Source organism: Gossypium arboreum, chromosome 9 (assembly GCF_025698485.1).
Source record: "Gossypium arboreum isolate Shixiya-1 chromosome 9, ASM2569848v2, whole genome shotgun sequence".
Classification (NCBI taxonomy): domain Eukaryota; kingdom Viridiplantae; phylum Streptophyta; class Magnoliopsida; order Malvales; family Malvaceae; genus Gossypium; species Gossypium arboreum.
Window position 1 is genome coordinate 76,847,729 of NC_069078.1, and position 72,089 is coordinate 76,919,817.

General features: G+C 33.3%; 4 protein-coding genes across 4 annotated transcripts; 1 reads left to right on the plus strand and 3 right to left on the minus strand.

Moving 5' to 3' along the window:
• Nucleotides 1–372: 372 nt before the first annotated feature.
• Nucleotides 373–23,221, minus strand: LOC108455525 (L-type lectin-domain containing receptor kinase IX.1-like). The gene is made up of 4 exons (XM_017754073.1): nt 22,995–23,221; nt 21,394–21,922; nt 17,407–17,411; nt 373–1,762 (listed from the first exon to the last, which is right to left on the minus strand). The coding sequence occupies exons 1-4, from the start codon at nt 23,219–23,221 to the stop codon at nt 373–375; spliced, it is 2,151 nt and encodes a 716-aa protein (XP_017609562.1).
• A 2,029-nt stretch (nt 23,222–25,250) lies between these two features.
• LOC108456511 (dof zinc finger protein DOF3.5-like) lies at nt 25,251–26,087 on the plus strand. Its single transcript, XM_017755070.2, has one exon. The coding sequence runs from the start codon at nt 25,251–25,253 to the stop codon at nt 26,085–26,087; it is 837 nt and encodes a 278-aa protein (XP_017610559.1).
• A 5,329-nt stretch (nt 26,088–31,416) lies between these two features.
• LOC108456112 (E3 ubiquitin-protein ligase PUB23-like) lies at nt 31,417–33,027 on the minus strand. The gene has a single exon (XM_017754709.2). The coding sequence runs from the start codon at nt 32,874–32,876 to the stop codon at nt 31,638–31,640; it is 1,239 nt and encodes a 412-aa protein (XP_017610198.1). The 5' UTR covers nt 32,877–33,027; the 3' UTR covers nt 31,417–31,637.
• A 34,891-nt stretch (nt 33,028–67,918) lies between these two features.
• Nucleotides 67,919–69,536, minus strand: LOC108456107 (E3 ubiquitin-protein ligase PUB24-like). Its single transcript, XM_017754706.2, has one exon. It carries the CDS (start codon nt 69,281–69,283, stop codon nt 68,051–68,053), a length of 1,233 nt encoding a protein of 410 aa, XP_017610195.1. The 5' UTR covers nt 69,284–69,536; the 3' UTR covers nt 67,919–68,050.
• Nucleotides 69,537–72,089: the final 2,553 nt, after the last annotated feature.

The window sequence follows — 72,089 nt, forward strand, 5'->3', positions numbered from 1 at the left end:
ATGGCTTTCTTTTCTTTCTTTTTTTTCTAATACTTATTTCCTATTATAAAACCATGTAGTCATTATAATATTAATACAAAATGCATATTTTTTGTATCCCATACCATCATGGCCGCCACTTCCTCTAGAGTGGGGAATTTGACATGCAAGTACAATTATTTTGCAACATGCACAAATAGGCCACTTACATTTGCCTAGCACATTTCTAAATTTTCTCACATAAGTCCTATTTAATAAAATTCACTCACAATTAACAAAATTCAAACATGAAATTTTCACACATGCATATGTACATATAATGAGCATCAAATATGACAGCTAATTATTTTTATGACTCGGTCTTGTGGTCCCGAAACCACTTTTCGACTAGGGTCAAATTAGGGGTGTCACAGAACCTACCGTGTCGATTTCCAAGGGAGGTAAAGGAGGCGGATACATATCTGGTGGAAGGTTCGGCAATGGAGATTCATTCTGAAGAACATTAAGAACTTGTTCTGCAGTAGGCATTTCACTGTGATTAGGATTTGTACACCATAACCCCACAGTTAACAAGCATCTCATTTCATTTACATCGAAATTCTCTAACCTTGCATCAGCGGCCTCCACCACAATACCACCAAGGTATAGCTGCCACACCACCCTTACCAATGCACCATTTCGAGGCCTTCTCCCACGGCAAATTTCCAAGGCTACAATCCCAAAGCAATACATGTCTGTTTCTTTGCGAGCTCTTTGTTCTTGCATATATTCCGGTGCTAAGTATACAGGTGTTCCCACAACCATTGTTGTTTGAGTCCTTTCTCCTCGGTCCACGAGTTTCGAAACTCCGAAATCACAGAGCTTAGTCGTGAAATCCAGGTCTAGCAACACATTATCTGATTTGATATCTCTATGGAGAACACACTGCTCTTCACCTTTATGAAGATACTGAAGAGCTGATGCCAAGCCTATAGCTATTTTATACCTTACATGCCAAGAGAGTGTTGGTTTTTCGCCATGAAGATGGCTCTCAAGGCTGCCGTTTGGCATGTATTGATACACAAGTAACAATTGGCTTTTTTCATGACACCAACCGATTAACCTTACCAAGTTTTCATGTTTTAAACGACTTATTACATTAAGTTCGTTGATAAAAAAACTCTCGGACTTGGCAAATATTCTTTTTATTGCAACTATGCTATGATCATCCAATTTTCCTTTATAAACATGCGCGGACCCTCCTTGGCCCAACCTTTTGTTTTCTGCAAATCCATTGGTAGCTTCATATAGTTGTTGGTACCCAAATCTTATCTGTATACCTCCTCCATCAAAATGTGTTCCATTTTTCAGCCGTAGGCAACCTTTAATGCCCCCTTTCTGCAGCAGGAACCAAACTGTTAATAGGCCAAGCAACAACACGACTGCACAAACTGGAACAAGAACAATCACATATGTTCTTGTGCTCTTTTTTTTACTAGGCTTTGGTTGCTTGGTTTCCAAATTCGAGGTGAATTTCCATGATTTAATGGTATTGTACTCTGCCAACTGGCCTGTTTCGGCTGAAAATCCAATTTTAACCCACTGCGGGAGAGTTTTCATCAGATCGATCACATAAGAAAGAGAAGAATTACCCATAAAAATAGGGTTTTCATCATATGTCCAGAACACACTCAGGTTTTTGGTAATGGCATTGTAAGTAATCCAAGCGTTCGCCAATTTCCCACTGTTTGAACCAGCATTCCATGGGACATAAACAGCTGACGCCATGGAGTTGTTATTGATCCTGTAGCGACGTAAAAATTTCTTATTTTGGTCACTAATTGAGGCGATTTATTGGAAATTTAAAAATCAACTTTCGATTTTATTAAAAAAGGGAGTCGCCACCGATCTTTTTTCCTAGGTGTGATCGGACACCTAATAAATCCTCTTTTTCGAAAGAAAATTTATTTTTTAAACAAAAAGAAGGCCGCGTTTAGGTCTACGTTTAAAGCCAGAGAAAAAAATAGGGTTCGGGAGTCGGTTACGTACGAGGAAGTTATTAGCACCCTCGCGACGTCCAAAATTGGTATCTTATTAAACTTGTGTTGTCTTGATTTTCAAAAGTACAAATTCAATCTGACATTTACTCGTGATCCAATTGAAAAATGAGAATTTTTAGTTTTCGATTTTTTAGAAAGGGTGTCCCGTTTTTAACACGAGCCGATGAATTTCACCCAACATAGCGATGAAATCGATGGCTTAATGTTAAATCGGTACATTGCCTTATTTTTGAAATTAATTAAAACATGAGAAAAAAATATTCCTAAAGTGAGAAATTAAAAATAGATAAACGATACAAAAAAAAGATATCATTAATGAAAAATATTAACATGGAATACTAGAATATTAGAATAACAATAATAACGATATTTACAAAAAAATAAAAACAAATCATGTACTAATAATAAAATAGGAAAAATGATATATTTGGTAATAATAATATAAAATAATAATATGTACATAAAAATACATATATATATATCGCATATAATAAATATATGTAATAATAATAATAATATCTACAATAAAAGAAAATATTAGGAAGCGTACATAAAAATATATACATAAAATTTTTTTACAACAATAATATAAAATAATGATATGTACAAAATATATATATATATATATGTACATAATATAGTTATAAAATATATATATTAAATTGAATAAAAGGGTAAGAATATACGAAGCCCCAATGTTATGGATTCTTGAAATTAATCTCTTTTCTTTTCGGGCTGTTGAAATGGGCCTTTGTTGGTGATCTTCACCGAATCAGATTGTCGCAAATAGAGTCAGGTTGACCCGACCATTTTAAAATTTAATATTTTTTATTATTGTAGTTTTTTTAGACCAATTTTTGTTTAGCCCAATTACAAATAAAATCTACATAAAAGATACAAAATTTAAATTACTTCAACCCAAAACAAACTAACCTCAGCCCACTAACTTAATAATCCAACACTACCAACCCAACCCACTAACTTAACATATCACCCAACCCACTAATTAACCCAAACTAAATTTAACCCATCAAACCTTACATAAATCAACCCATTAACTAAAATATTTCTTTTTTTTTTAATACTAAACCCCCCCAAAACAAACAAGTTCCAGCAGCAAACAAAGAAAATCCAAACTTCAAGCTGCCTATTCTCCCTCTCCTTCCACCTTGCGCGTCACTAGCAGCCACCGTATGCACCACAAAAAATCAGGCTATGGGTAGTTGAGGTTTGGGTTTTGGGGTGGCTGATAATCGATTGGCTCGGGTATTTAGAGTGGGTTTCGGTTTGGGAGCTTGGTTGTGGTGTTAATGGTGGTTAGTCCTTGGTTGCTTGGTTGCTTGCCAGATATTGGAGTTTTTTCTTGCTTAGATTACTGAATGTTCCTTTTTTGTTGTTTTTTTTTTGCTAGAAAATTTTTTTGCTGAATTTTTTTTTTTTGCTCTTTTTTCTCAAATGGGAGAATCCTCCTCTTTTTTGTGTGGTTTTTTTTTTATTTCTCCCATTTTGCTTGTTTTTATGCTATTTGTAGGTAGTGGGTGAAGAAGGAGCAGCCACCCATGTTTGTGGCCTGAAAATCTGGGAAGTGGGTACCCCAAATCACGTAATCTATCTGAAGGACCAAATCACAAATGCAGCAAAACTTCTGGGGCTAAATGTAATTTTTAGAAAATTTAGGGTTAAATGCAATTTAAGGAAAGTTTAGGGTCTAAGTGAAATTTAAAGAAAGTTTAAGGGTCAAAATGAAATTTAGGAAAAATTTAGGGGTCAAAATGCAATTTTTATTTTTTGAAATTTTTTTATTTTTATTTTTTTAAAATTTTGAAAATTAAACAACAAACTCTAGTCGGACAAAAATTTAGTGTTTATGATTGCCCTCTTTGCTCATCTCGTGAAGCGAGGGGCGGTGCAAAGACTTAAAAGCACTAAATTTTGTTCGATTGTCCAATCTTCATTCTTTATTGAAAACAAAAAAATTGAAAATAGCTCAGGATGCGACCAAGTTCAACTCACCTCTCGAATTATGAGTTGATCTTTTGAAAAAGCAAAAATTGAAAATACCTCGGTGTGACTGAGGCTTAACTCACCTCTCGCAATATGAGTTGATTTTTTGAAAGGCGAAATTGAAAATACCTCAATGTGTCTTGAGGCTCAACTCATTTCTCGCAATATGAGTTGACTTTTTTTTAAAAAAAAAAAGGAATTGAAATTACCTCAGCGTGTCCCGAGGCTCAACTCACCTCTCGTAATATGAATTGATTTTTGAAAAACATAAATTGAAAAACGGAAATCGAAAATACCTCAACGTGTCCTGAGGCTCAATTCACCTCTCGCAATATGAGTTGATTTTTGAAAAATATAGATTGGAAAAAACAGAAATTGAAAATACCTCAGCGTGTCCTAAGGCTCAACTCACCTCTCGCAATATGAGTTGATTTAAAAACAGTCATTAAGAATAGAAATTAAAAATACCTCAGCGTGTCCTGAGGCTCAACTCACCTCTCATAATATGAATTGATTTTTGCAAAATATAAATTGAAAAACATAAATTGAAATTACCTCAACGTGTCCTAAGGCTCAACTCACCTCTCGCAATATAAGTCGACTTTTTTTTTGACAAACAGTAATTGAAAATACCTCGGCGTGCCCCGAGGCTCAACTCACTTCTCGCAATATGAGTTGAATTTTGAAAACAGAAAAAACATCAAAATACTAAATCCTTTCATCTGGTGGGATTCAGGTGTCTTTTCCTTTGATTCAGTACAGCTATCATCACACCCTCTTGTTCTACTGGAGTACCTGTATATGTCATGCATGATGTCATCATGATATGCACATGTTTATCTTAAATGCCTTTATGCCTACATGATTATGCTATGCGCCTTAGGCATATTTGTCGTATGTCTTTTTTCCTCACGATTTTTTAGGGTCTGTATTCGTTGCTTCGATTCTCGACCTTCTCTTCAAACCTCGTACTCGTCTCCAAGCTTCACGAGTAATCAACATTTCTCAAATATCACCCTTTTGCCCCTAGTTGAACTTTGTCCTTGCTTTGAGGCTCTTGTACTTATCAAATTCTTATCCGGGTAATGCTTAACACTTCTTGTGTTTAGAGTATGTCATTTCACTATTTATCATGTAAATGAACCACATAATGAGATGCATGAAAATGGTTAGGTAGGGACAAAAGGATACCTCACATTTATTCATTTCAAATGTAGCAAACAAAGAAAGTTAATCAACGATAGTAAAAAAAAGTGTCATAAAGAGAAAGGGGATCACATTAAAACAAATACAAATGCTCTAGATATTCAACGTATGAACTCTTCCACGTTCCTCAATCAAGAATCTTTTAGAGCATGGCTTTCTTGCCTAAGAGATTTCGAGTTTTCAAAATTGCTTCAAATACTGTAGTCTCTCTATTTGACCCATCGTTCAAAACGCTTTGCTTTTTAAGCCAGTGCTTGCTTCATTAGAACGCCCTTTCGGGTTTTCATCCTAATCTTTTGTGTTAATCAAGACGCCCTTTTTGGGTTTTCACCTTGATCCCTTTCTCTTTTTCTTTTTTTCTTTTTTTTTTAGGCATAATACTTCTTCACAGCATCTGAATTCACTAGATTAGGTAACTCCTTCCCATCCATTTCAGTGAGAATCAAAGCTCCGCCCGAGAATGCCTTCTTTACGACGTATGGTCCTTCCCAATTTGGTGCCCATTTTCCTCGTAAGTCCTTCTGTATTGGGAGAATCTTTCTCAACACGAGTTCTCCTTCGTGGAATTCTCTTGGTCGTACCTTCTTGTCATGAGCATCGATCATTCTCTTTTGGTACATCTGCCCGTGACAAATTGCCTTTAAACGTTTTTCTTCGATGAGGTTTAACTGGTCATATCGAGCTCGAACCCATTCTGCTTCTTCTAATTTCGACTCCATTAAGATTCGTAACGAGGGGATCTCAACTTCGATGGGTAACACAGCTTCTATTCCATAGACCAGAGAGAAATGAGTTGCTCCCTTAGATGTCCGTACAGATATGCGATATGCATACAAAGCAAATGGTAATTTCTCGTGCCAGTCTTTATACGTCTCGGTCATTTTCCCAATAATCTTCTTAATATTCTTGTTGGCTGCTTCAACAGCTCCGTTCATCTTTGGGCGATAGGGCGAAGAGTTATGATGCTTTATTTGGAATCGCTCACACACTTCTTTCATCATCTTGTTGTTCAAATTCAAGGTGTTATCTGAAATGATTCTTTCAGGCAAACCATATCGACAAATGATTTTCTTTTTCAAAAACCTGCAAACTGCAGTCTTAGTCACATTGGCAAACGATGCGGCTTCTATCCATTTTGTGAAGTAATCAACAACCACAAAAATGAATCGGTGTCCATTAGAAGCTTTTGGGGAAATTGGCCCTATAACATCCATGCCCCACATAGAAAAAGGTCACGGAGAAGTCATGACGTGAAGGGGCAAATGGGCTACATGAATTTTATCACCATAAATTTGACATTTGTGGCATTTTCGTGTGAAATTAATGCAGTCACTTTCTATCGTCAGCCAGTAATAACTGAGTCTCATAATATTCCTGGCTATAGTGAAACCATTGGCATGTGTCCCGCAAATTCCCTCATGGACATCTTCAAGTATTTTTCTAGCTTCAACAGCATCTACGCATCTCAAGAGTACCTGATCTTTTCCTCTTTTGTACAGGATGTCCCCATCAAGAACGAATCCCGCTGCCATTCTTCTGATTGTTCTTTTGTCATTCTCATTTGCTTGCTCGGGATACCTTTGATTCTTGATGTATTTAAGATATCATGAAACCATGGCCGTCCATCTGGCTCTTTTTCAATGCTGAAACAATGTGCAGGGACTTCATATATGCTCATTTGAAGAGGCATTATTTCTGTTTCTCTGTTTGCTTTAAACATTGAAGCCAAAGTGGCCAAGGCATTAGCTAACTGGTTTTCTTCTTGTGGGAAGTAATTAAAAGTTATTTCTTTGAATTCTTTAATCAACCCTGCCACGAGATCATTGTATTTAACTAATTTTGAATCCCTCACTTCCCAATCTCCATGAATTTGATAAATCACCAAGCTGAGTCTCCGTATACCTCTAAAGTTTGGATGTTTCGTTCAATTGCTGCACGAAGTCCCATGATACAGGCCTCATATTCCGCTATGTTATTGGTACAGAAGAAATTCAACCTGGCAGTGAACGGATAATGGTTTCCTTCTGGTGATACTAAGACTGCTCCAATCCCATGCCCAAATGCATTCGATGCACCATCAAAGCTCATCTTCCACGACTTTTCTTTTGATGACTCACATTCTTTTTCTGTAAGGCACATCAAGTATTCATCTGGGAAATCAAATCTCAATGGCTCGTATTGCTCCGTTGTTCGAGTTGCTAAGAAGTCAGCTATTGCGCTCCCTTTTATCGACTTTTGGTTCACATAGACGATATCATATTTGTAATGACCCGAATTTTACCGTTACCAAAAAAGTGTATTTTCGGGTCTCCGTTTCTGAAAAATGGATTCGTAAATATTTATTAAAAATATTTACGAAGTAAAATGAGTGGTCAATTAGAGTTTAATTAAGTGAATTTAATTTAATTAAGAGTAATTAAGTAAAAGGACCAAATTGAATAAAGTGTGAAAGTTAAATTATAGATTAAAAGAAAATAAAAAGGACTAAAAGGGCAATTATACAAAAAGTATAAATTGAGGCGGTTTATCGTGAAAAAATCTAAGATTTTTCTTTATGTTTAGTACATTATTATATTATATTATATTATATTATATTATATTATATTATATTATATATATAAACTAAAGAAGCAAATGAAAGGAAATAGAAAGCAGAATGAAACGAAGCAGAGAGCGGGGAGAAAAAGAAAGAAAGAAGGGAGAAAGGGAAAATTGAAGGTTTGAAGCTTTAAGCTTTAATAGGTAAGTCAATCAAGCCCTTTTACTTAATTTTGATGTTTTAGAAGTTTTAGAACAAAGTTTTGATGAAATTAAGTTGATATTTTGATAGTTATTAGATTTCTAGATATTGTCCATGTTAAATAAAATGATGAATTAAGGGCTAAATTGATAGAAATTCAAGTTAAAAATGATACAAGGATTGAATTGTAAAGTGATTCATAAGTTTTATGCTTTAAGGACTAAATTGAAAGAATTTCGAAATTATGGTTTTATGATGAAAAATAGATAATTATGTCTAATTTTGGTTAAAATTGAGTAGAAATAAAGTATGAATTAAGATAGAAAAGTAAGTGAATTTAGTTAGAATTAAATTGAAATTAAAGTAAATCAACATTTTGTACTAAGACTATTTTGGACAGCAGCAGTAGTCTAAGTTTGAAAAATCATCAAAAATTATAGAAATTGAATTAGAGGATGAATAAAATATGGAATTAAATATTATTGAGTCTAGTTTCTTATAATGAATTTTGTGAGACAAGGTCAGAATGAATTCGGGTTCCCCTATTTTGACTTTGGAAAATCGCCAAAAATTGAAGAAAAATAATTAGAGGCTTAAAGTTAAATGTTTAGAATCCCTAATGAGTCTATTTTCATAAGAAATAAACGGGAATATTATCCGAGTTCTTTCCTATGAGATAATTAATTTTTAGTGAAGAAGGGACTAAACTGTCGAACAATGCAGAATAGGGGTGAATTTGAAGAATAAAGCTGTACTTAATGGCTAAACCAAAATTCTGAAAATTTTATTGTAAGAAGATTTGTGAGTCTAGTTTTAGGAAAAATTAGTGGATCTTAATTTAGAATTCTGTAACTCAAGATATGAATTAGTAATGTATTAATGATTATGAATTGTATTAATTTAAGTAGTCAATGTGGTATGGAAATCTCGGCTAAGAAAGGACAAGACAAAGTCAACGAGAGTTAGCTCGAAAATTACGGTTTGTATTTCTATAATCTGAACTTAGTTATTATTTGTTATATTTATATACATATGGCAATTGTTAGCGTTAGAATTATGATGTTTTACAATTGGAGCGGATTGATTTTGGTATGCGATGAATTTATTGAATTTATATTGATTGAAATTATTTTGATTGAAATTATTTTGATTGAATTTATATTGATTGAATTATATAATATATATGATTTATGTAGAAATTTGAATATTGAATGAATATTATATTGAAAAATATATTGATTGGAAATATGAGGAATTTGATATGAATATATGAGATTGTGATATTTGAATATTTGATATTGAAAAGTGAATTGAATTGTATTGAATTATGAATTAATGTGAATAATTGAAATATATTGTTGAATTGAATGAAATTGTATGGATTGTGAAAATGGGTGAATATATGTGATTATCGAATGGTATATTGATGAAGGAATTATTAAATTGAGAAAGTGAATGAAATACCCTATTAACTAGTCGAAATTTGAGTCGGATATAATTGACATGCCATAGGATCCGGAAGTGTACGGATTTGCCGGCTTTATCGATCAGGCACTTTATGTGTCGTATTTCGAGCACCTCGTGTGTCGTATCGGGCACCTCGTGTGTCGTTTAGGCACTTTATGTGTCGATATCTTGATCTGGTACTATGTACTGTTTTAGGCACAATGTGCCGTACTGGTGTGTTTGGGTTGGAATCCGTGTATCCGTCAAAGTTTGGGTTTGTTAATAGGGGTAAATAAGTGAAAGATAAATCGAATAAATTTGATTGATCAAGCTATTGAAATGAAACGAGAAATTGAATTGAGAATTGAAAATTTAGATATGAAATTGAAAATATGAACCAAAGGTTCATGAAATGATTAGAGTTCGAATTGATGATATATGATGCCACTTGATGAATTGAAATGTGATTTGAGATATATGAATCGTATGTATATACTGAAAGCTATCGAGGATAGTAAGTTGATATGATATAAATGAAATTGATATTATTGAAATGAATTAAAATAGAATATGATTGATAAGTGTATAGCTGAATATAGTTTAATGATATTGAATTGTGAGTAAATTAAGGAAAGCTATATCGAGTAGTAAGTGAAAGAATGGAGTAAATAATAATGGATTTAGTTAAGAATTGAACAATTATGTTATTGTGTTTATTATATGATTTGTATAAAATTTATATGGTAAGTAGTTGAAATTTATCTATGAATAAATAATTGAATAATTGTAATTGTTATTATGATCTTAAGTATTTGTTATATTATTAATTGTTCGGATTATATAAATACCATTGAGTATACCATACTCAGCGACAGTTTGTTTCGTCTTGCGAGTTAAGTAAAGATAGTACGTTGAATCGGCATCCCAAGACGATCCCGAATTCATTAAGGTAAAGTATGTTAAGTATTGATAATGGCATGTACCGGGATGTTTAATGAGAGTCATTTAGGTTGTAAAAGTATTGATGAAATGAGTAAATTATGGTTGGTAGCGGTATGTAGTATGAATTTTGAAATTTACTAAAATTAGTAGTGATTCTAAATTAGTCCCGAATTGAATTTATTGTTCATATTGGACCGCGAGGGCCCATTAAAGGGACAACATCTTAAAACTAGGATGTGTGTGAATATTTATTTTAATTAATGACTGAAATTGGACTGTACTGACTGGTAATGTCTCGTAACCCTGTTTCGGTGACGGTATAGGGTTTGGGGACGTTACAATATTCTAATAGTAAGATCTGCCATCGTGCCATTCTTCCTGAGAGTTCAGGTGATTCCATCATGTACTTTATTGGGTCTAACTTTGAAATTAGCCATGTCGTATGATACAGCATATATTGCCTGAGTCTCCGAGCTACCAAAACCAGAGCGCAACAGTATTTTTCTATGGACGAATACTTTGCCTCATATTCAGTGAACTTTTTGCTGAGGTAGTAGATCGCATTTTCTTTCTTTCCGGACTCGTCATGTTGCCCCAGTATGCAACCCATTGAATTCTCGAACACAGTCAAATATAATATCAATGGTCTTCCCGGCATTGGTGGTACTAGCATTGGAGGACTAGACAAATACTGTTTTATCTTGTTAAAAGCCACTTGGCACTCCTCGTTCCATTCTCCGGGATTATGTTTTCGAAGGATTCGAAAGATTGGGTCGCATTGGTTGGTAAGTTGAGCGATAAATCGGGCGATGTAGTTTAATCTCCCTAAAAATCCTCTAACTTCCTTTTGCGTGCGCGGAGGTGGTAACTCTTGAATGGCTTTTATTTTATCTAGATCAACTTCAATACCTCTCTCGCTGACAATGAAGCCAAGCAATTTTCCTGAGGTAGCCCCAAACGTACATTTGGCCGGATTGAGCTTTAGCTGGAACTTTCTCAGTCTGTCGAACAACTTCTTCAGGCTCACTACATGTTCTTCTTCCCCTCGGGATTTAGCAATCATATCGTCGACATAGACCTCTATTTCTTTATGCATCATGTCATGGAATAACGTCACCATAGCCCTCTGATATGTTGCCCCAACATTCTTTAACCCAAATTGCATCACCTTATAGCAGAATGTTCCCCACATTCTTACAAAGGTAGTTTTCTCTATATCCTCAGGGGCTATCTTGATCTGATTATACCCCGAAAATCCATCCATGAAAGAAAACAATGAATGTTTTGCTGTGTTATCCACCAACGTATCAATGTGTGGTAAGGAAAAATTATCTTTGGGACTTACTCGATTCAGGTCACGATAATCCATGCACGTTCGTACTTTGCCGTTTTTCTTTGGTACCGGAACTATGTTGGCCACCCACTCTGGATATTTGGAGGCTTGTAGGAAGCCAGCATCAAATTGCTTCTTGACTTCCTCTTTTATTTTCAACAACATCTCAGGTATCATCCGTCTTAGCTTTTGTTGAATGGGTTTGCATTCTGGCCTTAATGGGAGTTTATGGACCACTAAATCTTCATCTAGCCCTGGCATGTCCTGATATGACCATGCGAATACATCTTTGTACTCACGGAGCAAAGCAATCAAATTAGACCTGGTGCCCCCTGAAATAGGGGTCCCAATCTTCACTTCTTGCTTCCTTTCTTCAGTTTCCAAGTTTATTGTTTCAACAGATTCTTGATGAGGCAAAATCTGTTTATCCTCTTGTTCCACAATTCTTAGCAAGTCAGGAGACGAGACATAGTCTTGACATTTTCTTGACGAATTCTCCTAAACAAACAGCCTTCTCAAAATCGATTTCAGGACTCGTAACGGGTTTGTTCATGCAATTGATATCTGAGCACCTGAAAGTTGAATGGAAAAGGAAACTATAGAGGGACATCTAAGTATTGAAACCAGCAAACTGAATGTTATGGTATGGCATGAGGAAAATGTAAAGATAGGCTATGAAATCATTGTGGAATTAGTGATAATGCGAAAAATTGTGACAAAATGCATCTTCATTGATATTCATTTAAATGATAAAGAGCGAATGCAAGCTCTTACAAAAGAATTCTATTATATCTAAGGACATAACAGAATGTTAATGTTTGAGCATTACTCTGAAGACTTATAAACTACAAAAAGATCCTCGGCAGTCTAATTGTTCAACATGAAACCCGGGGGACAAGGGCGTATCTTTGAGACGTCTTTACTCGCGTCAGCTCTTTTGTCAATGACATTTATACTGATATTCTGAAAACCCTTTTCGATCATTAACATTGTTCTTTGTGCACTATATTGGCCTGAGTATATCATTCCCGCAGACGTAAATGTTCTTGACAAATGAGGGAATTCCATGGGCTCCCATTCTGGTTCTCGGCCTAATGTTCTTGCGATCCTTCTTTCCTGATCTTTCTTCCACTACTTTCTTCTTTGACGCATGTTTGGCTGGAACCCTAAACCGTATCGAGCCTTGTGGTGTACTGGCTTTAGAGCCCTGACTATTCCTTGCAGATATCTTCCTAAACCTCTTCTCGCTCGAGCTCCCCTTCCTATAGTCAACTTAACACCCATTCTAGTATTTCTCGACAGTTTTGGCACCAGAATTCTGTTTCCCTCGGCAAAAAAAGTGGCATTGATGAATTCAAGGGATCGGAAGGAGCATTCCACTGCGTCCTTGCTTACTTCAATGTATGGCGCATCAGCAGAGATAGATGCGACAATGTCTTCTTCTTCCTCGACAGTGACCAAACAGCTATCCATGATAAATTTCACCTTTTGATGGAGGGATGATGGGACCGCTCCAGCGGAATGGATCCAGGGTTTTCCTAAAAGGTAGTTATATGAGGGTGTAATGTCCATGACTTGGAACTCGACATCATATATGTAGGGACCCACTTCCAGAAGGATCTCAATCTTCCCCATGACTTCACGTCTTGTCCCATCGAATGCCCTTACCGTGGAATTACAAGGCCTTAAATAAGACAAATCCATCGGAATTCTGGAAAGTGTGGTCAAAGGCATGACGTTGAGTGCCGACCTATTATCGATGAGCACGTTCGGTATTATGTAGCCCTTGCAGCGAGTCATAATATGCAGTGCTTTCACTAAGCCTCTACCATTGGGTGGTATTTCATCATCACTAAAAGAGATGAAATTATCCGCATTCAAGTTGTTCACCCATCTTTCAAGCTTCTCCACGGATATATTGTTTGCCACATAAGTTTGATTTAACACTTTCAGCAAAGCGTTCTGGTGTGGCTCCGAATTTAACAGCAGGGATAAAACTGAGATTCGTGCTGGTTGCTTATTCAATTGTTCCACCACATTGTATTCACTGTGCTTGATAAATTTCAAGAACTCCTGTGCTTCCTCTTCATCCACAGGCTTTTTAGTCTCTTGCACGGGTGGAATTTCTTGCTCGACTTCGGCCTCATGCATCACTCCTTTCCCTTTTTGCTTTCAGTCACTGTTCTTCTTCACTGGTTCGACCTCTTTCGAATAACATCTTCCACTTCGGGTAAAATGACCTACCTCTCCTACATCTCCAATTATGGCTTTGAGTTTTTCATCTTCAGGTATGACGATATTGACGTCGTACTTCCATGGTACGACTTTGTCGTCCTTGTACGGAAAATGAGACGGTACTTCGATTATTATTTTTGGTTTCACCGGCTCTTTCATCGGGTCGTAATAAATTACTAATGGTCGATTAGCGCTATAAGGAGGACCTGATGACTGGCTGTCAGAGGCGCATATTTCTCTTTCGTTGGCCTCTTTCCTCTTGTTAAGGACCTTGATTTCCTTATTATCCATCCGGTCTTGAAGCAACCTTTTAAAATCCTTACATGACTGAATGTCATGTCCTACAATTCCATGGAAATTGAAAAAACTTTGACCTTCTTCTCCAAGAATTCTATCGGGGTGATAAAGCAATCTTTTCTTAACTAGTACCTCCCAGATTTTCTGCAGAGGCGTCCTTATTTTCAAAACACATCTTCTGACTTTCCATTCGTTCTCTTTCCCCACTGTGCTCACATTTCCTTCGGTATGGTTAGGGAACAGGTTCCCAGTTGCGTTACTGGCACTATCGAATCGTAGGATACCCGCGTCAATAAGTCCTTGAACTCTCCTTTTAAAGGCTAGGCAATTCTCCGTGGAATGCCCCTGGTTCCCCGTGTGGTATGCACAGCTAGCGTTTGGATCGTACCACTTTGGGTATGGAGGTTTAAGGGGTGCCATGTAATGGGGAGAAATTAGCTGTTTCTCCAAACGTTTTGGGTATAATTCCCCATACGAGACAGGGATGAGAGTAAATTATGGTCTTTCGGAATTAGGCCTTGCTGGTCTTAGTTCATTTCTGGGCTGGCTTTGAGTGGGTACCGTGTTTTGTGGGAATGTGGTGACGGGTTTTTGGTTGTTCGTGATGTATATGGGATAGGAAAGAGGTGGTGCTTGGTAGTAAGGGGTTTGAGGGGGATAATAGAAATTTGGAGGAGGATAATTTCGAGGTCGGGGTTGGTTTGGATATGGATTAGGGGTATAACAACTTCACATTCCCACCATATGGGCTTCTGGTTCTTTCTTCTTCATGGGCGCTACCCTTCTTGAACTTTCTTGACCTTCCATTCTACCGCTCTTGACGGCATTCTCTATAAGCTCACCGGATATTAATATATCCGCAAAGTCCTTCGTGGCACTTCCCACTAATTTGTCATAAAACGGTGCTTTCAAAATATTGATGAAGAGAACGGTTATCTCCGTTTTTGTTAGTGGGGGTTCCACTTGGGCTGAGACGTCCCTCCATCTCTGCGCATACTGTCTAAAAGTTTCCGACGGCTTTTTCTCCATCATTTGCAAAGTCATCCGGTCTGGCACCATATCCGATACATGCTTGTATTGCTCACAGAATGCTGATGCCAAGTCCTTCCAAGATTGGATCTTTTCCCTACTAAGCTGGTTATACCACCGAAGAGCCGATCCTACTAGACTATCTTGAAAGCAATGTATAAGTAGTTTATCTTCGTTCACGTAACCCGTCATTTTTTGGCAAAACATTACAAGATGCGCTTTTGGACATCTTGTCTCATCGTACTTTTCAAAATCAGGCACCTTGAACTTCGGAGGCAGAACCAGATCGGGCACTAAGCTGAGTTCTTTGGCGCTCAATGCAGAGAAGGCTTCAGTACCTTCTATCGCCTTGAGCCTTTCTTTTAAGCTCCTATATTTGTCCTGAACATCATGATCATTCATTTTCAACCTAGCTATCTCTGCTGGATCGTCCAAATCTGGAACGAGTAGATCAGCAGGACTAGCTCATGGGTTTGATACGAATACTCCTTGCCCTATGTGAGTAGGTGGCACCGCTTGTTGCTCCAGGTCTGTGGGTTCCCCTTGGGTGTACCCTCTTTTTGTTGCGTGGGCATGCAACGGAGTCAATCCTGAGGGATAGAGCGGATCTTGACTGTGATTAACTCTTGACCGAGGTTCCTCAATGTCAGGGCTCTGCATGGGTCCCTTTCCTTTAACTAAAGCTGACATCATTTCCATCATTTTGGCCATTTGGTCCCTTTGTTCGAGTAATTCTTCTCGAGATCTCACCATTAAATCTCTTGTCTCTTGCTGCGACTTGGCCAACTGCTCTTGTAATTCCCTCTGAAGTCTTTCCATCCTTTCAATTCTTTCATTAAATTCAGCCTCCATTGCCCTAACTTGTCGACGCGTTCTATACGAATGACGTGGTTCCAGTCTCGTGGTATTACAACTGCGAATTGTATGTTTTAACCTCAGTGAAGGATTATAGGATATGCAATGAATGAATGAATGAATGCATAAATGTCAAATAAATATTAATCATGAAAGAAATACAAGAAGTTGGTGTTGATTTTAAGATAGCCCCTATTTTAGGCATTCTATTCATCAAAAGAGTTCATTACAAAATATTTTGCCGTTTTCGATTTAGCTATTACACAAACTTCCTAGCTATATCGCCGTATTTCTTTACTCGCGCTAAGAACTCTGATATATTTGATTTTTGACTTGGAAGGAATTGGCAAATAAGAATTTCAGCTTCTTCCGATAATTGCACCACGTGCATGGCTACCCCACGAACTTCATTGATCAAATAGCTAAGTTGCATTTCTTTTTCTTGGAGGCCCTCTTCGCAAGCACGAACGTCTCTATCATACTGACTATCTTTTTCTTCCAAAGCCTTCAAGAAAGTATCTAGCTGTTGTTGACGATCTTGCAGCATACCTTCTAACTCTCTTATCCTTTCTTTTAGTTCTTGACGTTTAGATCGACTAGTCATTACCTCGACAGACACAGCTTCATATTCGGCGTTCTTCTTTCTCAATTCTATCATAGCTCGCGCAGCCTTTTCTTCCTCTTTCTTCGCTTTTCTTTTCCAAAATTCCATCCCGCCTTTAATGTTGCTTATCTCTTCTTTCCATTCTATCGACGACTTGCCCAAATTTCACTATTTTTATTGTGCCTCTTAACTTTTTATTTTCCAGATGGAGGTCCCTTAAGTCATTTCTCGCGACTTCAACTTCTTTTTGCACTTTCTCGGTTCTGGATCTTTCAAACTGAATGTCGATCTTCAATTGGTAGTTTTCCTCTTGAAGAGCACTAAGGTCTCGAGACATCTTGGCCTTTTTTCATTCAAATTCTTGTCTTGCCATTTCTAGCTCAGACGGCATTTCCTCCGAGAAAGGATTCTGGACGGTGTAGTTTATTGATGAGATTTGCTGATTGTTTACCCGTTGCTTTCTCCATATGTCGTAATCTTGGGTGAGAGTGTTAGCGTATAAAGCTAATTCCATGAGATGAATTATTTTCCAAGACTTTGCGATAGCTCGAACCCTCTTCCTATATCCCTCGCCAGCAAAAGCAAACTCAGACTGTGCTAATCCTCCAGTGGCAGGTATGAATTGTCGCGAAGAAAATTGCCTTTGGACCATTAACGGAGCATATCCAACTCCTCCCTATAACCCGAGTAGTGGCACCCAATCTTGATCTCCGACCTTGTATAGTAGAATTGACGGGCGTATCCACGGGGCTCTCCAAGTTACGTCATCGGCACAAAGATTCTGAAAGACTGAGACCCAGTGTTGTTCAGTGACCTCCTTCGGCCATTCTTTCTTAAGATAAGCTTCTAACGGGGAGAATGTTTTAGAAAACATATGGAACAGTGTACGCTCTACTTTCCAGAAGTGGCTCAGAATCCAAACATTGAGTAACTGCGCGCATCCGATAAAACGACCTTCCCCTTTCTTCCTACAGCTACTTATTGATCTGAAGGTTTCGGTCAGGATAGTTGGGACGGGGTTGATTTCTTGTTTTAACCTTTCGAAGAAATCTACCACCGCAACTTCTATGTGTCCAAGGACCTTCGGGAAATGATCAAACCGTAAATGGCCAGAGCGAATAAATTTACCCTTTTCAACATATCGGGATGGTTCAGAACCAAGTCTCGTAGGGAAGACCATGGAATGCAAATAGTTTCATTCTTCTTCTTTATCTGTTTTTCGGCCCACGCATCAGTCATGTCTGTCAATCTCACTAACTTTTTCTTGAAGGTCATTGGCTTAGGTTCTTTCACATATATCTTATAAGGTTGTACGTTTTCGACACGAAGCAAAGCAACATACTCTTCTATAGTCGGGGTCATGTCTTCCTATTGAAAGTAAAACATTGGTAGGCCGGATCCCAAAATCTGACCATGGCTTGGATCAATCGTTCGTCTACGTTGACAGTAATCAAGTTGGCTATGTCCCCATATCTTTCAGTGAAGATACCCCTAGTGTCCAAGTCCCACCGATTCCAAACCCGAACCAAATCTTCAAGGTTATTACGCGAACATTCACGATTCGTGCTCGGGCAAATTGGCAATACATCCCTCTACTAGACTATCCCCTCTTTCTTTCTGAGTCTTTAGAGACCAGTCTCGAACCGCGACATTCCTCTCGGTTGTTTGTATAATTGACTCTTCCATTAGAAACCCGTTTTTTGGCAACCGATCTCTAGTCAACACCTTACTAATATAATGCCTATAATGCATTATGGAAAAAAAATAAGGCAAAGACAAACAACCTTGATTAGTAATTAAGTATAGGTAGAAAAACATGGAAAATTTAACAAATCGAACTACCCAAATCTAATTTATTAAACAGACCCAGTCCCCTTGTATAGAAAGTGAAGATACAAAAGATAAGAGGCGTTCCTCCCGTGCACTTATTTTGGTGACTACTAAACGGACGGAGGTTTGGCATGGCTCTAGTTAAATGGCTCGTACGGTTCACTATATGCGGTTTTGGTTCTAGATAGGTACTCGAATTGTCCGTACTGTCATCTGCTAAGATTAGTACGACGCTTCGGTCATAGCCCATCACAGGCTCATGAGTTTAATTCGAAGGGTTACATTTACTTATGCCTATGCGGAGGGGCAAGTTAACTCACGAAAGCATAAGTCATATGTAACCCGAAAGTATTCACTAGCTCTGACAGAGGGACGAGTTAACTCACGAAGGCGTAGCGTTTACTTTCACTTAAGCAGACGAGGCCGGGTAGAGAGCTCATGTTATGCAAAATGCAAGTGCACGGTGTGTGGGAGAAACTCACAAACCTTTACGTTTTATTTAAAAACTAGACCAAAACTAAAACCATAAAATTTAAAATTGAATAACAATCGGATAAAACAAGTTGGGAGAATATATACAACACTTCAAAAACCAATTTTGGGATCACGACTAAATATTAATTGAACAAGGAATTTTGAAAATTTTGATAACAGCGTTTAAGTGACTCGACTCTCAAAACCGACATCCCAAGAGAGTCGCCAATTGTAGCGACGTAAAAATTTCTTCTTTTGGTCACTAATTGAGGCGATTTATTGGAAAATTAAAAACCGACTTTTGATTTTATTAAAAAAGGGAGTCGCCACCGATCTTTTTTCCTAGGTGTGATCGGACACCTAATAAATCCTCTTTTTCGAAAGAAAATTTATTTTTTAAACAAAAAGAAGGTCGAGTTTAGGTCTACGTTTAAAGCCGGAGAAAAAATAGGGTTCGGAGTCGGATTCGCATACGAGGAAGGTATTAGCACCCTCGCGACGTCCAAAATTGGTATCTTATTAAACTTGTGTTGTCTTGATTTTCAAAAGTACAAATTCAATCTGACATTTACTCGTGATCCAATTGAAAAATGAGAATTTTTAGTTTTCGATTTTTTTAGAAAGGGTGTCCCGGTTTTAACACGAGCCGATAAATTTCACCCAACATAACGATGAAATCGATGGCTTAATGTTAAATCGGTACATTGCCTTATTTTTGAAATTAATTAAAACATGAGAAAAAATATTCCTAAAGTGAGAAATTAAAATAGATAAACGATACAAAAAAAGATATCATTAATGAAAAATATTAACATGGAATACTAGAATATTAGAATAACAATAATAACGATATTTACAAAAAAATAAAACAAATCATGTACTAATAATAAAATAGGAAAAATGATATATTTGGTAATAATAATATAAAATAATAATATGTACATAAAAATACATATATATATATATATATATATCGCATATAATAAATATATGTAATAATAATAATAATATCTACAATAAAAGAAAATATTAGGAAGCGTACATAAAAATATATACATAAAATTTTTTTACAACAATAATATAAAATAATGATATGTACAAAATATATATATGTACATAATATAGTTATAAAATATATATATTAAATTGAATAGGTAAATAATAATAAAAGGGTAAGAATATACCGAAGCCCCAATGTTATGGATTACGAAATTGATCTCTTTTCTTCTCGGGCTGTTGAAATGGGCCTTTGTTGGTGATCTTCAACGGATCAGATTGCCGCAAATAGAGTCAGGTTGACCCGACCATTTTAAAATTTAATATTTTTTATTATTGTAGTTTTTTTAGACCAATTTTTGTTTAGCCCAATTACAAATAAAATCTACATAAAAGATACAAAATTTAAATTACTTCAACCCAACACAAACCAACCTCAGCCCACTAACTTAATAATCCAACACAACCAACCCAACCCACTAACTTAACATATCACCCAACCCACTAATTAACCCAAACTAAATTTAACCCATCAAACCTTATATAAACCAACCCATTAACTAAAATATTTCTTTTTTTTTTAATACTAACCCCCCCCCAAAACAAACAAGTTCCAGTAGCAAACAAAGAAAATCCAAACTTCAAGCTGCCTATTCTCCCTCTCCTTCCACCGTGTGCGTCACCAGCAGCCATCGTATGCACCACATGAAATCAGGCTACGGGTAGTTGAGGTTTGGGTTTTGGGGTGGCTGATAATCGATTGGCTCGAGTATTTAGAGTGAGTTTCGGTTTGGGAGCTTGGTTGTGGTGTTAATGGTGGTTAGTCCTTGGTTGCTTGGTTGCTTGCCGGATATTGGAGTTTTTTCTTGCTTAGATTGCTGAATGTTCCTTTTTTGTTGTTTTTTTTTGCTGAAAATTTTTTTTGCTGAATTTGTTCTTTTGCTCTTTTTTCTCAAATGGGAGAATCCTCCTCTTTTTTGTGTGGTTTTTTTTTTTTATTTCTCCCATTTTACTTGTTTTTATGGTATTTGCAGGTAGTGGGTGAAGAAGGAGCAACCACCCATGTTTGTGGCTTGAAAATCTGGGAAGTGGGTGCCCCAAATCACATAATCTGTCTGAAGGACCAAATCACAAATACAGCAAAACTTCTGGGGCTAAATGTAATTTTTAGAAAATTTAGGGTTAAAATGCAATTTAAGGAAAGTTTAGGGGTCTAAGTGAAATTTAAAGAAAGTTTAAGGGTCAAAATGAAATTTAAGAAAAGTTTAGGGGTCAAAATGCAATTTTTATTTTTTGAAATTTTTTTATTTTTATTTTTTTAAAATTTTGAAAATTAAACAACAAACTCTAGTCGGACAAAAATTTAGTGTTTACAGATCCCAACATGTTCCGTTGGTGGATCCCAATCTCCATTAGAATAGCTGTCAAACTCAACCGTGATAATCTGAGTTCGGGAGGTGCCAGTCGCAGTGGAGCTATTCAATAACCTAAGATACCCACCGGCTGAATTGGGTGGTATTTGATAGTCCACAGGAGCAAGAAAAAATGCAAATCCATTGCCGTAGTTACTCGCATTTCTAGTGTTGATGGTAAAGGAGAAGTGGGTAGTGAAGTCTGTAAGCGAGAAGGTAGAGGAATCCCATATGCGAATAGGCTCCGTGTACATTGCCCAACCAACACGGCATAAATATTCTACGATGTTGAGTTCTAGATTTCCAAGTGAAGGGTGGGCGTCACCTTCGTACGCTATGTTATTTGTTGTAGTATCGAACCTAGTTATATCAAAAGATACTGGACGAGCAAATGGAAGAAAAAGTTGGACGAAGATGAGAAGAAAAAAGCAATGAGCATTAAGATGGTGAAGACGACAACTTGCAGACATGGTTTGGATGTAGTGTTGTTCTTCTTCGTACCTGCAGACTGGGTTCAGATATAAATAGAGATTAATAGAATCTGTTTGGAATAGTGTTACAAGGAAACTAGCGGCCAGCGTTGTCCTTTACGATGTCAGAGATGAATGAACTGTTGAAACAATGCAGCGATAGAGGCGATATCTTCTTGGAAATTCAAACACAGGAGAAACAGTTTCCTCGTAGAACAATGATAATGTTTCTTTCTCCTTAATGGTAAATGACATAAAATTATATATGTATCCAACCAAAATTCATTGTATGCCTAAATATTTTACCTTTTTTTAACTTTACTAACATTTCATCCACGTTAACATTTAATTAATTATCATTTAAAAAAATTAAAAAGATTACAAGAAGTCACTTTTAAGAAATTAAAAATCATTAAAAGTATTAAAAGAAATTTTTTATTTTTAAATTTTAAAAACAATTAAATATTGGTGTCAACAAAATAACAAACGCTAATCTTTTAATTCATTTTAGAACGATTTGAGAAAATAATGTAAGTTTAAAGGTTAAAGAGATAGAAAAATTAAATGGAGGATTAAAATGATATTTTTGTAAAATTAGAGGACCAAAAATTATTAAAATGTGTATATTTATTCATATTTTGAGTCATAATTTTTAAGTTGTTAAATATTTAAGTGATGATATATTAACAACTTGTATATAGAAATTTTATATATATCATACGTTGATGTTATATTTTAAATATATTCTTATTATTGGGGTTATGTTTATAATTATTGTTGTTGTGTTGTATATACTATCTCGAATTACATAACTAATTGGTAAAAGATTTTTTAGTTTCTTTTGATATTGATATTGAGTAAATTGATTATTCTAAAAGAAATTAAATTATTTAATCCTTACGAACTTTTAAAGTGATCAACTAAGGACAATTAATCATTATTAATATCTTGAATTAACAAATTTAGTTGTTTAAATGTGACAGACAAAATTTGTTGAATTTTTTAAAAAGAAAATTTGTTACTAGGCTTTGGTTGCTTGGTTTTGAAATTCGAAGTGAATTTCCATGATTTAATGGTGTTGCACTCCGTGAATTGGCCTGTACCTGCTGAAAAATTCAATTTTAACACACTGCGGGAGAGTTTTCATCAGATCGAACACATAAGAAAGAGAAGAGTTGCCCATAAAAACAGGGTTTTCATCATATGTCCAGAACACACTCAGGTTATTGTAAGTAATCCAAGCGTTAGCCAATTTCCTACTGTTTGAGCTAGCATCCCATGGGACATAAATAGCTGACGCTATCGAGTTGTCATTGATTACATTTTCCATTGGTGGATCCTAATCTCCATTAGGGGTGAGCAAAATCCGATTCGATTTAAAGAACTCGATAAAATTTTCAAATTTTGAATGAAATAGTTTGAGTTATTTGAGTTAATCAAGTTATTTGGATCCACTCGAATAAAAAAATAAGTTTTTCAGTTTAACTCGAATGTGAATTATACAATTCGAGTTATCCGAAAATCCGAATAAAAAAAGACAAAACTACGTCATTTTAATAAATGTTTACCTTTTCTAAAATTAAAAGTCAAAACCATTAAGTTAAAATGTAAAACTAGGTTATTTTGATAAATGTTACTAATTAAGTTAAAAGGCAAAATCATTAAATTGTTTATGTTGTTAAATAATTTTATACTTCGTTTACTAGTTAAATAATCAGTTCATGTAAGCGCAACATTGAGTACAAATAATAGGATTCGTTAACTCGACTCTACTTGAAATTTTTTGACTCGATTCGATTCGATCCGAAAAAAATTTAAATTGAGTTCGGTTGCTAAAATAGGATTCGTCAACTCGACTAACTCGAAATTTTTTGACTCGATCCGACTCGACTCAATCAAATACTCACCTCTAATCTCCGTTGGAATATCTGTCAAACTCAACTGTCATAATCTGAGTTCGGGACGTGCCAGCCCAAGTGGAGCTATTCCATAGCCCAAGATGCCCACCGGCTGAATTGGGCGGTATTTGATAGTCCACGGGAGCAAGGAAAAATGCAAAATCCATTGCCATAGATGCATTTATTGTTTTTTTTTTTTTAAGATTTTCATCTTAATTTTTTTGAAATATTATACTCGTCCTGGATTTGTATGCTCTTAAAAAAATGAGGCAAATTTATATACTTGATCACATGAAGCAGATGGTGCAATACAGCAGCAACAATATTGTAGGATATCCTTTACGTGGGAGTTTCCAGTCTCCAGTCTTCCTTAAAGCAGTCTTTTTTGAGAGATGGACAGAAAATTTTCCAACGCCGGAACACCATCCGGATTTTATGCTGGTGCTGATCAGGTCTAGTTTTCTATAGTCCCTTCTACACTTTCGTTTGTGACAATGGGCAACTCAAGGGGATTTTCTTTAGGTATAATCTAAATTCAAAAAGATGCAGAAATTCCAAGCTATGCTCTATCTCATCCGCCTTAAATAAATGCATAAACATTGATGCGTACATAAATTACCATGTAATGCTTGAATTTAGCTACGTAGCTGCCTGCTATAATACTCTACACATGGTTACTTCTCATGTTATAACTGGAAAAGTTAAGGCCGCTGCATCTACATGATATGAGATTGTAAAGATTTTTACTTGTATCCGTTGCAGGTATGGCATACTACATGCAGACATCATCAATTTAAAATGTCTTCAAAGTTGAATTTTATCAAAATATTTAGAATATTTTAGTTTTCTAGATAAGATAATCAATCACTCCGCTAACTATATAAACGTGTGGATAAAACAACCAGACAGCAGTAAAGTAGTGACTGAAAAGATCACCTTGAGATATGTACGTACTCTTTTCATGCATCATGGCCGATCAAGGATCATGCTGGTAAGCGTTCTAGTGTATGCATAGAATGAGCAAGTGGTTAGAGATAGTGATTTTCTGAAATGTGTCTTGATTTCGTTGGTTCAACATTCTCATCACATGCACATTCATGAAATCTGCAAAAAGGGTACATGATCCAAGAAGCGCATGATCCCAGAGAGATATTCCTTGTTCAAGAAACACACCACCCACGTGCATTGCCCGTGTGCTTCTGTCTTTTTGCCTTTCTAAATTATATTATATTTTCGAACTCCGAATGCGCTGGTCAGCAGGGAAGGTTGTGTGCTCCTCTCGAGGCATTTGCTCCCTATAACTCCTCCATTTCAAAGGCCCCATAAGCATTCCTGTGTGCCCTCTACTTAATTTAACCAATATTACTTCTCAATTGAACCCCACTCAATCCCTACTCCCCCCACTGTGTGTTTGGCCGCTGGCTTTCTTGATGAAGGCTACGGAGTTAGAAGTTGTTGGTTATGGAGAGAGAATGGAAGCCTAGCGGGGAGATATCACCAAATTGTCCAAGGTGTGGTTCTTCCAATACCAAATTCTGTTATTACAACAATTACAGCTTAACACAACCAAGGTACTTTTGCAAAGGCTGTCGAAGATATTGGACCAAAGGAGGTTCCCTTCGCAACGTGCCGATCGGAGGCGGCTGCCGCAAAAACAGAAGAGGTAAGTCCTTATTAAGGCTGCCGACTGATGGTGCGCTCTGCAACAAGAGTTTGTCAAGTGACAGTTGTGATAATAAAGTGAACGCCTTATCCGACTCCAATACCTCCTCCTCAATGTCTGACGGTTCTCATATCGATTTGGCACTCCTTTTTGCCAACTTTCTGAACAATCAACAACCAGAAAACAAGTCCAGTTTCGAAGTTCCAGAGTTGCTGACGGAGTTCGATCCATCTCGGGAGTTTCCAAGCTTATCGAACACGAACATGGAATCAAGTCTTCAGCTACCGAAAGAAAACGGTGTCACTGGATGCCTCACTCACTCCGACTTCTCCACAGACTATCACTTGAGCAACAATGACCAAATATACCATTCTGGATTAGATTATCTAGATAGAGTTCAACAATGTACAGGCGATGAAACAAGTAACTATGCATTGCCACCATTGCCAGATGATGATTTATCTTCCCAAGAGATACTGTGGCCGAATTCTCATTCCTCCATCACTCATGCCTTGCACTTGCAGGCAACTCAAGAGCCACTTCTAGGACCTGAAACTCAAGATCCGAATCTACTGTTTGGTAATTGGAGTCCATTTGATTTGTCTAGTGATGATACTTTCAGTACCAGGACTTGATGCTTTCAATACCCTCGTCTGTTATATCAGTTAATTTTTTTTCTCCCCTCTTTTTGCTTGTTTTTCTTCTAATATTTATGTATAGATCAAAACAATTAGACGAAATAATATGTAAACAAATTATGATTGTTTATGTTCCTTTTTTTTTTGTGTGTGTTGTTTATGTTCCCTTTTTTTTTGTGTGTGATAAAGCAATGAACTCACCAGCAACGCTGGTGAAGTGTACATTCTTGAGCTATTGTACAGATTTATTTTGCGTACTCTACTGGCATAATAGCAGTCCATAAGTACTCAACATGATTGAAGATTCAATCATAACTGGCAATATCTCATTTTCTTTGTTTCTAACCTAGTAAAGTGCAGTGGCTACATCAGATTTCATAAGGTCATATTCGAAAAAGGGATGGATACCAAAACCCTCTTGGGATGTATATATATCGTAGCCTTAAATTTCCAATTTTCTAGCCGGCACTTGATATAATTAACTCAATTTAATAATATATATTTGAATATATCTGATTCAGTCTTCGAGTATATCAAAATTTGAAAATTTCAATTCCAGGAAACAAAACTATCTTAGATTTACATAACTCGAGTATATATTATATAGTCCATTGGGATTGACAAACAAAATCCTGGCGTGCTAGCTTCACATGATCAGTCCGGTGAGTCCACATATTTGAATGAATCCTAAATCTTTAAATATTATATATATATATATATATATATATAGCATTTGAATTTATTTTAGAAATATATAAAACGACTAAAAAAATATTGTGTTGTTCAAAGATTTTGATGCAAGTAATGACACAGTTCTGGGTCATAAATAGTAAATTCTGTGGTAATTAATAGAACTTTGGAATATTTATGCTTCAACTAAGTGTCTGGACTTGGATGGTTATAGTAGCACGTGAAGTAAGGATTAAGGAATGATTATCTTGTAATTGGTATAATTTATAGAGGGAAAGGGACTTACATAAGCTGTGGCATGACAATTAAACCACAAATTTTATATGGCAAGTGGTGACAATAATGGGTTGAAATAATGTTAAAAGTTAAGCTGCATTAGATGTTGGAAGCTAGGTGTCAGTTGGATAGAATTTGGTAGCAAATACCATGTTAAGTATGAATAGTAAATGAAGCCACAAATCCAACCAAATTGCATGGAAGAGGAGGAAAGAGAAAACATTGAGCAAATTTTGGTGTTTGAGTTGACAAGAGAGTAAGGAGAGAATGAAGCCATAGGAAAACCGAAATTTAGAGATCCCATTTGAGCATTCGACAAGCTTGTAAAGAGATGAATTTTTGAAACAAAATGGTGGGACTTACCTTATACAATAGTGAGACTTTACTACTCCAACTACACCTACCGTAATTTACATATACTTGAATGGAAGCAAAAATGAAACATAAGAGATTTTCAAGGTAGAAACGTCAAGTGAAAGAGGCGAGGAAACTATGAATTGAGTTTATAATTATACTTGGATTATGTAATTGGTGATATAATATTATAAGCTATCTATCGTGAAACAACCATTGATTGGTGTTTATATGTGCTTATGTGTGGAGGAAATATTGGACAAAATGTGGAGTTTACAATAGCTATGGAGCAGGGCCTTGTTTGAATTAAAGAAAAAGTTTGGGTATATTTTTGAAAGCTTGAAGAAATATGTGAGTGCTCCTTCAATTTCTTTTACCTTGGTTAAATTGTAATGAGCATTGAGATATTTGTATTTTAATTACAATTAAAATGCTCCATATATATATATATATATATATATATATATATATATTGATTTGTTTTAAAAGGAACTCGATGTTTAAAGATGTTGAGGTTATTTAATCTATATTTGATAATTTTTATATTTATTAAGAACTTTGAGCTTAAAAAAAATACGGACATATTCAAAATAACCCTTAAAAATATTTTAAATAGTAACATTCAAGATACTTATTTGTTAATTAATAATGAATTTCACGATATTCAAATACAAAAACAATTATTTATGACAAATAAATCTATATCTATACTATGTATTAGCTACTTAATTAAGTTGGTGTTACGAGTTAATTGGACACCAAATTAATTGAGTAATGACAAACATACACTTATTTCATAGAGTAAATTATATTATTTTGTAAGTATTTTTATCATTTTATATGGATTTGAATTCAATCCTATATAATTTTCAACACATTTGTTATTTATATTAAAATTTTATAAATATATTTTTATATAACTTTATTTTTTATCCACATTGTGAGTGTGCCATAATATAGTTATATATTAAGTTGCTAATTAAATTAGTATCACCTGTTAACCAATCGATTAAGAAATTACTAAACATTCAATTATTTTATAAAATGATAAATATTACTTTAAAATTATTTTTATATAAAATCTAAAAATATATAAAATGATATTTTTATTTACTATTTTAAGCAAAGCATATTTTTTATAAAATATTTATTACCTATAATCTTTTACTTGTATAATTAATTAAGTTACGCTTGTTAATTGAATTAGTGTCGGTGGTCGACGGCGTACGGTTGAATTAATCTAATAATGTTGAGCGTCGACATTTATTTATTTATTTAGACATGGAGGATTGCTGATTACATGAAATGGATGAGAAAAGTCGTTGGACCGCGTCGGTGAGTCTCTGCCTATGGTAGCCTTACACCCTCACCACGTGCAATTTCTGGCTTCTATCTTGCACCATTACTTGGGGTTAGCGTTAGCCGTTGAGATTGACCGTACGTACACACATGTCGTGAAAGTTTGTTCCCCTCTCCTATTATTCTTATTTTTTGATTGAAAAAGTATACAATAAATGCAGGTAATTCAAACGATTCGTCTTTATTACGCTGCTAGTTTTTTTTTTTTTTTTAATTTGTGGTAATTAAGGTGGGTATTCGATTGAGTCGGATAAAAAATTATCGAATTATTCGAGTTGATGAATTTTATTTTAGCAATTAAATTCAATTTGATTTTTTTAATCGAATTAAATAAAAAATTCAAGTCAAGTTGAGTTCACGAATCTTATTATTTATACTTAATGTTTTGTTTACATGCACCAATTATTTAACTAGTAGACGAAGTATAAGATTATTTAACTATATAAACAATATAATAGTTTTCCCTTTCAACTTGACAGGTAAACATTTATAAAAAAGAAGTAGTTTTGTTTTTTTTTTTAAATTTTGAAAAAGGTAAACATTTATCAAAATGACATAGTTTTACTTTTTCTTATTCGGATTTTTAGATAACTCGAATTGTGTAATTCATATTTTGAGTTAAACAAAAAAATTTGATTTTTTATTTGAGATTATCAGAATAAATTGATTAACTCGAATAACTAAAACTATTTAATTCAAATTTTGAATTTTTTATCTAATTTTTCGAATCAAATCGGATTATGCACACCCCTAGTAGCAATGAAGTTAAAATTGTCTAAAATTGATGGAGAATTTAATGTAATCTCTCTTAATTTTTTATGTGACATCTACATGACAATTTATGTATTTGTCACGTTAGTAAAGTCAACATTTATTAATTTTATTTATTTATTTTAGAGTAGTTTGACAAAATAAATATAAATTTAACGGTTAAAAAGATAAAAAATTAAATAAAAGACTAAAATAATTTTTCTGTAAAATTGAAACACCAAATAAATTATTATTTCAGGAAAAATGTTTCCTTATAAATTTTAAAATGTTTACTACACACATAGCTCAATTAAGAATAATGAAAAAAAAGAAATATTACAAAAGAAAATCAAATTAGAATAATAAAAATAGTAGGAGTATTTAAAACTCTTAAATTTTAACTAATAACTACCACTAAAAAACTATTCAATTAAAACTGATTTATTTTTAAGTTTCAAATTAATTATATAATTATTTTATAAAAAATAATTTTCCACTCAAGTATGATACATTCCATTAAAGATAATTACCATATATATTGATAAGGATAAATTTTTAGTTGGTTACTTGACTTTTAAAATATTTTCATTTTGATCATTAAAATTTTTTTTGTAATTTCATCACTGTTATTAAAGAATGCAAGGTTAAATCCTTAAAATTATTGATAATGAGACTAAAAGCTTGTTGTGTTAAAAAAATTTATACACGTAATAGATTTTAACTCATAAGAATAGCAAATATTGAACCCTTTGTTTTCAAAATAGTGTGGTAAAATGGAATCATGGTAAAACTTAAAAGAAAAAAAAAGGTGACGAGACTGTTCAAAGGCTGAAATGGGATGCGCACTGAATGTGAAAGGTTGCTTTCCTTTCTTCGTACCTGCCAAAGCTTAAAGAAGAAAATAACTGGTACATCAACCATGGTTGACCTCCCTAAATTAATTTAAAACAGTGAGCGCTGACCCCCGCCGAAGCCGCCACCGGCCCACCTCTATGAATGCTTCCTTTATACGCTTGCACCTGATGAGTCGTTAGGGCTTTGCTTTTATGTCTCTGGTAAATGCTTCTTTACGTTTTTTCCCCATGACATTTGATGGGACCAATTCCAAAACCTTCAAACTTATTCATCTAGATAATTCTGGTAATTACTCATTCATTTCTTTAAAATGTTTTTTAATTAGTTACCTACCTCTTAAATTTATCATGGTTACATATATTTAATGTGTTGACCTCCAAGATCAAAATAATAACAGGCATTATTATTTCATAAAGATAGAACCAGTGAAAAGGAAAGTTAACGCAAATACCTAATATTTATGAAACTTGTCTAAATCTAACCCTTCAATATTGTTAACGTCCCGATAATTTTACTTAGATTTCGTTCTGCATAGCTTCTCAGGTGAGTTTTTATAATAAAAAACATTTTTTTAAGAAAAATTTTAATTTAAAATAGGTGCTTTTTGACAGATGATAAGCCTTAACTTTTTTTTTTTTAATAAGGGATAGTATATATCAAAAATAAAAAATCATATTTCCAATGAAGCCTTTGAACTTTGACATTTTAATACTTGAGTTTGATGGTTTGTTAGATTGAATCAATTGGTATGAAGGAAATGATTAAATTAAACTAGCTTTCTATTAATTATTGTAAAAAAAGGGTAAGAAAAGGCAAAAGTATCATCAACACTTGATTCTTCTAATATTTTGCCTTCATTTTTTTTTCTGTTCTCCTCTTAACTAACCACATACAGGAAATAATTAAATTCTTCTCAACTTTTCTTGTGTTATCATCAAAATGATACTCTTTAACAACTTGTCAATGACGATGAAGTATATATATAATTTAATTTGTAAGGCCACTATGCTTTTTTAAGCAACAATTAAGATCAGGACACTAATTTGAGTTAATCAACAATTTGTCTAATCAACAATTTGTCAATATTGGTGAAGCATGTATGTTATTGAATTTGTAAGGGCAGTAGCTTTTTGCCCATGAATGTAATTGCTGTTGCTACATATGTAATTTGATCAATGAAGAATTATGTACACAATAATTATGGGTATAAATACTGGGGGAAAAAGACTAAACCCTTGAATCTATCTAATTTTTTCCTTGTGATCAAGCTGGATAAGAAGAGACGAGATTGGTTGGTATGCAAGGAGAGTTCTTCCAGACTGTAGCATGCAATTTGAGCACCTCTCTCGCCTTCTCTTTAGTCTTTGATCCACAGTCCAGTTGAAGCACCAAGCACAATTTAGCCACCACCCCAAGTTGCTGCATTTCTTGAAGAACCTTACTTGTGGCACAGAACTTGGCAATGGACAGCAAAATCCTCACTGCCCTTTCACTTGCTACCTGTGAAACCCTAAGTATCTTCTTTGAAACAATGGCAAGCCCTGCCCCATGCTTTAGCAGCTCGGACCGGCCTTCCGCGCATCCGCATACTGCGTCCAGCACCGTTAGTATCATCTCGCAAGCCCTTCTCTCCGATGATGAATCGAGAAGCAAGTCTATCAAGACGGGTACGACGCCGGCTTCGGCTGCCTTGATCTTGTTTCTTCCCCATGGACAAATGCTTACCAGCAATTGTAGTGTAGCTTTTGAGGCTTGCTTTGAGATCTGATCATGCAAAACCTGAACTAATTCGATGAATAGTTGGGGTCTGAAGTTGATGAGTTGCATCGGATCAGCTATTTCCGCCATTGATTTCAACAACAATACTGCATAAGCCCGAGATTCGTAGCTTCCACGTTGCATTAATCTGGTTAAGGACAGAATAAAAACACCATTTTTGCCCATAAGATTCTTGAGAGAAGCTTCTGAGAGTTGGAGACTGTAGAGAATGCTTAAAGCTTCATCAATCAGTCTTATTGAGTCGAACTCGTAATCTAATGATTCTTCGGCGGCTGTAGGGTTGTAATTACAGACAATAGAAACCAAGAACTCAACTGCGCCGGATGATTCCATGCACCTTTTGTTAGTAGCATTCTCGGCAGCGATTGATTTAAGAGTGTCGAGACACTTGATCTGTTGCTGCGGTGACTTGGCATCGATGAGAAGCTTGACAATCTGGGCCTTGCTGATGGGTGGCTTTGGGGTCGGAATCCTTTCGATTCCATGGGAAGCGTTTAACATGCACCAAGATTGAAGCAATCTCCTGAGGGTGTGGTTTGGGGTAAGCTCACAATCTGCAATAACTTGCTTTGTAACCGGACATGTAGTATTCTTCCCTGAAAACAACCACTTCTCGATGCTCTCCCTGTCGTATGTAATCCCAGTGGAAAGCGTGACGGGATCCTTCATGATCTCAAGAGAGATGGGGCAGATGAAAAATGGTGGAACATCAATTTCGTCCATTCTAGAAACCAAACAAGATTAAGCTCAAGAACAAGACAACCCAGAGAAGAAAAAGAAGTTAAAGAAATTGCTAAAAAGGAGTTGAGAATTGGATCTGAAGCAGTTGAGGATGTAGTTGTGAAATGGTTTGAAGATTTGGATTCAAAGGGGGGGGGTTGAGAGAGGCTTATATATGGGGAGTGGATAGATATTCAAAACCCGAGAAAGTCAAAACACGGAAAAGGCCGACTTTTCCAAACTATTCAAAGGCTCATTCGCAGCAGCACCACCAGCACTTAATTACAGCTCCTGCATTTCGGCACATGATTTATATCGGTGTTAGAAATGGTATTATCCTACACCCTCACTTTTGACTCTCTCTTCTAATATTTCTGCATCTACTTAATATATTATTGGGTTTGCTTTTATTTTAAGAATTTCCATTTCTTAATATTAGAATAAAACATGTGTTATTCATTGCAATCTAATTTTAAATATTAAAATGCTACATATTTAAATTTAACAAATTTGATTTTAAATAAAAAGAATCCAAATATATTATTATGAATTAATTGTAGGATAAGGATGTGATCCATTGCCGACAAATTGAAATGGAGGGAGGCCAATATGGCAAATTCCCTATGCCACAACAATACTCGTTGGTTTCTACTTGGCCTTGGGTGGACGTCCACCTCTTTTGACCCATCATGTTCTGTGAGACGATATTTATTTCTTATTATTTTTTATCTTTTAGTTTAATTGGTTACATCTTATCTGGGTGTGATTGATGATGAAGAATGAAGATGATTATGCTTTCCCTGAATGGAAGATCCGAAAGTCAAAATAAACATATATAGATATATATGTAAGACTAAAGAATATTTCAAAATTGCATTATTTTATTGTAGTAAATTTAAGGTTAGAATGATGTGATAGTTTTTCTTTTCTATTCTAAACATGGAGTTCTGAATATATTATATTTTCCTAGAAAACAAATTGAGTCACCTTGATTTAACAACTATACAACAATTACAAAGTCAACTTTTAATAAGTATTTTCATATAAATCATATTGGCACAAAAATGAAAATTAATAATTTTACCTTTTGACAATTTCATTAATTAAAATATTTTAGATATTATATATAATAATATTATTAAATAGTCTGCTTTCGGTATTTTTATTATATATATATGTTTTTGAGTGTATATTATCTTTGTAAATAATTAATTGTAGTTTTCTATACATTCTAGTTGATGTTATAATTAAATTATTTGGTATTAAGTTAATTAATAGGATTAGGGAGATTTTAAGGGTAGGGAGGTTCTTGGCCTCACAAATGGAAATCAACCAATGAAGTTTTAAGTTAATATGTGATAATATTATATTTTCACTTTCTTAAAAATGATTTTTTTGTTTAATCTATTCGAAAATAATGAAATAAAAAACTAATAAAAGATAAAATATATTTTAACCTCTTAAAAATTTATAATTTATAATTTATTTTGGCCCCACTATAAAAGTTTCTAAATTCGCTTCTGAAAAGAACGTTTGAGTCTTTATTTCGATTGGCATAAATATTGTTGCCAAAACAAGAGAACGTGAGTTTGACTTCACTAAAGTGCATTTATCCTCCTATTTAAGGGCGAGAAGGGGTTATTATTAATATGTATTTCGTTTTATAAAATATATTTTTAATACATTTTTTACACTAGCTTTGTCTTTGAAATAATTTAAAGACAATATTTTATAACCTCCCTAACCCGACCTAGATGTTATGGCCAGATTGAGAAGTAAACCAACTAATCTCTTAAAATCCTAATTCGACTAATTTCAGGAAAAATAGTTGTTGTTGCTGTTTTGAGTTAGATGAAAAACATTTGTTTGTTAAGTCGTTTGTACATAGGATTCATTTTATTGTTGATATTGATATTTTAGAAAATCATTAATATGGTCCTCATTTTATTATTATTTACAAAATTTAGAAAAAAAAAACTAAATGACTTAATGTTTTGTTTTACAAAAATTGGATCTTTGTAATTCAACGGAAATTGTTGAACAATGTTAGTTTTACTTAAACTAGATAACATGCAATTACTGATTATTAAGTTTCAATGAGCCATGCATGCACAAAACCCCCAAATAAAAAATAATCAAGCCACTTATCAAAGACATTAAAAATTACATAATCAAACCAATAGAAAACTTATTTAAAGTACTTTATTTGAAAATGTCTGATGTTTGAGGTGGTGCATTATATTCCCTACCCAGTCCTAGTCTTGAGGGTTATCTGGAAAGTTTAACACTGTAGGGGAGTGAACTTATGAAAGCTCAATTTGAGTCAACATAATGTACAATCATACAAACCATCATAACGAATAACGGTCAACAATATCAAAAAGGTTCCTACCCAACCATCCGCTACACACCACAAGTTTCCCAGAATCCATCTATTGAACTCCAAGCAGTGCAAGCCGAAGCTCAACGTGGATAAACCACTGTAACAGTAATGTAAATAAATTGCAAATAGTGTGGACAAGCTGCCAGTAATGTAAATAATCTCTTTGGTACGTACTCCGGTGCAATGCACTGACAATAATATTGTGGACTTTAAATGCTATTGGTACTCCACGGAACTCCTTCGTCAACCACAAATACCCACCCCGTGCAAATCCCACAAATACTCCTTCAACCCCTAATGTCTACCTCATGTCCAATGTGGCAAGTTAACTGGCCACGTCACCTGTTTCATTAAGCTTGTAAACGAAAACATTAGTGGGTGACTGATTTGTCACTTTTCGATAACGTTAGTAATTGGTTTGTTATTTTTTTAAAGTTTAGCGACTGAGTTGAAAGTTGAGTGGCTGTTTTGTTATTTGAACCAAAGTTGAGCGATTGTCGGTGTACTTTGCCCATAATATATATAAAAACACGAATTTAGAAAATTTTTTGAACGGACTAAAATACCTTTTATTTTTCATTATATTACTAAAGTCACATTTAAAAACAATTTAGAATTATTGGTTAAGAAAGTTGAAATAAAATAAAAGTGATAATTATAAATTTAAAATTAGTTATAGGTTAATAGAATTTATGATAGTTACACACTTAAAAACAATTAGATTTTAAATTATAATTATTAGTTAAAAAGTTGTGCTATTTTTAAAATAGAGTTATTACTCAAATAGAAATTTAAGTATAAATTATAGGAAAAATTTGTGATAATTGTAATTATAGTACAATTATTAGTTAAAATTCTTTTACCTAAATAAAAGTTGTGAAAATTTTATTGATGTGAAATAGAGTCATTTCTTAAATAGAATTCTAAGCATCCTATTTATCACTTAAATTAATATTAGAGTTAATTATGTTAATTAATTATTATTCGAATAATATTACATAAAAGTAAGATTATGTTTTATGTTTTTTAGGAAAAGTTGTGTTTTGTGTTGAATATCTTAAAAATGTTTTAATCATTATTTAAAAATTTTTATTATAATTTTTAAATTGAGAAGTTAATGTACTTGATTTTTTTTTGGATATAATTCAAATAAGAATTATTTTTTATGTTAACTATTTTCATTAAAAATATGATATTTAAAAATTAATTAAATATTAAACACATAAAATTATATGTAAAGTATGTGACATTAAAAGCTAATTTATTTAGAAATATCAGTAAAATATATAATTTATTTAGAAATATCACTTTGAAGAGAAGAAGTTTGAATTTTAACTATATGTATCGCTTTGGTGAATATTTTCAACCAATTATTACCTTTTTAAAAATTTTAAATTTTTTCGTCTTATTTTATATTGATGATAATACAAAGTTTCATTTAACGTATCAAATTTTCAAGTCATTTCAAGTAAATGACTGAAGATATACAAACATTGACAAGATTTGTTACTTTTTCTTAATTAGAAACTTCTTATTAGTTAAATATATTATATTTAAATAAATGCATGGGTAAAAGACCTATATATATTTAAGCCAATTCTTACAATTTCCTTAATCAATCAAGGATTGTTTATAGTTAAGTTAAAATATGTTATATATTTAAAGTGTAGTCTTTCTACTTTTCAGATTTAAAAATACTAGTCCAATTGTTAACATCATTAAAATTTTTCTATTAAATTTAGATTTATTATAATGTCATTTATTATTATTATTATTATTATTATTATTATTATTATATGACTACTAAGTTAACCTTTTTATTTTAAAATATTACACTAATGAATCTAAAAAATTTAATAATATTAATAATTAGATGTAAATTATGAAATGTAAAAGATAGAACAGCAACTTTAAAAAAATAGATAACCTTATAATTGATTATGTAAGTTAAATATAGTATACATGTATACACTTAATGAACCAAAACTTTGAATTTCCACGCCTTATTCTAAAACATGAAAATAAAATTTAATCAACCCAACCAACCCTTTCTTGAATTTCACATGTATTTGTTTTAAGAAAAGTCTATATAGAAATATTTGTTTAACCAAAAGGCAAATAATATGTTTTAGAAAGTCATACGTGGAATTCACACCACTCATTATTCATTAACATAATAATTGGGTTTTTCTTGGATAAATTAGGGAAAACATAGAAATTGTTTATTATTTCTCCACCTACAAATGATCAATGAATGAAACTGCAAAGATCCTAATAATAAGAAATATAAATAAATTAAAATTGGAAATTATAAATAAATAAATATAAGCACAGCCCAGCACACCGCTTGATAAAACCATGGAATGTCGGCCACAAAAATCATCTTATAGTTACCACTCTCATCGTTATCCAAATACTCGCTTGTTGTTTTCCTCTTTCCATTTCCCCTTTTATAAATCACGTGATGAATGTACATAAGTGATGACACGTGAGGAGCTGCCAACTTGAAGTTTATTAGCAAGTATACAGTTCTGTCGCAGTTGGCAGACGTGTTAAAGCAGTGCTTCACTTGCGTCTTTGCTTTTAATGAGTCAAACACCCGTTTCATTACAGAGAATACAAATCCTGGCCAGTCATGCATTTCTTCCTTTTTTTGGGTTGTTAGAAGTTAGAAAATTGTTCATATATCAACCTCCAAAATTAAGAGAAAAATATGTTGGGAAGTTGTTAGAACTTGGAACAAGTTCATTTATTCTTCAATTTATCAAGTCGACAAAATAGGATTCCTTTCGTTATTAGGGAGAAAAAGAGAGAGCATAAAATAACATTTAAAAAATTAGTGTAAATTGCTTAATAATGCCACATGCATGCATGGATTCTCAAAATCAATATTTTAGGCCGTGTAAAAAATGTGTGCTCATTTGTCAAACTAAATGATACATTTTCTTAATAACTAAGGCTGTCCCATAACTGTACTTGATGCAAACATGGTTTTCACTATCAAATTACAAGTTGGATATAGGATAGCATGTTTTGAATATCCATCGAGGTATGTTTGATGAATAGTTCATGAATAGTTTGGTTTTTATTTGTTTATGTTTGTTTATTAAATTAAATAAACTATTAAAAAATATGAAATTGACTTTTAAGTGTCAGGGATGTAACACCCTTAACTCAAATCCGTCGCCGAAACAAGATTATGGAGTATTTCTAAAATTTACAAATCGAATAACGGACATTTCATATCATATAGCATTCATATCAGAAACTAGTCAAGATCAAGCATAATGTCCCTTATAGGAGCTCTCGAGACCCAAAATACACATTAGAAACAAATCGAGACTAAACCAGGTACTCAGAAAATTTTTAGGAAAATATTAAAAATTTTCAAAGCCGCAGGGGACATATGCCCATGTGGCCAGGCCATGTGGCTCACACGGTCAAGAGACATGCCCGTGTCTCAAGCCGTGTGAGCATTCGAAATAAGGGCACACGGTCATGTCCTAGCCCATGTTCAAACTTAGGAGTTCTCTGACTTACGTCACACGACCAAGCCACACTCCCGCGTGCTCCGCCGTATGAGCATTCAGTTTTGTGTAAATTTAAATAAAGGGGACACACGACCGTGTCACCTGGCCGTATGTCACACATGGTTGAGACATACGCTCGTGTCTCTGCCCCTGTGGACGAAAATAGGCCATTTTACAAACCATATTTCTCACCCAATTTGTTACTAACCTAGCCACAATAATTCATACATCTACAAACTATATCATAGCATTCAACAGAAGTTAAAATAAGTGGCTAATCTCAACAATTTACATATAGACCAACATTAAACAAAATAACTATACATGTCATTATGACCAAAATCAAAACATTCGAAAGTAGCGATAGAACCGATGGATAGTGTGATATATCTCTGACAAGCTTCCAACCTAATCAAGCTTCGGATAATCTGAAAAGTAAAGGAAAAAACTTTAATCATATCAATTCATTTTAAATAAAAAAGTTATACATACCTAGAATAATCCAATATTGGTACCACAGTATTCATGAAGTATATTCAACAACTTTAACTCTTCCAAATTTCTAAATTTTCATTTGCATTTCTTTACTATCCACACTCATTCCATATGCATAACACGCCAATCATAAGCATACCATACCACCATAACCACAAGCTAGTGCATTTGAACATAGCCCGTTTCATATTAATTACATGATAAGCCAATTCATAAGAAATTGCATAACTTAAAACTTATCACTCTTTCATGAGCACAAGTATATTTTCATTTGTGCACTTACCCTTCCAACGCATCATATAAATAAACATATTACCATTTAACCAATAGCTTGGCACTTGTCTAAGCGTCAACAGAAACACTTGTTAGCATACTTGAACATATTTCATATAAATTCAACATTGATAAACTTATTTTATCAACATGTCACAGTTGAGTTTATTACTCATCACAACTTACATAATTTTCATGTATCAACATATCAAGATATTGATATATATATTCATATCATGATACATGTCATACTCTTACTCTTTCTTCATATACATATATCATCCAAAAACAACTACTGTTATCTTACCATTCGAAGAACGACTTACGGATATAAGTACATCATTAACAGAAGCTTGTAAGCTGAACAGAAACTCTTAAGAGTTGAACAAAAGCTCATAAGAGCTGAACAAAAACTCATAAGAGCTGAAAAAAAGCTCGTAAGAGCTAAACAGAAACTCGTATGAGTTAAACAGAAGCTCATAAGAGCTAAACAGAAACTCTTAAAAGTTGAATAGAAGGTCAATAGAGTTGAACGGAAACTCATAAGAGTTAAATAGAAACTGGTAAGAGCTAAACAGAAAGTAAAACATAAGACTTCGCAAGAAATGCTAAACCTCGATTTACTTGGGTAATTCGCCGTCATTTTCTTCCAATGTCGTCATGCGCCATAGAACGAATGTACTCAAATCCCACGTTCAATCCAAACTGAGTATTAATTTCGATAATATTTTTCTAACAATAGAACATATCTATATTACCAATCACCAATTAACATTAACTTTAATCAAAATTATACAAAATATAGTTTATACGAACTTACCTGAATTGAATTGTAATAATTGCAGGAGTTTAAGGACTATTCTGTTATTTTTCCTTTTTCACGAGTATCTACGGGATCTTGATCTAAAATATAAAATTACTCATTCATTAGCATATATTTCAGTTCCAATTCATTTCACAATTTATACCCTTCAATTTTTTAAATTTACACAATTACCCCAACTTATACAACTTTTGCAATTTAGTCCCTTAACTAGTTAAGCTATCAAATCAACTATGTTTCTCAATTAATAATTTATCAAAATATTCTAGGCTATCATACAACCCTTAATAAAACAAAAAATTTAATACCAAACCCTAATAATACCTTTTCACAATTTGATCCTAAAATTAATATTTAACAAAATCACTTTATATAGTCATCATACAACAAAATTAAAGCTCTAAACTCACTTGATATAAATTAATAATTTCTTTCAATATATTAATTTAGACAATAAAATAATTCATTTCATGCAAAATGGTCATTTTTAACATTTTTACAAAATTGCCCCTAAAATTTTACCTTTATTCAATTTAGTCCCTGAGCCTAAAATATGCAAATTAGCCATTCCTAATGCAAACCCATGCTATCTGAATATTCATGGCATTCAATACAACCCATTTTTATGCTTTTCTATCATTACTAAACTTAAAAATAACATAAAACCTTAACATCTATACCTCATTCTCTTGAAACCAAACTTTAACTTAACTTTCTCTCTCCTCAAGCTTCTATTTCTTGAATCTAACTTGATATTATAACTCCTCATAGTCTCCTTATTATCTTTCTCTCTTGGTAGCTATGGAAATTCTTTTGATTTCTAAGTGAAAATAGTGAATTTTTGGTGAAAGGACCAAATTGTAAAGAAAAAAATTATCTTTCTTTCTTCTTCTCACATTGAGAACATGGTAACATGAAGAGAATTCTTCATCTTTCTTTCCTTATATACTAAAAAAAGTAATAAAATATAAATAAATTTGATTTAAATAAACTAATATTTATTTAATTAATCTAAAATATCACCAACATCATTATTACTTTTCAAAATTATTGTTATAGGCCAATTTTGGGCCCATTTACATTAAACCCCATAAGCCCATTTATATTACAATACCCGGAGCCCAATAAGATAAACCTAATTACCCATTTACCCCTTTTAACTACCCAAACCCGAATGGCCCATTTACACCCAAATCCCTTGACCCATTTACAACTATTACCCCTAACCCTAAGCTAGCCCAACCGAAACCCTAGTCCCTAAATTCAGCTGACTCAGCCACTTGCCTCTCCCCAATCTCCCATGTTGTCTGTCACCAGCACCATCACACACTCCCACCGCTTTTGCAAAAGAAGAAGAAGGAAGCAAGCACGCAACAATAGTAAAAATAATAGAAAAAGAACTTGTAAAGGCTATAAAAGCGAAATGAGATCAATGTACAGAGGGGGCTGTTTTGAGAAATAAAAATATCAGATATTTGAAATAAAAGTCAAACAATGTGTTAGTACACAAAAATAAACAAAGCAGTCCAAAGAAAAAGAGTCAAAAAAGCCAAAACAGTAGCCGAAACCTTAAGGTGATCTTCCTTTTTTTAAATCGGTTTCTTTTACTCCTTTCTCATTTACTCAATCACATATACATATATATATACATATATTATTAAGCAAAAAAATTATTTTTTTCGCCACCGTGGACGGTGGCCGCATGACGGTCCCATGATCGGACTGTGTGGGTCCATGGCCTAAGTCCTCCTCCTCTCCTCTCTCTTCCTTCTCTCCTTTTTTTTTCTTTCTCTCTCACTAAATGATTTTTTTTTGTTAATTTTGGCCTTTATATAGCCTCCCAAAGCGACGTCGTTTTGGGGTCATATTAACCCCAAACGACGTCGTTTTGATGCGACCCGTCGACCGGACAGGCCGCCTCGGGATCCGCGTGTTTTTGGAAAAGGGGAATTCTTGCGTCACGGTCCTTCGCGTTTTCAAGCTTTTGCAATCAAGTTTTTTATTTTAAAATTTGCCCCATGAAGTTGTCGCTTTTCAATTTAGTCCCCATCGATATATTGTGTTTTGATGGGAAGGAATATTTGCTATTTTAGTCTTCCCAGTTATCTTGCGTGTAGCATTTTGATTCTTTTCTTTATTTCTCTTTAAAATTACCCCAAAACTTTGTTCTTGTTCAAAATTTAGTCCTTTTTAGATTTTAGTTTATTTTCGTATTATCTTTGTTATTTTATTTCATTTTAAATATTATTCAATTATCGTTATTATTATATTAGTGTATATTTTATTTACATACGTATATGTATTTATATCTACATAGTATTTTTAAATTATTTTATTTTAATATTATTATATTATGTTTATTTTTTTGAATTTCTATATTATTATTATTATTATTATTGTTACTTATTATTACTTGTTATGTACATATTATTTATACTATACTTAATATTATTATTATTATTATCATTATTATTATTATTATTATTATTATTATTATTATTATTATTATTATTATTATTATTATATTTACTATTATTATTTATAAATATTAGTGTATATTTTATTTTAATATCATTATATTATGTTTACTTTTTGAATTTCTATATTATTATTATTATTATTGTTACTTATTATTATTATTGTTATGTACATATTATTTAAACTATACTTAATATTATTATTATTATTATTATTACATTTACTATTATTATTTATAAATATTAGTGTATATTTTATTATATATGTTTATATATACTCTTTATGTATGGTATTTTTAACATTATTATATTTACTATTATATTTATATATCTAATATATTATATTTTATTTTCCTTACCTCATATTACGTCATACTTTCTTTTGTATTTTTACTATTATTGCTATTATTGTTATTATTATTATTATTATTATTATTATTATCATTATTATTATTATTTATTATATTTATATAATATTATTAATAGGTACTTTTAACATTATTGTTTCTAATATGTAAATGCTATGTAAATACTTTTAATACCATATTATGTATGTATGTATTATTATATCTATTTTTATCCTATTATATTGTTAATACTAGTATATACATTTTATTATACGAGTATATATATACTTTTATACATAGTATTATTTTCATATATCATTATATTTATTACTATACCTATTATTTTCAATTGTCATCATTTATTATTTTATTTTAATATTATTATGTATATATTTTTCATATCGTTATGTACATACATTTTCAATATTTATTTTATATATATATATGTATATATTATATATATTTTAACATTACTAGTTATATATTTTACTATCTTATGTATATACTTCAAACACTATATATAGTATATTTCTAACACTATTACTATTTATATATATATATATATATATATATATTTTACGTGCATACTCTCAATATCTTTATTATGTATATATTCATTGTTTTTATTTCACGTTGGAGGCTATTATTACGTTTAATATACCGCATGCATTGTTATTGTTTTAATATTTTTGCATATTTATTATTTGTTTCAATGTATTTCCAACTCGTTTATTTTTTGTCTCCCGCCCATTTTATATCATTCTGTTGTTCATTACTTTAAAGATTTTTATTCATGTTTTTACTAATTTCAATAAATAAGGCAATGTTTCGTATTCTGGAACGTCGAAGAATTGTGCCCTAACTTACGGGGTTTCGGTTCTCTCGTTGGTTCTAAATAGCTAAATATCCTTTTGAGTTTTAAAATACACAGATTTCCAATATAAATTAAAAGACGACCTTGTGCTCGGGAATTCATGGTATTGTGTCCTAACTTACGGGATGTGATACTCTGATATCTCGAGATAAGGAAATCTTTAAACAAATCGATTTAAGCCAATTCAAGAATTTTAAAATCAGTATTAATAGAAAAGATCGTATTTCAAGTCCCTTCCCGATTTTTAATTTTCGACATTAAGACACTAACTAATCAATTCGGTACCAATTTTTGGGCGTGTCGAGCGTGCTAATCCTTCCTCGCACGTAATCGACTCGAACTCATTCTCTCAAGTTTCAGAGACCAAAGGCCTGTTTTAGTAAACTAAAATTGATTTATTAAAACAAAGGTGATCCGATCACACCTAATAAAAGATCGGTGGCGACTCCCATTTTAATTTTCACTTTCAAACAAAGTCGATCCCCATTTTCAAAAGATTGGTTTCGACAGCTTGGCGACTCCGCTGGGGACCTCGAGAGTCGAGCCTTAAATTGATTATTTTGAAAATCGGTTTTAAATTTACTGCATTTCATGTTGTCTGTTATTTTCGCGACTCTCTTCATAATATGCTTGCTTTAAGTGGTTTAATTCTTTAAGGGATCTTTGCATATCGCATCGCATTATTGGTCAATTTTACCCTCTTAAGTGGAAGTGAAAAACTACTCCTTCGTGAGGTCTTCACCTCCGTATAGGATAGTGGATCGCTTTCGGGATACATCCGTACCTGCGTCTTCGTGAGGTTTTCACCTTCGTATAGCCATAGGGAAATGTATTCCCCTGAATCGAATCGGTCTGTATGAAACTATAATGGATGAGGATCGAGGAATCTGCTAATTCAGGTACCTTTACTTTAGAACCAAACTACATGTAATGAGCCATAAGAGCCTACCCTAGGTAGAACCACACCGAACCCTAGTGGTTACCTGATTAGGTGCTTATTTACTCCTTATTTGCTTTGAATTCTATTCTTTATATATAATACTGACTTGTTGTATTTTGATTATTTTCGCATGACATTTCATCATAAAAGGGTGTTGATTTACGTTCGGTCACTAATTAGAAGAGTTTAGCATGGAAAAAGGATTTATTGATAGAGTGGAGGATAATGCAGCCGTCCGAGTGTGGTCTGAGAGAACGCAACAGGAGAAAGGAGATAGTTTGATCGAGGGATATGAATCAGAGTTATGGGATTTCACTCGCATCAGTGTGACTCAGAACGACCTGCAAGAGTTAAAGGATATATGGAATAGTTGGAATGGTGAAGTCAAACAACTCTTTTACTGTAACTACGGTGACTTACCCTATTTGCTCGATGTAAAAGTGGACAAGTACTTGTTTCGGGCCCTCGCGCAATTTTGGAATCCCGCTTACAGTTGCTTCACTTTCGAAGGAGTTGATTTAGTACCTATGGTGGAGGAATACATGGCGTTACTTAATTGCTCGAAGATTCAGGCTGATAGGGCTTATTCAAGACCTGTCAGCGTCTTTCCCTTTTTGAAGAAATTGATGAATATCATAGGGATGAGCGAGCAATGGGTTACGGCCCGCATCAAGCAAAAAGGGGATAGTAAATGTATTCCTTGGAGGAATTTGAGGGACTTGATCCTTGCACACCCAGATTTAAAGAAAAAGGTTAATGTTTTTGCCTTAAGCATCTATGGTTTGATCGTCTTTCCTAAAGCACTTGGACACATAGATGAAGCCATCTCAGATTTATTCGATCGACTTGATAAAGGTACCACACCCGTCCCGGCAATCCTAGCAGAAACTTTTCGATCCTTGAATGCATGCCGGAGAGCGGGCGAAAGAAGATTTATTGGTTGCTCATAGCTTCTTTTAGCTTGGTTCCATAGTCATTTTTGGAAGGTGGAGAAGGTCTCATATCGGGTATTCTCTAAGGATTATTCCCCATTAAGAGAATTAGTAGCCACATCGAGGCGGGACAACATCTCCGAAGAGAGGTGGATAACTATTCTCCAAAATTTACGGGCCGAAGACGTTGAATGGAGGGCTCTATGGTTGATTCCTGACTAGATCTTATATAGGTGCGGTGATTTTGACTAGGTCCCTCTGGCTGGAATATGGGGAGCCGTTGGATACGCTCCACTGATAGTGTTAAGGCAGTATCGATCAAGGCAGTTTATACCGGTGGCACAAGGGTTGGCACAATATGAGTTCCCCTATAAAGACAACAATTATAAGAAGAGGGTTCGCGAGATATCAGATGTATGGAACCAAACTCGAAGAATGAAAGGATTCACCGCAGGCCCGATGACGACCCCCGAGCATGAATGGTGGTGGGGTAGGAGAGTCAACGACAACATTCCTAGGCAGAATCAATGGAACACTCAACCAATAGAGGAGCATTTACGGGTCATCCCATCCGAGTTAAAGATCATTAAGCAAGATTTTGAGAAAAGAAACTCGGAGTTGGGGAAGAAGATAGAGCAGCTAGAAGAAGATAAAATAAAGTTGGGGTTAGACGTCGATATCCACAAGTTAGAGGTCGAGAAGTTAAGAAAAGGAAAGAATAAGGTCGAGAAAGATATAGATAGTCTGAAAACCGATTACAAGAAGCTTCGTATAACGATAAAAACTGCCGGATTAGGTAAAACGTCAGAACAATGGCGTCAAGAGATTAAAGAGGAAAAGACTAGAGCCGACTATTGGGAGAAAAGGTTTCAAGATGCTCGAGTACGAGAGGACACTCTGAAGAAGATTTTGTTAGAAACCCAAAACAAAAAGGAGAAGTTACGAGCTCGGGTGGCTGAATTGGAATTATTACTTCAGCAACATCATAGCCATAATTCGATAATTAAACTGAAGGCTAGTCTGAGCAGGATCGAAGAGTTGAAAGGGAAAATAGAAGAACTAGAGACCACACTGCGAGATAGCAAAAGTCGAATGGAACTTCTTGAGACAAACAACAACCATTACAGAGAACAGCTTCACCACTCTCAAAATCTGATTAGAGATAGAGACTATGTCATGGGCGAAGCTATAGCTCAGGTTCGGGAGGTAGCTGATCACTTGCAAGCCTTGGCACTTCAGGCTGATATATTGAGTTTGAAGTATGAGTCAGAATTAAACCGAGGCTGAAGCTTAGCTTGGCTTCTTAGGAAAGTTAAGACTTTGGGCATTAGGGCGAAGTCGTATATGTAATCATCCGTTCTATGTAAAGAAATTTTTCTTCTAGTAAAGTTCTTCTAATGAAATTGAATTGGAATCAACGTCTCTTTTTACATTCATTCATTGCATGTACATATCCCATAATTATTCGCTAAGGTTAAAACATACAATTTGCAGTTGAATACCACAAGACTGGAACCACGTCATTCGTATAGAACGTGCCGACAAGCTAGAGTAATGGAGGCCGAATTCAACGAAAGGATTGAGAAGATGGAAAGAATTCAAATGGAATTACAAGAGCAACTGGCTAAGTCACAGCAAGAAACGAGGGATTTTATAGTAAGATCTCGAGAGGAATCACTTGAACAAAAGGATCAAATGGCTAGAATGATGGAGATGATGTCAGTTTTGGTCAAAGGAAAAGGACCCATGCAGAACCTCGATAGTATGAACCTCAATCAAGAATTAATCATGACCAGGATCCACTCTATCCCCCAGGATTCACTCCACCACATGCCCACGTAGCACAAAAAGGGTATACTCAAGGGGAATCCACAGGCTTGGAAAAACGACCTAGGCCATTTGCTCATCTAAGGCAAGGAATATTTATGTCAAATCCCGGCGCAACCCCTGCCAATCCTGTTGTTCCAGATTTAGATGATTCAGTCGAAATAGCCAAGTTGAAAATAGATGATCACGAGGCTCAAGAGAGGTATAAGAGCTTGGAGGAAAGACTTAAAGCAATAGAAGGCACTGAAATCTTCTCTGCACTAGGTGTTAAAGAACTCAGTTTGGTACCTAATCCTGCCTCTGAAGTTCAAGGTGCCTGATTTCGAAAAGTACGATGGGACAAGATGTCCAAAGCACATCTTGTCATATTTTGCCGAAAAATGATCGGTTACGTGAACGAAGATAAGCTACCTGTACATTGTTTTCAAGATAGTCTAGTAGGATCGGCTCTTCGGTGGTACAACCATTTCGATGAAGGAAAGGATACGATCTTGGAAAGACTTGGCGTCGACATTACGTGAAGCGATACAAGTATGTATCAGATATGGTACCTGATCGGATGACTTTACAAATGATGGAGAAAAAGCCGTCAGAAACTTTTAGACAGTATGCGCAGAGATAGAGGGACGTCTCAGCCCAAGTGGAACCTCCACTAACGAAAAAGGAGATAACCGTCCTTTTTATCAACACCTTAAAGATGCCGTTTTATGACAAACTAGTAGGAAGCGCCTCGAAAGACTTCGCGGATATTATAATATCCGGTGAGCTTATAGAGAATGCCGTCAAGTGCGGTAGAATGGAAGGTCAAGAAAGTTCAAGAAGGGTAGCGCCTATGAAGAAGAAAGAACCAGAAACCCACATGGTGAGAATGGGAAGCTATTATACCCCTAATCCGTATCCAAACCAACCCCGACCTCGAAATTACCCACCTCCAAATTTTTATTATCCTCCTTAAACCCCTTACTACCAAACTCCGCCTCCTTACTCTTCTTACCCCGTTTACACCACAAGTAACCCGAGATCAACCGCCACATTCCCACAAAATACAATACCCGCCCAAGGTCAATCCAAAAACGAGCAGAGGCCAGTAAAACCCAATTCCGAGAGACCACAATTTACCCCTATCCTTGTGTCATATGGGGAACTGTACCCAAAAATTTTGGAGAAGCAATTGATATCCCCACATTATATGGCACCCTTGAGGCCCCCATACCGAAATGGTACGACCCAAACGCTAGTTGTGCATACCATGCGGGAAACCAGAGACATTCCACGGAAAATTGCCTAGCCTTTAAGAGGAGAGTTCAATGACTAATTGATGCGAGTATCCTACGATTCGATAGTGCCAGTAATGCAACTGGGAACCTGTTCCCTAACCATACTGAAAGGAATGTGAGCACAGTGGGGAAAGAAGATGAATGGCAAGTTAGAAGATGTGTTTCAGAAATAAGGACGCATCTGCAGAAAATCTGGGAGGCACTGATTAAGAATGGATTGCTCTGTCGCCCTGACGATAATTTCAGAAAAGAATGTCAGGTTTTTTGTGATTTTCATGGAATTGTAGGGCACGACATTCAATCATGTAAAGAATTTAAAAGGTTACTGCAAGACCGGATAGATAATAAGGAGATTCAGATCATTAATGAAGGAGAGGCCAATGAGAAAGAAGTATGTGCCTCTGACAATCGATCGTCAGGTTTTCCGTATAGCGCCGATCGACCATTCGTAATTTATTACGATGCAAGGAAGGGGCCGGTGAAACCAAAAAAGATAATTGAAGTACCGTCTCATTTCCCTTACAAGGACAATAAAGCAGTACAATAGAAATATGACGTTAATATCGTCACACCTGAAGATGAAAAACCCAAAGCCATGACTGAAAGTGTCGGGGAAGTAGGTCATTTCACTCGTAGTGGAAGATGTTATTCGAAGGAGGTGAAGAAGAACAGTGACTTGAAACAGAAAGGAAAAGCACCGATGCACGTGACCGAAGATGAGCATGAAACTGTGCCTGAATAAGAAGTTAAAAAGCCTGTGGACGAGGAGGAAGCACAGGAATTCTTAAAATTTATCAAGCACAGTGAGTACAATGTGGTAGAACAATTGAGTAAGCAGCCAGCGTGAATCTCGGTATTATCTCTGCTGTTGAATTCAAAACCACACCGGAACGCTCTGCTGAAAGTGTTAAATGAAGCTTGTGTGGCAAACAATGTATCCGTTGAAAAACTGGATAGATGGATGAACAACTTGAATGCAGATAATTTCATTTCTTTTAGTGATGATGAAATACCGCCCAATGGTAGAGGCTCAGTGAAAGCATTGCATATCACAACCCGTTGTAAGGGCTATATAATACCGAACGTGCTCATCGACAATGGATCGGCACTCAATGTCATGCCTTTGGCCACACTTTCCAGAATTCTGATGGATTTATCCTATCTAAGGCCTTGCCATTCTACAGTAAGGGCATTCGATGGAACAAGACGAGAAGTTATGAGAAAAATCAAGATCCCTCTAGAAGTGGGTCCCTACATATACGATGTTGAGTTTCAAGTCATGGACATTACACCATCATACAATTGTCTCTTGGGAAGAACTTGGATCCATTCTGTTGGAGCAGTCCCATCATCCCTCCATCAAAAGGTGAAATTTATTATGGATGGTTGTTTGGTCACTGTCGAGGGAGAAGAAGACATTATCGCATCTATCTCTGCTGATGCGCCATACCTTGAAGTAAGTAAAGATGCAGTAGAATGTTCCTTCCGATCCCTTGAATTTTTCAATGCCACATTCATCGCTGAGGGTAACAAAATTCCCGAGCCAAAACTGTCGAGAAATACCAGGATGGTATCAAGTTGACTATAGGAAGGGGAGCTCGAGCAAGAAGAGGTTTAGGGAGATATCTGCAAGGAATAGTTAGGGCTCTAAGGTCAGTACACCACAGGGCCCGATACGGTTTAGGTTTCCAGCCGGACATGTGTCAAAGAAGAAGGCAGTGGAAGAAAGATTAGGAAAGAAGGATCGCGAGAACCTTAAGCCGAGAACCAGAATGGGAGCCTATGGAATTCCCTCTTTTGTCAAGAATATTTATGTCTGCGGGAATGATATACTCGGGGCGGGATAATGCACAAGGCACAATGTTAATAATCGAAAAGGGTTTTCAGAATATCAGTATAAACGTCATTGACAAAGGAGCTAACGTAAGTAAAGACGTCTCAAGGATAGGTCCTTATCCCCTGGGTTTCAGGTTAAACAATTAGACTGCCAAGGATCTTCTTGTAGTTACAAGTCTTCAGAGTAATGCTCAAACGTTAACATTCTGTTATGTCCTTAGATATAATAGAATTCTTTTGTAAGAGCCTGCATTCGCTCTTTATCATTCAAATGAATATCAATGAAGATGCATTTTGTCATAATCTTTCACATTATCACTAATTTCATAATCATTTTCTCATTTCATAGCCAATCCTTACATTTGCCTCATGCCATGCCATAACATTTCGTTTGTTGGTTCCAATACTTGGATGCCCCTCTATAGTTTCCTTTTCCATTCAACTTTTAGGTGCTCAGATGTCAACAGCATGAACAAACCCGTTACGAGTCCTGAAATTGATTTTGAGAAGGTTGTTTGTTTAGGAGAATTCGAAGCCAAAAAAAATGTTGAATACTATGTCTCGTCTCCTGACTTGCTAAGAATGGTGGAACAAGAGGATAAACAGATTTTGCCTCATCAAGAATCTGTTGAAACAATAAATCTGGGAATTGAAGAAAGGAAGCAAGAAGTGAAGATTGGGACTTCTATTTCAGGGGGCACCAGGCATAATTTGATTGCTTTGCTCCGCGAGTACAAAGATATATTCGCATGGTCATATCAAGACATGCCAAGATTGGATGAAGATGTAGCGGTCCATAAGCTCCCATTAAAGCCAGAATGCAAGCCCATTCAACAAAAGCTAAGACATATGAGACCTGAGATGTTGTTGAAAATAAGAGAAGAAGTTAAGAAGCAATTTGATGCTAGCTTTTTACAAGCCTCAAAATATCCAGAATGGGTGGCTAACATAGTCCCGGTACTAAAGAAAGACGGCAAAGTACGAATGTGTGTGGATTATCGTGACCTGAATCGAGCAAGTCCTAAAGATAATTTTCCCTTACCGCACATTGATATATTGGTGGATAACACGGCAAAACATTTGTTATTTTCCTTCATGGATGGATTCTCGGGGTACAATCAGATCAAAATGGCCCCGGAAGATATGGAGAAAACTACCTTCATAACGATGTGGGGAACGTTCTGCTACAAAGTAATGCCATTTGGGTTAAAGAATGCTGGGGCAACATATCAGAGGGCTATGGTGACGCTATTCCATGACATGATGCATAAAGAAATAGAGATCTACGTTGACGATATGATTGTCAAGTCCCCAGGCGAAGAAGAGCATGTAGTGAACTTCAAGAAGTTGTTCGGAAGGCTGAAAAAGTTTCAGCTAAAGCTTAATCCAGCCAAATGTACGTTTGGGGCTACCTTGGGAAAGTTGCTAGGCTTCATTGTCAGTGAAAGAGGTATCGAGGTTGATCCAGATAAAATAAAAGCCATTCAAGAGTTACCACTTCCGCGCACGCAAAAGGAAGTCAAAGGATTTTTAGGGAGGTTAAACTACATCACCCAATTCATCGCTTAACTTACCAACCAATGCGACCCAATCTTTCGGCTTCTTCGAAAACATAACCCGAGAGAATGGAATAAGGAATGCCAGGTGGCCTTTGATAAGATAAAACAATATTTGTCTAGTCCTCCAGTGCTAGTACCGCCAACTCCAGAAAGACTATTGATATTGTATTTGACTGTGTTTGAAAATTCAATGGGCTGCGTTCTGGGGCAACATGACGAGTCAGGAAAGAAAGAAAAGGCGATCTACTACCTCAGCAAAAAGTTCACTGAATATGAGGCAAAGTATCCGTCCATTGAAAAATACTGTTGTGCTCTGGTTTGGGTAGCTCGGAGACTCAGGCAATATATGTTGTATCATACGACATGGTTAATCTCAAAGCTGAACCCAATAAAATACATGATGGAATCACCGGCACTCTCCGGAAGAATAGCACGATGGCAGATCCTCCTATCAGAATACGACATTGCCTATGTAAGCAGAAGTCGATGAAGGGGAGCGCAATAGCTGACTTCTTAGCAACCCGAATAATGGATGAATATGAGCCATTGAGATTTGATTTCCCGGATGAAGATTTGATGTGTATTACAGAAAAAGAGGGCGAGTCATCAAAAAAGAAGTCATGGAAGATGAGCTTTGATGGTGCATCGAACGCATTGGGGCATGGGATTGGAGCAGTTTTAGTATCGCCAGAAGAGAACCATTACCCACTCACTGCCAGGCTAAATTTCCTCTGTACCAATAACATAGCGGAATATGAGGCATGTATCATGAGACTTCGTGCAGCTATTGAATGAAACGTCAAAACTTTAGAGGTATACGGAGACTCAGCCTTAGTGATTTACCAAATCCGTGGAGATTGGGAAGGGAGAGATTCGAAACTGGTTAAATACAGTGATCTAGTGGCAGAGTTGATTAAAGAATTCGAAGAAATAACTTTTAATTACCTCCCACGAGAAGAAAACCAATTGGCTGATACCTTGGCCACTTTGGCTTCAATATTCAAAGCAAACAAAGAAACAGAAATAATGCCACTTCAAATAAGCATATATGAAGTCCCTGCATATTGTTTCAGCATTGAAAAAGAACCAGATGGACGACCATGGTTCCATGATGTCTTAAAATATGTCAAGAATCAAATGTATCCTGAACAAGCAAATGAGAACGACAAAAGGACAATTAGAAGAATGGCAACTGGATTTGTTCTTGATGGGGATATCCTGTACAAAAGAGGAAAAGATCAGGTACTCTTAAGATGCGTAGATGCTATTGAAGCCAGAAAAATACTTGAAGATGTCCACGAGGGAATTTGTGGGACACATGCCAATGGCTTCACTATGGCCAGGAAGATTATGAGACTCAGTTACTACTGGCTGACGATGGAAAGCGACTGCATTAGTTTTGCAAGAAAATGCCACAAATGTCAATTTATGGCGATAAGATTCATGTAGTCCCTTCGCCCCTTCATGTCATGGCTTCTCCATGGCCCTTTTCTATGTGGGGCATGGATGTTATAGGGCCAATTTCCCCAAAAGCTTCTAATGGACACCGGTTCATTTTTGTGGTTATTGATTACTTCACAAAATGGATAGAAGCTGCTTCGTTTGCCAATGTGACAAAGACTGCAGTTTGTAGATTTTTGAAAAAAGAAATCATTTGTCGATATGGTTTACCTGAAAGAATCATTTCAGATAACACTTTGAATCTGAACAACAAGATGATAAAGGAAGTGTGTGTGAGCAATTTCAAATAAAACATCATAACTCATCGCCCTATCGCCCGAAAATGAACGGAGCTGTTGAAGCGGCCAACAAGAATATTAAGAAGATTATTGGGAAAATGACCGAGACATATAAAGACTGGCACGATAAGCTACCATTTGCTTTGTATGCATATCGCACATCTGTACGGACATCTACGGGAGCAACTCCTTTCTCTCTGGTCTATGGAATGAAGGCTGTGCTACCCAGAAGTTGAAATCCCCTTTTTACGAGTATTAATAGAGTCAAAACTAGAGGAAGTAGAATGGGTTCAAGCTCGATATGACCAGTTAAACCTCATCGAAGAAAAATGTTTAAAGGCAATTTGTCACGGACAGATGTACCAGAAGAGAATAATCGCGGCCCATGATAAGAAAGTACGGCCAAGAGAATTCCACGAAGGAGAACTCGTACTGAGAAAGATTCTCCCAATATAGAAGGACTTAAGAGGAAAATGGGCACCAAATTGGGAAGGACCATACGTCGTAAAGAAGGCATTCTCAGGCGAAGCTTTGATTCTCACTGAGATGGATAGGAAGGAGCTACAGAATCCAGTGAACTCAGATGCTGTGAAGAAATATTATGCCTAAAAAGAAAAAGAAAAAAAATATCAAGGTGAAAACCCAAAAAGGGCATCTTGATTAACACAAAAGATTAGGATGAAAACCCGAAAGGGCATTCTAATGAAGCAAACCCGTGCTTAAAGAGTAAGGCGGTTGAACGGTGGGTTAAACAGCGAGACTACAGTATTTAAAGCTTTTTTCAGTAGCTCGAAATCCTCTACAGAAGCCATGCTCGAAAAGATTCTTGATAAGAAACGTGGAAGAGCTCATGTGTTGAATATCTAGAGTATCTGTATCCATTGAATGTGATCCCTTTTCTCTTTATGACATTTTTTCGTTATCATTGGTTAATTTTCTTTGTTTGCCACGTTTGAAATAAATAAATGTGAGGTATCCTTTTGTCCCTACCTGACCATTTTCATGCATCTCATTATGTCGTTTATTTTCATGATAAATAGTGAAATGACATACTCTAAACAAAAGAAATGTTAAGCACTACCTGGATAAGAACTTGATAAGTACAAGAGCCTCAAAGCAAGGACAAAGTTCAACCAGGGGTAAGAGAGCGATAACTGAGAAACGCAGATTGTTCGTGAAGACTGAGGACGGGTACAGGGCCTAAAGAGAAAGTCAAAAGCCGAAGTAATGAATACATGTCATCGCAAAAATCATGACGAAGAAGGACATACGACAAACATGCCTAAAACTCATAGCATAATCATGTAGGCATAAAATCATTCAAGACAAACATGTGCATATCATGATAACGTCATGCATGACATATACAGATACTCTAGTGGAGCGAGAAAATGTTATGATAGTTGTACTGAATCAAAGGAAAAGACACCTGAGTTCCACCAGATAACAGGTTTTGGTATTTTGATATTTTTATTTCTATTTTCAAAATTCAACTCATATTACGAGAAATGAGTTGAGCCTTAAGACACGTTGAGGTAATTTTTATTTCTATTTTCAAAATTCAACTCATATTGCGAGAAATGAGTTGAGCCTCAAGACACGTTGAGGTAATTTCAATTTTTATTTTCAAAATTCAACTCAGATTGCGAGAAATGAGTTGAGCCTCAAGACATGCTGAGGTATTTTCAATTTCTGTTTTTCAAAAAAAACAATCGACTCATATTGCGAGAGGTGAGTTGAGCCTCAAGACATGCTGAGGTAATTTTAATTTCTGTTTTCAAAATTCAACTCATATTGCGAGTAATGAGTTGAACCTCAAGACACGTTGAGGTATTTTCAATTTATGTTTTCAAAAATCAACTCATATTGCGAGTGGTGAGTTGAGCCTCGGTTCACATGCTGAGGTATTTTCAATTTCTATCTTTCAAAAAAAAATCAACTCATAATGCGAGAGGTGAGTTGAGCCTCGGGGCATGCTGAGGTATTGGCAATTTTTGTTTATTAATTTATGTTTCAAAATTCAACTCATATTGCGAGAAATGAGTTGAGCCTTAAGACACGTTGAGGTAATTTCAATTTATGTTTTCAAAAAAATCAACTCATATTGCGATAAATGAGTTGAGCCTCAAGACATGCTGAGGTATTTTCAATTTTTGTCTTTCAAAAAAATCAACTCATTGCGAGAGGGGAGTTGAGCCTCAGGACGCGCTGAGGTAATTTCAATTTCTGTTTTTCAAAAATCAACTCATATTGCGAGAGGTGAGTTGAGCGTCAGGGCACGCTAAGGTATTTTCAATTTCTGTTTTCCAATTTCTGCCTTTCAAAAAAAAGAAAGAAAGAAAGAAAATCAACTCATATTGCGAGAGGTGAGTTGAGCCTCAGGACACGCTGAGGTAATTTCAATTCCTGTTTGTCAAAATCAACTCATATTGCGAGAGGTGAGCTGAGCCTCGGGTCACATGTCGAGGTATTTTCAAAGTATGCTTTTTCAATTTATTTTTGTCAAAAAAAATCAACTCATATCGTGAAAGGATCACATGCCGAGTAAAGAATAAAGATTGGAGCTGATTGAAGACACCAGAACTTGTCTCCCTGAAGTTGCAGCGGAGTTAATCGAGGACATCAGATCTTTTCTTTCTGAAGTCGCAGAAGAAAAGACTACAAACCTTACCTCATTGAAGTGATAGAAGAACAGATTGAAGTTGTAGATCTCACCTTCCTGAAGATGCAGTGAAGCAAATCAAAGCTACAAATTTTATATCCTTGAAGTTACATTGGAATAGTTTAAAGCTACAAGGCATATATCAAAAGATGCAATAGATTGAACCAAAGCTACAAGATAGGGTGGACTGAAAAGAGACTACATGAACAAGAGAAGCACCAAAGAAGTCAAGACTCGACGAGATTAGGCAAAATTGGCCTTTCTTTGTGTCTTTGCTCTATTCCCGTTATACGACAATGAGCAAAGAGGGGCAGCTGTTATAAGCCAATTTTGGGCCTATTTACATTAAACCCCATAAGCCCATTTACATTACAATACCCGGAGCCCAATAAGATAAACCCAATTACCCATTTACCCCTTTTAACTACCCAAACCCGAATGGCCCATTTACACCCAAATCCCTTGACCCATTTACAACTATTACCCCTAACCCTAAGCTAGCCCAACCGAAACCCTAGTCCCTAAATTCGGCTGACTCAGCCACTTGCCTCTCCCCAATCTCCCATGTTGTCTGCCACCAGCACCATCACACACTCCCACCGCACCTGCAAAGACAGAGGAAGGAAGCAAGTACGCAACAATAGTAAAAAATAATAGAAAAAGAACTTGTAAAGGCTATAAAAGCCGAAATGAGATCAATGTACAGAAGAGGGCTGTTTTGAGAAATAAAAATATCAGATCTTTGAAATAAAAGCCAAACAATGTGTTAGTACACAAAAAAAAACAAAGCAGTCCAAAGAAAAAGAGTCAAAAACGCAAAACAGTAGCCGAAACCTTAAGGTGATTTTCCTTTTTTTAAATCGGTTTCTTTTACTCCTTTCTCGTTTACTCAATCACATATACATATATATATACATATATTATTAAGCAAAAAAAATAAAAAAAAATTTACCTTTTCCGGCCACCGTGGACGGTGTCCGTGATGGCGGTCGGCGGTCCGTGATCAAACTGTGATCGGTCCATGGTCAAGTCCTCCTCCCTCTCCCTCTCTCTTCCTTCTCTCCTTTTTTTTCTTTCTCTCCTCACCAAATGATTTTTTTTGTTAATTTTGGCCTTTATATAGCCTCCCAAAGCAGCGTCGTTTTGGGGTTGCCATTAACCCCAAACAGCGTCGTTTTGATGCGACCCGTCCGACCCGACCCGACCCGCCTCAGGATCCGCGTGTTTTTGAAAAAGGGAAAATTTGCGCGTACGGTCCTTCCGCGTTTTCAAGCTTTTGCAATCAAATTTTTTTTATTTTAAAATTTGCCCCATGAAGTTGTTGCGCTTTTCAATTTAGTCCCCACTGATATATTATGTTTTGATGGGAAGGAATATTTGCTATTTTAGTCCTCCCAGGTTATGCGCGTGTAGCATTTTGATCCTTTTTCTTTATTTCTCTTTAAAATTACCCCAAAACTTTGTTTTTGTTCAAAATTTAGTCCTTTTTTAGATTTTAGTTTATTTTCGTATTATCTTTGTTATTTTATTTCATTTTAAATATTATTCAATTATCGTTATTATTATATTAGTTTATATTTTATTTACATATGTATATGTATTTATATCTACATAGTATTTTTAAATTATTTTATTTTAATATTATTATATTATGTTTAGTTTTTTGAATTTCTATATTATTATTATTATTATTGTTACTTATTATTATTCTTGTTATGTATATATTATTTATACTATACTTAATATTATTATTATTATTATTATTATTATTATTATTATTATTATTATATTTACTATTATTATTTATAAATATTAGTGTATATTTTATTTTAATATCATTATATTATGTTTACTTTTTGAATTTCTATATTATTATTATTATTATTGTTACTTATTATTATTCTGTTATGTACATATTATTTATACTATACTTAATATTATTATTATTATTATTACATTTACTATTATTATTTATAAATATTAGTGTATATTTTTATTATATATGTTTATATATACTCTTTATGTATGGTATTTTTAACATTATTATATTTACTATTATATTTATATATCTAATATATTATATTTTATTTTCCTTACCTCATTATTACGTCATACTTTTTTTGTATTTTTACTATTATTATTATTATTATTATTATTATTATTATATAATATTATTAATAGGTACTTTTAACATTATTGTTTCTAATATGTAAATGCTATGTAAATACTTTTAATACCATATTATGTATGTATGTATTATTATATCTATTTTATCCTATTATATTGTTAATACTAGTATATACATTTTATTATACAGTATATATATACTTTTATTCATAGTATTATTTTTATATATCATTATATTTATTACTATACCTATTATTTTCTTTGTCATCATTTATTATTTTATTTTAATATTATTATGTATATATTTTTCATATCGTTATGTACATACATTTTCAATATTTATTTTATATATATATATATATATATGTATATATTATACATATTTTAACATTACTAGTTATATATTTTTACTATCTTATGTATATACTTCAAACACTATATATAGTATATTTCTAACACTATTACTATTTATATATATATATATATATATTTTACGTACATATTCTCAATATCTTTATTATGTATATATTCATTGTTTTTATTTCACGTTGGATGCTATTATTACGTATAATATATCGCATGCATTGTTATTGTTTTAATATTTTTGTCATATTTATTATTTGTTTCAATGTATTTCCAACTCGTTTATTTTTTGTCTCCCGCCCATTTTATATCATTCTGTTGTTCATTACTTTAAAGATTTTTATTCACGTTTTTACTAATTTCAATAAATAAGGCAATGTTTCGCATTCTGGAACGTCGAAGAATTGTGCCCTAACTTACGGGGTTTCGGTTCTCTCGTTGGTTCTAAATAGCTAAACATCCTTTTGAGTTTTGAAATACAAGGATTTCCAATATAAATTAAAAGACGACCTTGTGCTCGGGAATTCATGGTATTGTGTCCTAACTTACGGGATGTGATACTCCGATATCTCGAGATAAGGAAATCTTTAAACAAATCGATTTAAGCCAATTCAAGAATTTTAAAATCAATATTAATAGAAAAGATCGTATTTCAAGTCCCTTCCCGATTTTTAATTTTCGACATTAAGACACTAACTAATCAATTCGGTACCAATTTTTGGGCGTGTCGAGGGTGCTAATCCTTCCTCGCACGTAACTGACTCCCGAACTCATTCTCTCAAGTTTCGTAGACCAAAGGCCCTGTTTTAGTAAACTAAAATTGATTTATTAAAACAAAGGTGATCAGATCACACCTAATAAAAGATCGGTGGCGACTCCCATTTTAATTTTTACTTTCAAACAAAGTCGATCCCTGTTTTCAAAAGAATGGTTTCTACAATTATCTTTCTTGCTAAATGACCATTTTGCCCCTCATGATCCTTCAAAATTCATCCATTGACTCATCACTCATTTTAGTAAAATTATGATTTAACCCCTTAGACTTTTTCCACTTATTCAATTTGGTCCTAATTCATCCAATTTCCTTAGTTTTAGATCCTTCCACCCTTAAAATATTTTCACTATTGGTCTTTCAACTTTTTTTACATTTACACTTTAACCCTTAAAATTTTGAGTATTTACTCTTGAGCCACAAAACTTTTCTCACTTTTGTGATTTAGTCGTTTCTTGAATTAATATATCATAATGTACTTCCAAAACAGATTTTGTTGACATAACTCAAAATTCCCTTTTTTTGTCACTTTATTTCCTTATTTTATTATATCAAGGACAATATTTCACTTTCTTACTGTAGTAACTTTCGAGTGCCCACTTCTCTCGCATTGGAGCTATTGAGTGACAGTTGCCATATTTGAGTATTAGCAATTTATTTAACGATTTGAATGGGTCATGCTAATTATTTGGAGAATATTTAGCCCAACAATAAAGATTGTATTACTTGGAAAAATATTACTGAAAATTGGAGCGAATTAAATTATCTGATACAATCCTTTCCAACATAGACATTTGGATTGGATTGAAACTATATGAGATTAGTTGTCAAGAGTCCACGTTTGATCTATTCTCTATTATTATACTATACACAATTTGTTGTATTATTGTTTTAATGGGATTGTAATAAATCTTCCATGTTAGCAAGTCTCGAACAAAGATCTATTTAAAGGGGAGACTTGTATAGGTTTTTGTAGCGAGAGTTTTTAGCATTTTTCTTGTTCAAGTTAAGGAAGGTTTCTTAGAGCGCAAATTGTTAGTATTGTGGTTATACTTGTTGAGTTCACAAGGTCAATTTAGTGGTGAGAGTATTATTCTTTAATATTCAAAAATAAAGAGAATCATCATAAGGTTCAAAATAAACAAAAAAAACATGAACAAAAGTTCATTTATTCAAAATCAATTCATTTACAACCCTACTTGAAGGTTGGGAAAAATTTTCATTTAACATTTGATTTTTTTAATTTTGATTATTGAGTTAAAATTATTGTGGTTAATATATAAATATTATTCATAATTATAGTTTAATTTCATTATTAACATTATTAAACTTGCAATGATTTTGAACCTAATTACTCAAGTTGTTCGCAAATGATCAACTCCTCGACTCCCGTAGGTAACACGTGACCCTTTGTGGTAAACCTGTCTTCCACGTGCTAATTTGACATCCTCGTAAAGTTTATCTTATTCACTTACTACAAAAGAATTATTTTTTCTTTAAAAAATTTGGTGCCATTGGATAGAAAATAATTACAATTAATTTATATAAACGAAATAATTTTTATAAAATTCAGACACATGGGCTCTTTTTAAGTTTATATGATCATTTATTGATGAAAATTTTATTATTAATAAATTATTTTCTTTTATTGAAAAAACAATTATCTTTTTACTTGGGTTAATATAATATTTGACAACAAAGTTTGATTTTAATGTTCAATTTGGTACTAAAACTTTTTTGCTCTAGTTTGGTATTGGAGTTTGGCTTAATATTCAATCTGCTACCTTAATTTTTACAATTTAATACTTAAGCTTTTTGTTATCTCAATTAAATATTTAAATTTGACTTTAATATTCAATTTACTTCAAAATAAAAAATAGGGATCAAATTAATGTGTAAAGATTTTTTTAAAACAACAAACTAACCATTTAACATCATAACTTTTAATCATACGATGATGAATTTGTATATTTATCAGGTAAAAACCAAAATTTAGTTCAAAATAGGTTAAAGGGGTACATAAGTCCTGAAATTTTAGTGAAAAATTCAATTAAGCCTTTTCATGCGAAAAATGACTTTAATTAAGTTCTCAAAGTCTCAAATTATGTCAATTAAGTCATTTGACAAACTTTTTCTGTCTTTGACCGTTATGATGATGACATGGTGCTCTATGCTAGAGACAATTAATAGTGTGGTAGTGCTACATTAGCAAAAATTTAAAAAATTAATTTTTTTTGGAATGAACTTGAATAATTATTTGTCTTAATTCATTTCATAATTAAATTTTTTTAAAAATATAAAAAATTACAAAATTTTAAAACATTATTAGAAATTTTAAAATTAATAAAATATAAAATTTCAAAAATAAAAACTATTTAAAAGTTAAATCCAAAATGAATCTGGACAAATGATGGTTCAGATTCAGTTTTAATCTAGACAAATTCTTGTCCAGATTCACTAAGACGATTTTACTAAATTATATAAAGTTTTAAAAATATTAAAAATTGTTTTTCTTTAGAAAATATGATTTGTGTGTCAATTTTTGATATATTGGTACCTTTTACGCCATATAAATAATAAAAATATTTTAAAAATAAATATATAAATAAAAATTTAATTTTATTAATCATACGTGTAAAGTTGTTCAAAAAAGAAGTGTGAGAATATATTTAATTATTTGAACCTTTTAGAATACACATGTAAGAAAATAATAGATACACATTTTTAATCAGATATATTTTAATAAAAATACTTTAATCATATGATTAATAAAATTAAAATTCATTTATATATTTATTTTCTAAAAAATATTTTTATATAATTTAAAAGGTAACAATAAAATTAAAACATTGATAGACATCTCATTATTTTAGAAAAATATTTTTTAATATTTTATAAAATTTTATAATTTTAAATTTTTGTTTTGAGTGTATCTGGATATTTCAAATGATCGTATATTTTTTATTCATTTTAGACTTAACTTTTAATTGATTTTTATTTTTTAAAATTTATTTAATATTTTTATATATTTTAATAATGTTTTATAATTTTATAAATTTTAAAGAAATGCAAGTCTGAAATGAATTTCAACAACCAATTGCTTAGATTCATTCTAATTATATAAATTTTAACACTATCACATCAGTGACATTAACGTGGATATCAACATTGTAATAGTGAAAAAAAATGTTGGGACTTGATTGAATGTAATTTTCAGAGTGGAACTTAATTGACTTATTTGAGCGAAGGGTTTATATAATATATCCCTTTATAAGAAGTGGGATATACACTACAGGTTCAGCCAACTTCAACTTAGCAGATAGGTGAAGTCTTCGGTTTTTGTCTTTTTGATGAGACAAAAAGTGGGCCATCATTTAATTAGCAGCCCTTTCTTTTTGGGTTGTTACAACTTGGATTTCTGAATTAGTGTTATCCACTTTTCATAATTTTGTATCCCATGTAAATTATATTATAAAATTTAATAAGGTAGTTAGATGCTATGCATATAATTTAAGATGATATATATCTTTTCAAGTTTGATATATATTTTAAATGTATCTTTTTATTATCGTGTCCCTCGTTAGCAATGTTCATGTATTTTTCTTGTTAGAGATTAACATTTTACCTCGCAAGGTTGTAGATCACGTTGACGTTGTATACACATGGATTGTCATGAGGATGGCATACCAACATTTAATTATTTTTTTAAATTTTAAAATTCAACAAAATTAAAATCATTAAAATTATTAAATAATTATAGAATTATAAAAAAATAATATTTTTAAATTTTAAAAGTTAATTGAATATTGATGTGTCATCTATGTGGCAATCCACATGGATGCCATATTAGCAAAGTTAATAAATGTTAACTTTTTCATCCATTTTGGGGTGATTAAAATATTTTTTTTTGTTTATAACGTTTGAAGGGCTAAAATACCATTATGTTTACAAAATTATAAAATTCCTTACTGATTAGATACAGCTTTTCCCAAATAATTTCTTTTATTTCTAAACTTGGCTTGATTTTTCCATAGAGAATTTAAGTATGAAAATATTTGACTTAAATATTATATATATATATATATATATATATAATATATTTGTGATTGATATTGCACACAATATATACATTTCTCATAATGAAATAAAAATTTAAATTTGTAAATATTATAAGTAAAGTTAGATATGTGAAATTTTTATAAGAATTAAAGTTCTATTGTTAAAAAGCTATAGTATTAAGTAAAATAATTAAAATAGATATAGAATTATTTTATATTATGAAATAAAAACATAAGGTTTCATGCATTAGAAAAAAAGTAAAATGCAAAATTTATATAGATATTATGATTTTTTTACATACAATTAAAAATATTAATATTGTTAAGATTTGTTTGGAAAATTGATTCAAGTTTTGTTTGTCACAAAAATTATACGGGTACAAATTTTCCTCAAATAAAATGAAGTTCAAACTTTTGGGAGTCAAACATAAATTATTATAATAATTAAAATAATATTTTTTTAAATTTATAAAGCCTAAAATATAATTTGATAGAATTTAGAGGGAGTCGAAGCCCTAGCAATCCCGTTCTAAATTTGGCCTTGCTTGCAAATAATATGAATTAGTATAGTCTATATGCTTCGCGTTGAGTTGATTATTTGTTTATATTAAATTGTACAATAAAATTTTAAAAATTGAAATATGCTCTAAGTAAGATTTTTCAGAATTAGACTTGTGGCTGGTCACGCCACTAATTCATTTGGTTTGATGGAATACATTATTAAAATATATATATTTAAAAAAATAAAAAATCAGTTTAATCTGTCCATACTAGTTTGTGGGTTAACTAGTATGATGCCTCTCTCCGGATCAATACACTGACCGGTTCAAACAATCACGACTCTAAATCTCTACGCTTTGTACATTTGAAATTTAGACATTTTAATTTTATTTTCAAGAATTTAATCCTTCTCTTTTTAGATTTTTAAATCTACTTTCAGATTATATATAACCATGTAATTTTTAATTGATACGTAAATGATATTAACTATTTGAACTAATTAATTACATTATAAAAATATAAAAACTAGGTTAAGTTGGAAATTAAAGAAATAGATTAAATTTTAAATTGAAACATATTAGGATTAAAACGAAAATTGACCACTTTCATAAAATGTAGAAAAAAAAGCAGCATGATGGGTGTATGCCATGTATAAGCACGAAGAATATATAGGTATAGATATGATAGGTTAAAAACTAAATTATATTGAAGTCAACCCACTAAGTTTGTGCAAGATGGCAACAAAAATTGAGTGGTTGCTCATTCAGGATGCTTTGAACTTTATTTTGTAAATATATATATTGGAGTCTTAAATCAGATTTTAGCTTTCAGAGAAATTGTGCCACCTTGATCCATGTTCAGTTGTCAAAGTAAACCATCTGTGCATAAAAGAAGCATAATTTAAGGAAAAAATATGTTGAGATTTGACATTCAAACTTTTTCTACAACTATTTGTTGTTCTTTACAATATTATTTTACATTTTAAAAGTTTTTATTGTTTTCTCGCAAAAACTAAATTCTTATCAGTACTAATATTTAATTTAATAATAAATATAAGAAAATTGTGAGTTGAAATACATATTTAAGGATGGAAAAATTGCAAAGAAAGAAATGAGAAATTAGGTAACATCAGAGTGAGTACCAATAGTATTAGACTTCCCTCGTTCCGCCCCCTACACCAAAACCATCCACCCCTAGTTTATTCTAACCTAACCAGCATCTCCGCCGTTCTGAATAAAAAAACTACTATGGCTCCTTTTACATGTAAGATACAGGAGCCAAATTTCCACGATTCTGCCATGACCTCGTTTGGTAAATATCAAAAGAATGTAAAAATATGTTTTGTAGATGGAACGTGAAGAATGGTAAACACCAACTCACCATCTTCTCCTTACCTCTTGGAGACAACCGTTCAATTCAGATGATAAATTTAGCAACATATATACCAATTTTTTTTCTCCTCAAAACGTCTAACGACCCCACAAGTGTCGTCCATGTCACATAACCCTCTAAACTCTTCTTTGGTTGACGTTGCTAATACCAAGGTCTTGGCGATACTTGTGGAAACACCATTAATGGTGTTGATGGAAGCCGTGGTAATGTTTAAGACACTTTTAAAAGAGCAAACTAGAAATAAACTCATAATTGTTTTCTTTGAGTGATTGAAGTGAAGCTTATGTTGAATTATTCATAGGTACTTAAAATGTGAAAATGAGATTTTTACATATTTAATTATAAATATTTTTAAAATCTTACCTGGAAAAATAGCTCTCACCTACTTCTATAAAATCTTTTCGGTTATTTATTTCCTAAAATGGAGTTAAATTGTATCATCCTTTTGACAGATCAAAGACACGTTAAATATATACATATATTTGCTTTAAAATTAAATGTATATTGGAATCAAATATATATATACATAAAATATCATACATTTATATTAAGCAAGGTACATGATATTACATATATATATATATATAAACTAAAAACATATATTGCTTCTTATTCTTCATCTTCCTTTTTTTAAAGAAAAAAAAACCACTTATTTCATATTTAATTACGAAGCAGTATTACAGTAAAGAAGTGTTAGAAATTTTAGATATCCATTACTTGTACAGAATGAGATTTAAGGTAGTGTTTGATGCTTTCTTATATTAAGATTTTAATAGAATATAATTTTTGAAATGTGGTTATTAAAATTTTACTTTACAATGTTTGGTATACATTGAAAGATATTGATTCAAATTCTAGGAAAAGTTATATTATCATGTTTGGTTCACTAAGTATTTTCTTAATAATATAATTATAATTTATGAATTTACCGTCATCAAATAAAAGATAATCTTCATATACTTATTTATATAATAAACTTTATTCTTAACAAATATTTGGATTAAATATTTGATAATAAAATTTAATTGATATTTTTTAAAATTATTTCTTTAACTTATAATTTTAATTGAAAGTAAAATTGTTTCAAATTTTTCTTTCATATATTTCCTAAATATAATAATGGATATATAAATATTATTTTAGAATAAATTTTAAAAAAATTGAAATCATGTTTTGTTCTAGCTAAAGGCCAACTCATATGAATATAAAAAATAGTTGATTTCGGTATTGTTTTACAAATAATTAAATCATAAAAATGTAAAATCATAGGTGGTCTAACTCACAATTTCTACACGGCTTAAATGGGACAATTCTAACCATATTCTAAAAATAATAATAAGTATTTCATACAAAATGAGTGCTAAATCAAATTTTGAGAAAAATCTATTGAAGTAATAATAAGGAAAATCAAGTAGGAAGAAGGAGGAAGGAGGCAATAAATTTATTTTGTTACGTTTATTAATAGGCTAATACCTAAACCAATATAAAATAAAATTAATTTTGTCTTAATATTTTTTAACTTTCTAATCTATATGGGAAAATAAGTCTATGATAATCACATTGCCATGTTGATGAGAAAATCTCAAAGGAAAATAAATAAAATTTGACATATATTTCAAAAATATCAATAATATTGGTAATTACTAGTTGTAAAAGCAAATCCTCGTATTCTCCCACATTAATTATCACAAATTATGAATCAAAGGATTGATGAGTTAGTATAATTTCATAAAGTGATATACAATAAATAAAAAGAAAATATTGGTTTGGTGCAGTTATGGATAAATCTTCCAGTTACTTCAAGGTTTTGATATGATTAGAAGATGAAAAACAAGTGAGAAGATTTGCAATTAATCAACAAACCTTAAAAGACAATAAAATTATATTTAGTGTAAAACAAATGATTTAGTGGCAACCAATAGTAAAAATTGCGGATGCAAATATAGTTGATATGAATTACATAGTATTAAGCAATTAATTAAAAGTAAAACTATTTAATATACCTGGTCAAGACAGATTTGTCGATGCAAGGGAACTTGAGCCAATCATCGGAATGTGATCTAAGTATTTCCATAGTTTTTTCCTTCAAATAGGTTGCACAATCGAGTTGGAGCAACATGCAAAGGTTTGTTACAGTTCCAACCTCCAACATTTCATGAACAACCCAACTGGTGGCTGAGAACTTGCTTATCAACGAAAGAATCAGTACTGCGCGATCATCGGCCGCCGGTGAAACTCTCATGATCCTCTTTGTGACAACGGCGATGCCGCCTTTATGGCGGAGAAACTCTGCTCTCCCATCAGCACAAGAACACAGATGGAAGAGTATACCCAGAATAAGCTCGGTGGTTCTCTTTTCGGGTGATCCTAATTCAAGCTCGATAAGCGCAGAAACTGCTCCCGATTCAACCATCATTAGCCGATTTCTTCCCCAGGGGCAAGCGTCTAAAAGAACATGCAAAGCTGAATTTATTCCCTGTTGAGTGATCCTGGTTGTGCATTGTTTCAAAACTCCGACAATCATCTCGAAGAACTTGGGTTCTAATCTCTCGAGTACAACCGAACTTGCTGTTTCAATGATGGATTTCAATGCTGAAACCGCATGGGATTTAGCCATAACCTGGGTGTTGAATTCACATCCTAATACCCAGATCAATGATTTGATAATCTGATCATTTTGTTTGGGTAACAAATTTGCTTCAGCCGATGGAATTCGAATTAAGAAAAGGACACTTAGGGCTTCCTCTAGGCCACTAACACAGTCTTCCTTGAAACAATTTACAATAAACGACAGCATAGCTTTAGGCACCCCAGCTTCCACCATGTATTTCCTGTTTCTTTCATTCTTGACTGCCAACAAATCCAATTCCTTCAAAGCTTTCATCTTGGAATCAGGATGCTGAAGCTGTTTGATGAGTTTAAGGAAATGGAACTTATTAATGGAAGGTTTAGGGGTAGGAATCCGGTCAACACCAAGCGAAGCATTCTCATTGCACCAGGCTTGGATCAACCGACGCAGCGTATGGTTAGGAGTTAAATCGGAGACTGTAGGCAAAGGTTGCTGGGTGACCGGACAGTTGGTGCTTTTGCCTTTGAGTAGCCATTGCTCGATGCTCTCTCGATCATAGGTGATGCCAGTTATGGCGGTCACTGGGTCTCTCATGATTTGCAAAGATATGGGACAGATGAAATACTTGGGGACTTCAACATCAAGATCTTCCATAAAATATACTTTTGGCAAAAAAACAAAAAATGTTCCTAAAGATTGATTGAAGAAAGAAAGAAGCTGAAAATTTGGAAGTAATATGGGAGAGGCAAAAAGTATGGAATGGGGGAGGAAATAACTAATTAATTACACTGACAGAAACCGCCGATGGGAAGCATTATCCAGATGACCGTGCACCGCTCGCAATACTTGAGCGCACCGGGCTGTTGAAAATTAACAGACCTAAGGGGCGACTCTGCCCGAATGCGGAGAGTTTGAGTGGTAAAAGAATGCGGCTTAATTTATTGACAAAATTGGAAATAAAGAAGAAGCGGGGATTGAATGGTCGTCTCATACTAGTCATATTGTATTCCATCGAATCATGAATCACCGCCTCCAATTAAATTCATTCCAACCACACACTTTATTGGTCAAAGGATTTTGCGCTTATATTAAAGTAACATAAAACTATTTGGAATAAATCCTCAACAGATCCTTCTACTATAGCCTCAGTCGTAATTTAATCTCTTTTAAAATCAACACAGTTTTACTATTAGAAAGCTATTAATAAACCCATTTCAAATTAATCCTCCTACTACTAAAAATGAATTAATAAGGAAAAATGGATACGTTTTAAGAAGTTGACATTAAATAAATACAATTATGCAAAACATTGGCACTTGTCCATCCTCGATTGATTGATTTTTCTTTTAAATGAAAAAATTAAAAATAAATGTTTCTAAATTTTAGAAAATTATAAAAAAACTATAAAAATTCCATCATTTGTGCAGTTATTTCTATTATTTTTCCTCTTATGTTAATGAAAATCAAAGTATCTTTATTTACTCAATTTCGAATATTATAGAGATTATATTGTCTCGTTCACATTGATATAGGCTAAACTGCTTCTTACCTATGGAGACTAAACTACCTTGTTTATTTTATATACATTAAATTTAATAAAATAATTTTAATAGTATCAACAATTAGACTTAAATTTTGAAATCTAAAAATAGAGGGACTATATTCCTAAAAATAAAAGTAGAGGGACTTGTGGTATATTTTAACCTATATATAGTTTATTAATGAAAAAAAGTTAACTTCACCATCAATTATCTTTATTTCCTTACTTCCTAATAGCATAGGGATTAAATTACTCCATTTATTTTGAGAGGGACTAAATTACTTTTGACCTTATAGTACAGGGACCGCTTGAGTATTTATTCCAAGCTATTTCGTGAAGAAAAAAACAATCATTTTTATTTTTCTAATAATACAAGACAAAGGCCAGCACAATTGATTTCGAATATCCTGACGCCATATATGTATTAACCTTAATATTTTATATTTATTTATTAATTTTTATAAATTTTGTAATATTTAAGTAATATTATGGTTAATTATAAAAAACAATATTATGATTAAAAATTAAAATAAATATATTTTAATTTTAAAATTATTACAGTTTGTATTATTATCGATACAAATTAAGAATAGAAAATTTTATTATTTAAAATAAATTTGAATTAATTTATTAATATAAATCAAAATAATATAAATTTTAAAATTTAAGGAAAAAAACTCAATGTCAATGTTCCATATCTTCAATTTGAATAGTTGTTTCAACGTACTCTTATAATATATATATATATATATATGATATCCATAAAACAAAAATAATTCAATAAAAGCAAATTTTGAATAAAATGAAGTATTTTTTACAAAATTATATAAAAATTCTAAAAACCATAAATTCAATGTACATATAAATTCTAACAAAATATATTTTAGAATATATATAATATATTTTCAAATTAAAGAAAATATATTTTAATATATAAAGATATTACGTTTGGAAAATATAATTTTAAAGAAGTCAAAAGATTAAATATGTATATTTTTAAAAAAAAGAAGAACTAATATATAGAGGCTAAATTCTAGGAATATGCCTATGTCAAATTGTTAAACAATTTTAATGATACTTGTGTTTCCATATATATATTTATTAACAATTTTAATGATAATTGTAAAACAATCTTAGAAATTACTTTTGCTTTGGGCGAGACGGATCCTAGATGTTCTTAGCTTTCAATTGAACGATCTTCTCTGCTATTCTCGTACCACGAATTGTTACGAATGTTGGCTCGAATAATCACGAACTAAGCACAGGGCCAGAAACGATTTATTACTTTCAATATAAAAGTAATTCTATATCAATAGGAATCGATAAAATTGTTATTCTCAAAAAATTGAATTTATACTTAAAAAAATATTTTTACTATTTTCTGGTAGAATAACAATAGAAATATTGAAAATCTTGTATGAAATGTTATAAATAGCTCTACGAGTGCCATTATTTATTAGAACAGAAATAATATTTATTTAATAGAAAAATTAGTCTTCCAATTTAATTAGAATAGGGGGCAACACTCCCTAGTTAAATACACTAGGGATGTCACCCCAAGGAGTTTGCGTCTCTCCTGTATTGAATCCAATTATATATGCTTGCTTTCTGGACTTTTAACCCAACACTTTATAATTTAATCCAACACAATACATATTTTTCTATTTTTCAAAATAAATATTATTTATACATTAATTTAATCAGATAAATTAATTTTTCAATTAAATGTCATAACAACTTTATCATAAAAGAATTTTGAGAAAATATAATTAATTTTCATATTCAACGGATTCATAATGACTAATTAATTTAATTCTATTTTAAGCTTCAACTATTTAATTAAATAATAATTTGAAAAACTTAAATTAATTTTCAAGTCATTTTATACTTAGTGAGAAAGCACATTCATATCCGAATGTG

Bases quoted from the DNA above. Each gene is read 5' to 3' on its own strand.
- LOC108455525 (XM_017754073.1), bottom strand. From the start codon at position 23,221: ATGGAAAATGTAATCAATGACAACTCGATAGCGTCAGCTATTTATGTC. The intron at 21,923-22,994 runs GTACAGGCCAAT...CCCAGTCTGCAG, and splicing joins AAAATTGAATTTTTCAGCAG to GTACGAAGAAGAACAACACT.
- LOC108456107 (XM_017754706.2), bottom strand. From the start codon at position 69,283: ATGGAAGATCTTGATGTTGAAGTCCCCAAGTATTTCATCTGTCCCATA.
- LOC108456112 (XM_017754709.2), bottom strand. From the start codon at position 32,876: ATGGACGAAATTGATGTTCCACCATTTTTCATCTGCCCCATCTCTCTT.
- LOC108456511 (XM_017755070.2), top strand. From the start codon at position 25,251: ATGGAGAGAGAATGGAAGCCTAGCGGGGAGATATCACCAAATTGTCCA.